Consider the following 70,300-nt stretch of genomic DNA (forward strand, 5'->3'; position numbering starts at 1 on the left):
AAGTGTTTGAGGACAGATTTGAACTCAGGAAGATGAGATTTCCTGACTTTAGACCAATTCATGTGCCACCTACAAGGCACAGGTGTGGAATTTTACATGCACTTCTACATGAGGTCACTCTATCAAATAAGATAATATTTGTAAAGTGCTTAGCACAGGCTTAGCACAGTAATGTTATTGTCATTTCAGTTGTGACCCCATTTTAGGGATTTTCTTGGCCAAGATACTGGAGTGCTTGCCATTTCCTTCTCCAGCTCATTTTACAAACGAGGAAACCGAGACAAACAAGGTTAAGTGACTTACTCACGGTCCCACAGATAATATGCGTCTGGAGGTTTGATTCTAACTCATTTCAATGAGTCTTCCTGACTCCTGGCCTAGTCAATGCTCTTTCCTCTGCATTATCTAGCCCATGGCACATAGTAAGTGTCATATAAATTTTAGCCATCATCATTATGACTTTTACTTTGGAGTTTCATTTTTTTTTAAAACTAAATGAGAGCAACCTGTAAATGTATATAATGTAAAAACTATCAATAAAACTTAAAAAAAGAAATAAAAAACAAATCTCACTTCTGATGCTACTTGCCTGTGTGACTTTCAATAGATCACTTAACTCCTTTGTTTTGTTTTGTTTTGTTTTTTACATATTGTCATTGAAAAATGAGATGAATGAACTAGATGGCCACTGAGATCTCTTCCCAGTTTCAGAATTCTGGTTTTATGACCCAAGGTTCAAATCTCTAACTTTTTAGCTTTCCTACAGATCCTGTCTATAGCTTATTCGATTTCTATTTGTTTTCCATACAGTCTTTACAGGCCATCTGTAGTAATCCTGTTCTATATCTGGCCACTGGACTCGGATGGTTCTGAAGGAGAAAATAATGCAGGTGACCTTGCACAGCCCTCCCTCAGTTAAACCCAATTTGCTTTCATGTCGTAACATCACCTTCCTGATGTCTTAGTCCGCTTTAATAAGGAAGGACAAACAACAAGAATAACTGCAGAGGGCCACAGATAGGGGGGAACTCTGGGTGAGGTATAAGACCCTTCAGTCCTGAGGGAACCTGCTGACAATGTCTGATTCCACTCCCCATCTCCCCTAAGGGCTCTCACCCTTCCTGAGAAGTCCGGAGTAGGTGACAACCGGTGTTCTACTTGAAGCAAGGATTACTTATTGTAAAGAGGAATTTACATATCAATAGTAGGGTGTTTACAGTTAACCCTTCAGCAGTGTGCTTTGGTGATGTAATGCTACTATAATTGAGGAATTGAAATAAATGGACCCCATCTTTGACCATCCTGCCTCCTACACTCCTTCACTAAGAGCAAGGACTTGGGCTGATCCCGAGATTCTCCAGAGAGCTAGTCCGGATGGTATATTTTGGCACCCCAGTGTAGGGGCTGTAGAAAGCACACTACAAATAACAATGCTGATTGGAGGCTCTTTGAAGGAAGGGACTAACTTTTGCTTCTTTTTGTCTCCCCAGCACTTAGCACAGTGCCTGGCACATTACTTAAGGATAAATGTTTATTGATTGATTCCTTGATTGACTTTAGCTAAGTCTCAATTTTCTCATCTTTGAAAGGAGGAGATTGGAGTAGATTATTTCTAGATTCCTTCCTGGGCAAGTCATTTTATCTTGTTTGCCTTAATTTCCCCATCTATAAAATAAGCTGGAAAAGTATCTTTGCCAAGAAAACCCCCAAATGGGGCCACAAAGTTAATATACAATGGAACAATAAGGTCCCTTTCAGTTATAAGCTATTTTCTTAGGTCCTCTAATAATGAATGCTTTCCCATAACTATAGTATAAGGGGATTTCAAAGGAGAGATTAAAGGAGAAAAGCATTGGGGAGAAAAGAATCATTAAGGGATATATTAACCATATCACTTATGAGTGTTCATTTTATTTTTTATTTTTTTAAGTATTTTTTGTCCAGAGTCCTTGGAACTACTCAGTTAAAAAAAATAAAATAAAAAAAAGGCAACCTCCTCTGCTATCTGCCCCTCAGCCCACAGAACTTTGCTTTGAATAAAGAGAAAAATGTGGAAAAGAGAAGCCTTTTTTTTTTTTGCCTTTGCCCCCCAAAACTGACCGCTTCATCGTGCCTATTAAATGAATGCTGCTAACTAGGTTTCTGAATAAAGGTCTTGGGCCATAGGAGCTTTTATGATAAGGAACATAGGGAGGCACTTAGTAATTTCCCAGGTGATGCTTGGCCAATTTCATAATCCTACGGACTTAGGTAACACCCTTCCCTGCCCAACTAAACAAGTCTCAACAGCTCCTGTGTGGAAGCAATCCATTCAGCAAGGCTTTCTGTCCTGGCTCAGTTTTAGGTCCTGGCTAGTACCCAAGAAGGTTTGCTGTTGTTTTAAAAGGGAGGTGTTAAAATGGTGTTGATTGATATGGCACAAAATGCAGAATTTGATCTCTATGTGGGCCAATTATCTTTTTTTCCCTCATCTTCATATTTCTGTGTGTGTGTGTGTGTGTGTGTGTGTGTGTGTGTGTGTGTGTGTGTGTATTTGGCATCATAAGGGCCTGGATTCAAATCCTATCTTCATCATCTATTACTGGTTCAGTCTTAGGCAAGTTAATCTATCCATATTCCTGTAAAGTAGTAAGATCATATTTTATTTCTGCAAGACCACTTAGAGCCCAGTTTTCTCAAGGAGACTGAAGTCCAGGAAGATTAATTGGCTTGTCCAAAATCACACAATGAAAGGGACAGGGTTTCTTCCAGTCAATGCAAGGGATTTCAACCCTTGTGTTCTTCCCACTTTTATATACTGATTCTAATGGAGAGAGATCAATGCAAATCTATTCTCATTCTTGGAGGGAAAACACCTAAGATGCTTAATTGATAGTAAGTAAGTGTTTAATAAACAATGATCCATACAACCATGGCCAAACCCCAGCCCATCATTTACCCTAAGAGACACTGGAGTCCTACTGGAGAATTATCCTGAGCTCAGAGAAATGACTTTTTACCTTATCTTGCTCAGGATGAAGTCTCTAGTACTCTTAACAGCCCCCAGATCCAAACCTCACCATGGTATTTATACCCCTCTTTCCACTGAAAAATTTGAAAACAAACTTTAATTCCCCTTTAGACCAATGTTCTATGCACTATACAGTATTACCTTTCAAATCAATTTAAATAACATTTTATTTCTGAGTAGAATGTAGTAAAGGTCAAAAGTATAAATTATCATAATTTATATTATATTTAAATTATAATGTATATAACTAACCACATTATGCTGTATATATACACATGCTTGTGGATATTGCTATATGTGTATATATAAACATATATATGTATAAATAGAAAGATATGCATGTATATGTGCATACACATTTACATGTGTTTATGTTTGCATATATAATCTATGTATGAACAATATTAGGTGCATATGCACATCCAAATATGTATATATTATCTATATGCATCTATATATGTGTGTATGTATGTCTACATAAATGTATCTACATATACATCTGTGTATGTCTATTGTAACCCCAGCCTGCCAGGGAACACCTTTGTTTCCATCACATCCTAAGCTTGCAGCTGCTTTTTCCCATTAGCCGCTGCTTCAGAAGCCTGGAAGATCACACCATTAGGTCACAGAAAAGGAAGTGCACTGAATATCTGAGCCGTGAGCATCATTGAATTAATGAAACAGCCCGGCCACATCACTGATTGACGACTCTCACCCTGGGGTCCCTCTGACAGCTTCATCACTGACCTGTTCCTGCAGGGATACCTAGCAACTCTTGCCAGGGAGCGGGGATCAGCAGCGGCATTTTGCTGCCATCTGCCAGCAAGATTCTGCAACAGCAGCCCCCAATTCCAACACACCCAGAATTCTTGTGAGCTCAAGCAGGATGAGAAAATTGGTGCAGAGTTTATCCTAGGACCCTCCTGCCTCCCTCTTCAGAGTCTCTTCATGATCTTCCCTCACCTTCTGAGAGGGGGGTCTCTTGTGTCTTAGGACCTCAACTTTTGGAGGAAAAAAAAAACCCTTTGAGACTCCAAAAAAAGGGAATTGATGGAGAGGTCAAGGAGGGTCCTGACTTCTCTGGGTACTTTCAATTTATCGGTGTCTTTGAACTGTGGTTCCCAGAACTGAACCTAATACTCAGATGTAATCTGAACAGGGTGAAGGATCTATAACTTTAATATATTCTTGAAGGTTTTGGAGGGTTTAATTATTATTATTATTATTTTGGTTCTTGTATTTTTTTTCCTAACCCCCAACCAGGAACAATGGTTTGCACATATTAAACACTTTAAAATCTTGCTGAATTGAACTGAATTTGGGTGACAGACCTTCCTGTATGTCAATTGAAAAGGCTGACCAGAGTTCTGGAGTTTTTGTTTGTTTGCCTTTAAATCTGAGTTACTGTTATCATTTTTATTTAGAGTCAGAAGACCACAGTGGATCTTTTCTGCCATTTTTGACCTTGGGAAAAATTTCTTCTGTTCTCTAAACCTTTGTTTATCTGTAAAATGTAAATAATAATTCTTTTATCACTTTCTTCATAGGGCTGTTTTAAGTATCAAGTGAATAATAAAAATATTTTTAAAATGTATAGCACTATAAAAATGCAAGGGGTTTTTAATAATTTATTATCATTACTTAGCTTCCTAAAGTTAGGAACTGTGTCTTATTCATGCTTTTACTTGACCATTCCTCCCCCAAACATATATAGTACCTATAGAAATTGCATATATAGTAAGTGGTCACTAAATCTTTAACTATTGATTCCTAGAGAGCCTGCCAATTCTTTTTTTTTTTTTGAAAACAAAGTCACTTTATTATAAAATTTTTGACAGTATATATGCATGAGTAATTTTTTTAATAACATTATCCCTTGTAATCATTTTTCCAAATTATCCCCTCCCTCCCTCTACTCCCTCCCTAGACGACAGGCAATCCCATACATTTTACATGTGTTACAATATAACCTAGATATAATACATGTGTGTAAATCCAATTTTCTTGTTGCACATTAAGTATTAGATTCGGAAGGTATAAGTAACCTGGGTAGATAGACAGTAAGTGCTAACAATTTACATTCACTTCCCAGTGTTCCTTCTCTGGTTGTAGTTGTTTCTGTCCATCAATGATCAACTGGAAGTGAGTTGGATCTTCTTTATGTTGAAGATTTCCACTTCCATCAGAATACATCCTCATACAGTATTGTTGTTGAAGTGTATAGTGATCTTCTGGTTCTATTCATTTCACTCAGCATCAGTTGATGTAAGTCTCTCCAAGCCTCTCTGTATTCCTCCTGCTGGTCATTTCTTACAGAGCAATAATATTCCATAACCTTCATATACCATAATTTACCCAACCATTCTCCAATTGATGGGCATCCATTCAACTTCCAGTTTCTAGCCACTATGAAAAGGGCTGCCACAAACATTTTGGCACATGCAGGTCCCTTTCCCCTCCTCAGTATATCTTTGGGGTATAAGCCCAATAGCAGCAATGCTGGATCAAAGGGTATGTACAGTTTGATAACTTTTTGGGCATAGTTCCAAATTGGAGAGCCTGCCAATTCTTAAGGCTGACTATTAACTCTTGACTTCCCATAACCTTAAAGAAGGAAGGAGGGTAAGAGAAAAACTTAGGACACAGTAAAAAAAAGAAAGGAGAAAAGCAGCATGAAAGAGGTAACACAACTCTAAAAATAAACTCCATCTGATTTACAATTTGAGCATGAGTAGCCCTTTTTGGAGGAGACAAAGACCAATTTCAATAGGTGCATCCTTTAACAGAACAGCAGCAGCAAGAGTTGTGATTTCTGCAGGACTGGTAACTCCCAGTGTGAGAACTGCCTCCATCTACACAGATTGCAGCCTGACTATTACTTAAGTAGATCAATCAGTCACTAAGTATTTTTTTGTTATTGTTCAGTCATGTCCTAGTCTTTTTAACTCCATTTGGGGTTTTCTTGGCAAAAATATTGGAGTGGTAATCCACACTGATAGCAAAATTACAGGTTACAAAATGAATCCACTTAAGTCATCAGCATTTTTATATATCACTAACAAATTCCATCAGTTAGAGTTATAAAGAGAAATTCCATTTAAAGTAACTACTGATAGTATAAAATATTTGGGAATCTGTCTGCCAAGGGAAAGTCAGGAACTATGTGAGCAAAACAACAAAAAACTTTCCACACAAATAAAGGCAGAGCTAACCAATTGGAAAAATAGTAAGTGCTCTTGGATAGGTCAAGCAAATATAACAAAAGTGACAATACTACCTAAACTAATCTATTTATTTGGTGCTATATCAATCAGACTCCTCAAAAAAAACTATTTTAATGACCTAGAAAAAATAGCAACAAAATTCATCTGGAAGAACAAAAGATCAAGACTTTCAAGGGGACTAATGAAAAAAAAAAATCAAATGAAGATGGCCTAGCTATACTAGATCTAAAACTATATTATAAAACAACAGTCACTAAAACCATTTGGTACTGGCTAAGAAATAGACTACTTGATCAGTGGAATAGATTAGGTTAAAAGGACAAAAAAGTCAATCACTTTAATAATCTAGTGTTTGACAAACCCAAAGACCTCAGCTTTTGGGATAAGAACTCACTGTTTGACAAAAATTGCTGGGAAAATTGGAAATTAGTATGGCAGAAACTAGGCATGGACCCACATTTAACATCATACACCAAGATAAGGTCAAAATGGATCATGATCTAGGCATAAAGAATGAGATTATAAGCAAATTTACTTATGATAAGAACATATAGAAGAACATAGAATAGTTTACCTCTCAGACCTGTGGAGGAGGAAGGTATTTGTGACCAAAGGAGAACTAGAGATCATTATTGACCACAAAATAGAAAATTTTGATTACATCAAATTGAAAAACTTCTGTACAAACAAAACTAATGCAAACAAGACTAGAAGGGAAACAATAAACTAGGAAAACATTTTTACAGTCAAAGGTTCTAATAAAGGCTTCATTTCCAAAATATATGGAAAGTTGACTCTATAAGAAATTGGTCAGAGGATATGAATAGACAATTTCCAGATGAAGAAATTGAAACTATTTCTAGCCATAAGAAAAGATGCTCCAAGACTTCAACAACAATACTGTATGATGATCAATTCTGATGGATGTGGCTCTCTTCAAAAATGAGATGAACCAAATTAGTTCCAATAGAGCAATAATGAACTGAACCAGCTACACCCAGGGAAAGAACTCTGGGAGATGACTATGAACCACTACACAGAATTCCCAATCCCTATATTTTTGTCTACCTGCATTTTTGCTTTCCTTCACAGGCTAATTGCATATTATTTCAAAGTCCGATTCTTTTTGTACAGCAAAATAACTGTTTGGATATATATACATATATTGTATTTAATTTATACTTGTATTAGTCAACCTGCCATCTGGGGGAAGGGAAGGAGGGGAAAAATTAGAACAAAAGGTTTAGCAATTGTCAATGCTTTAAAATTACCCATGTATATATCTGGTAAATAAAAACTATAAAATAAAAAAAAATAGATGCTCCAAGTCATTATTAATCAGAGAAATGCAAATTAAAACAACTCTGAGATACCACTACACACTTTTCAGATTGGCTAGGATGACAGGAAAAGATAATGCTGAATGTTGGAGGGGATGTGGGAAAACTGGGACACTAATACATTGCTGGTGGAGTTGTGAAAGAATCCAGCCATTCTGGAGAGTGATTTGGAACTATGCCCAAAAAGTTATCAAACTGTGTATACCCTTCGACCCAGAAGTGCTACTACTGGGCTTATATCCCAAAGAAATAGTAAAGAGGGGAAAGGGACCTGTATGTGCCAAAATGTTTGTGGCAGCTCTTTTTGTTGTAGCTAGAAACTGGAAAACGAATGGACGTCCATTAATTGGAGAATGGTTGGGTAAATTATGGTATATGAAGGTTATGGAATATTATTGCTCTGTAAGAAACAACCAGCAGGATGAATACAGAGAGGCTTGGAGAGAATTACATGAACTGATGCTGAGTGAAATGAGCAGAACCAGAACATCGCTGTACACTTCAACAACAATACTATATGATGATCAATTCTGATGGATGTAGCCATTTTCAACAAGGAGATGAACCAAATTAGTTCCATTTCTTCAATAATGAATTGAATAGGTTAGGTTAAGAACTCAGGGAAAGAACTCTGGGAAATGAGAGTGAACCACTACATAGAATTCCCAATCCCTCTATTTTTGTCTGCCTGCATTTTTTATATCCTTCACAGGTTAATTGTACACTATTTCAAAGTCTGATTCTTCTTGTGCAGCAAAATAACTGTATGGACATGTATACATATATTGTATTTAACATATACTTTAACATATTTAGCATGTATTGGTCTACCTGCCATCTAGGGGAGAGGGTGGAGGGAAGGAGGGAAAAAATTGGAACAAAAGGTTTTTCAATTGTCAATGCTGAAAAATTACCCATGCATATATCTTGTAACTAAAAAGCTATAATAAGAAAAATATTGGAGTGGTTTGCCCTTTCCTTCTCCAGCTCATTTTACAGATAAGGAAACTGAGGCAAACAGGGTGAAGTAACTTGCCCAGGATCACAAAGCTATGTGTCTGCAGCCAAATCTGAACTCAGGAAAATGAGTCTTGCTGATTCCAAGCTCTGTACTCTAGCCATTGGGTCACCAAATGGCATCCAAAGAAAGGCAAAAGGCAGTGTCTGTTCACATAGAGGTCAATTTAATGGGGGAGGCAACATTCAAACAGTTGTGTAGAAACAAGATAAATACAGGATACATTGAAGCTGATGCTCAAGGGGAAGCACTAGAATCACGATAGACTTAGGACCAGAAGGAATTAAGTTTTAGGGAGTATCTGAGGCACAGGAGATTAGGGTCCATTAACTATATAGTATATGTCAAAGGGAAGACTGAAAAGAGATCTTTTTAAAATTTTTTGATAAAAGCTTTTTTTATTTTCAAAACACATGCAAAAAAAAAAATAAACAGTTTTCAACATTCATCCTTGCAAAATCTTGTATTCCAAAATTTTCTCCCTTCTTTCTCCCTTTCCTAGTAATCCAATATAGGTTAAACATGTGCAATCCTTCTAAACATATTTCCACATTTATCATGTTGCACAAGAAAAATCAGATCAAGAAAGAAAAAATAAGAGAAAAAAGCAAGCAAACAGCAATAGAAAAGGTGAAAAATACTACGTTGTGATCCTCATTCAGTTCCCACAGTCCTGTCTCTAGATGCTGATGGGTCTTTCCATCACAAGTCTATTGCAACTGGCCTGAATCATCTTCTTATTGAAAAGAGCCTCCTCTATCACAACTGATCACCTCATAATCTTGCTGTGGACGTGTACGATGTTCTGCTGGTTCTAGTCACTTTACTCAGCATCAATTCATGTAAGTCTCTCCAGGCCTTTCAGAAATCATCCCCCTGATCATTTCTTATAGAACAATAACATTTGATAACATTCATGTACCGCAATTTATTCAGCCATTCTCCAACTGATGGGCATCTATTCAGTTCCAATTCCTTGCCACTACAAAGAGGGCTGCCACAAATATTTTTGCACATGTGGATTGAAAGGAAACCTTCTGACTCTAAGGCCAGAACTTAATCCACATGATAGCTATCTCTTATTTTTTATTGACATCAAAATAGATACATGTTTAACAACAACAACAACAACAACAACAAATTCCTGTCCCTTCTAAGTCATGGGCTGTGAAGCCATTTGATCAAAATTCATGTTATAATTTCCCTAGGCTGATAATTTCATATCCAAAGAAATGATAGGTACCAGGAAAAAAAAAGTAGAGCAACAAAGTGGTGCAATGGATTGAGAGCTGGGGCTGGAGTCAGGAATACTCATCTTCCTGAGTTCAAATTTTGGCCTAAAACATTTCCTAGTTGTGTAATCCTGGGCAAATCATTTAACCCTGCTTGACTCAGTTTCCTCATCTGTATAAAAAATCAGGAGAAGAAAATGACAAACTACTCCAGTATTTCTGCTAAGAAAATCCCAGATGGAGTCAATACAGATCTGAAGACAACTGATCAACATCAGGAAGAAGAGAAAGGAAATGTCCTTAGTGTGAGAATATCCTGGGAAGGGAAATTGGAAGAATGAAGGATCTTAAGAGATCGGTTAGTCTAGTCCTCTGCCTCAATATGAAGTTACACATGATCACATTTGTAGCCTGATACATCCAGATTATGTGCTTTTGTTCAGTTGTTTTTTAGTTGTATGTGTAATGCTGGAGAAACTGAGGCAAGATAGAGATTAGAGAGTTTTTAATATTTTATTTGGAAGGGAGTGATTTACTGGGACCAAATGGATCCATGGTTTGGTCCCAGGGCTGAATGAGACTATTGTCTCCAAGAATCCAGCATCCAGCCAGCATCCAGCAGCCAATGCCAGTTCTCAATGACTATTTATACACAGTACCTAAACAAAATCGGGGGGTGGAGTCCAAACTCTGGTGAGCAGGAATCTCCAGGCAGACCATCAACTCAGCTCTGACAGGTGGGGTATAGGACCATAAATTTTTACTAACTGGGAGGTAAGAAAGTGTCTGGCTAGAGACAGAATGTCTGGGATACCCCCTTTCTGACTTTTCACATTGACAATTTATAACCTCTGAGTTATACCAATCTTAATGAACCAGAGGGTAGGGTTTGCAACTAAGGGGATTGAAGCAGAACAATTAAGGAAACTGAGGCAGGATCAATTAGGGAAACTGAGTCAAGACAATAAGGGAAACTGAGTCAGGACAATAAATGAGAACTGGGGCACACATATCCTAATCTTCATGACCCCATTTGGGGTTTTTTTGGCAGAGATGCTGCAGTGGTTTGCCATTTCTTTTTCCAACTCCTTTTAACAGATGAGGAAACTAAGGAAAAAGACACTGCCAGGAAATATCTGAGATTGGATTTGAACTCATGAAAAAGAGTCTTCCTAATTCCAGGCATGGTGCTCTATCTATTATGATTTGTCCAGGGATAAACAGGCAGTAAATGTCTCATACGAGATTTGACTCCACATCAGCATTCAATCAATTGTTCTGCTCCAAACTGCCATTTTGCAGATGAAGGACCTGATTTACTTAGGGTCACAATTAGTAAATAGCAAGAGTGGGATTTGAATTCATGTCTTCTAATCCCAAACCCTGAACTCTTTTAGCAATACCAGTTCTGTGTTTTGAAAAAATCCCCTGGAGAAGAATAGACTGCCCTTCACAAAAATGAACTTTCAAAGGCTCACAGTACATTGTAAAACTTCAAATCCAGACAAGCCAGGGTCTGCATCCATTGCCAGATTTCTTTAACATCTGCTGAGTTCATTGTATAAGTCCAGTAAATACTTGTGGCATTTGTTTAATGGAATTGAACTGAATTTTCATATATTAATTTTTCAGTCCCTGAGGGTGAGTTTTCTGGAGGAAGGAAATGTAAAGGTCTTACAGAAGGACAGATGGTTGGAGTGGAGTAGAGTGGAGGGAGTCTTTGATGATATGCTTAATGTAGCAAATTAAAAGAAAGAGAAATTCCATCAAAAGAAAGTCATATGCTCTTGACTTCTCTTCCTGGACCTCCCATTGACAATGGAGGACCCCAGGCAAACCAATAAATACTTTACCTCAGAGCTGGAAGGAACCTCAGGAATATAACTGACCTAATCCCTTCCACTACATAGATTAACTATTAATTGTCACTTTGCAGATGAAGTTCCCGAAGCCCAGAGACATGAAGGTTTGTCCAAACCCATTTAGATGATATGGTGGGTAATTGGAATCCCAGCTGAAGACTTTTGCCTTCTAATGTAGTGTATAAATAACATCATGCTGTCTCTTACTTAAATCACTCTGTGTTTCAATTTCTCCATGGTGCATTAAAATAAAAATATATACCACTAATTGATACTATTTATAAATATATTTAAGTAGAATTGAGCTACCTTTAACTTGTGAATGAAAAAGATTTGCCTTTTACAACTTGGGAGACCTCTTAGCATGGGATCATAAAGAATATCTGTTATTATGAACTAAAGATTCACTTCAAATCTTTTTTTTTCCTCTCCTGTAAGGACTATGCCAGATAGTATGATATTAAATCTAAAATGCTAAGTGGAGAGCAGGAAAATATAGGTTTGAACCCCATCTGTGATAACTTATTAGGTGTAGCAACTATAAACAAGGTTCAGAAATTTTCTTTTTTGTTTTGTGTCTCAGAATTGCAAGAATTTGTATGTTTCTCTCTCCCTGCTTCTTTGAAGAAATTGGAAGGGTCTCAGAGGAGAACAAAGATTTCTGTGAGTCCCACAAGTTACTTTAGTTCTGGAACTCTCTAGGGCAAAGTTAGCCAATTTACTGGTCAATGGAATCAATCCAGTGTGGAATTCCTTTCAGAGATCAACTACTCAATTGAGACAATCTGTGGTTAGTAGGCAGAATAACTCTCTCACTACAAGGTCAAGGCATCATTGCCCTTGGATTGTAGACTCAGCATCTTTTTGGCTGCTTTGACTTTTTAATCATTTCAAACATATTTTCCCCTGCAGGTTTTACTGTGATTCCTCAGTATTTTTTGTGGGAACTTGAAAAAATGTCATCTTAAGACTTTCATAACACAGATTCTTGACATTTAAAATGAAATGCTCTTTTCCCCCATCAGAGCAACATGGTACAAGCAAAGAGTACTGAATTTGGAGTCCATGAATCTGGATTTAAATCTTGGCCCTACCATTTATTACCTTAGGTCACTTTACTTCTCTGAGCTGCAGATTCTTTATCTCTAAAATGAAAAGGTTGACCTCTGTGACTTTGGGGGCCCCTTGCAGATCTAAATTTATGTTGCTATTAATGAAAATTATGCATCACAAAATGAAGGAAAAAAAGCAAAAACCTGGATCTATGCAGTGTAGAAAAAAGAGGCTTGCAGAATACTTCATGACAAATGTCAAAGACTATATAGCAAGGGATTGGTGATGGTAAATAGTCTTCTATCTCCATTGAGAGGTTAATTGAGAAGTAAGTTAGTAGGAAGAATTTTTTCCTAATCATAGGGAATGTGAGATACTTTACCCTAGGATGTGATTCTGGGTCTTCATTTCTTAGAAACTTCAAAGGGAAGGAAAAGAAAATTTTCATTCTGTACCTGGTTTAAATTTAGGTCTATTTGGAAGCAAAGGGATATGATTAGGAGGATAGTAGAGTTGATTTTCATTTAGCAGTGTCCAAAAAGCATTGGTTTCAAAGCCCAGAACCTAATTTCAGAAAAGATGCCAAAAAAAAAAGTGTTACACTGTGAAAAGGTGTCACATGTTTCATTTCTTTATGAACATCCAATAATGCCTTGAATGAATTAGAAAAGGAGAGACTGGCATGAAAAAAACTAGTCACACCAGAGTGACCCAGTTGTCAGTCAATGTAGGAGGGAAACTTGAAGAGAATGCAGAGAAGAAAAATGGAATTAAAAAAAATGGAGGTAGCAAGAAACATAAAGCTGAGGGAGATGAGTTGCAGGCAAAAGGGAGCCAAAATTATGAATGTGTGGGCTGGGCTGATTCAATGTGGGGATTTTTGATGAGTAGTGCTGACTGGCCCCACCTACCCATTCATTCATAGCCTAAGACAGTAATTCTGAATCTCTTTTCTTCTTTTTAGCTTCCTCAAGGGTGTTTAAAACTTGGACATGGGGAAAAGTTTGCTTACTTTAAACATTCACTTTCTCTTTATAACAGAATAATTAATACATACTAATAGAGTTAAATGTAAGCATTTGAGAGCACTTATTGGAAATTTTATAGGAAGGAAGTAATGGAGAGGCAGCATTACCAAAGAAGTAGGAAGGGTAGATCTAGTACTGAAGCATTTTGCCAGAATCTTGTCTCTGGCTGGGGATTTGGAGCTTCAAAAGATAGAGAGAAATTACAGATTTTTTGATGGAACTTCACAGGGCAGAGATTGTTAATACCAGGAAATATACCTTGGCTGATGAGGGGGTGGGAAGGATAGAAATAACTAAGCAACCATGCTCACTATGCCTAAACCACTAAACTACCAAAATGAAAAAGTGTTGTTATGTAAAGAACACTGGAATTAGAATCAGAAGAGCTAGAACTCAAGTTTTAGGGTTGCCATTTGGCCCTCTGATGTTGGGCAAATCATTTCACTTTTCTCAAGTTTCCTCTGAGCTCAATTCCTCATTTGTAAATTAGGAATCATAACACTACCTGCCTCACAGATAGTGTAAAATAAAATAACTGGAGATACTTCCATTCAACTATATTAAGTTCCTAACCTAGGTTAGGTGCTCTGCAAAATTTGGGGATGCAAAGGGTTAATATCCTCAGGGATTTCAAAATCCTCTCCAGTATGTTTTTTTTTGTTTGTTTTGTTTTTTAATATGGAGTTTCCCCAAGGAATCCATAGATAGACTTCAGAGGGCCTTAAACATATATATTTATTTAGCATTTCCTTCAGTCAGAACATTCTGAGAAGAGGTCCCTAGTCTTCACCATACTGTCAAAGTGGTCCATAACATGAAAAAGAACCTTTAAAAACCTCTGTCTTAAGGGAGTGAAATATATGAGAAAGGGGGGCATATTTAAGAGATATTGTATTCACATGTGCAAAAATGTTTGTGGCAGCCCTTTTTGTAGTGGCAAGAAACTGGAAACCAAATGGATGCCCATTAGCTGGAGAACTGCTGAATAAGTTATGGTATATGAATGTTATGGAATATTATTGTTCTATAAGAAATGACCATCAGGAGGAATACAGAGAGGCTTGGAAAGATGAGAACTGATGCTGAGTGAAATGAGAACTAAGAGAACATTGTATACAATAATCAACTCTGATGGACGTGGATCTTCTCAACAATGAGGTGATTCAGGCTTATTCCAATGGTCTTGTGATGGAGAGAGCCATCTGCACCCAGAGAGGGCATTGTGGGGTCTGAGTGTGAATCACAACATAGTATCTTCACTCTTTTTGTCGTAGTTTGCTTGCTTTTTGTTTTTTTTCTCATTTTTTCCTTTTTGATCTGATTTTTCTTGTGCAGAATTATAATTATGGAAATATGTATAGAAGAATTTCTCATGTTTAACATAAATTGGATTACTTGCTTTTTAGGGGAGGGAAGGGGGAAGGGAAAGAAAAATTTTGGAACACAGGTTTTGCAAAGGTAAATATTGAAAATTATTTATGCATATGTTTTGAAAATATGAAGCTTAAATAATAAAGAAAGAATATCTTTAAATCAAAAGCAGAATGGGGTGGGGAAAGAGAGAGAGAAAGAAAGAAAGAGAGAGAGACAGAGAGAGAGATGTCAAGGATAAAATCAAAGGACCTTGGCAACAGATTGGGCATGGTTGGTAAGATAATGAGGAATCCAGGATGACTCCTAGGTTGTGAACCTGAAGAATTGGGAGGATGGTGTTGCCCACTACCATCAGGTCTAGTTAGATATTTTCGGGGTGGGGGGTAAAGTATAAATGAAGGTTATGAGAAGAATATTGATAATCTGGAAAACTAAGCTATTTAATGGAAAGGGGAAAGATTTGCAATGAAGAGGAAAACTATGACTCAAGTTCTAAATGCTTTTGGAATGGAAAAAGTGACCTGGATGCTAGTAAATGAGAGCAAGAAGGATCTGGAACAGAATGTTAGCAAAAGTAAATACAGCTAAATCCTGATTAGTGTGAATAAGAATTCCTGGGAAGTACTCATGAGTATTTGAATTAGCCCTGTGTGATGTTAAATGTATATAAAATAAGGTTATTGGTTTATACACAAGGAATATATATACATATATACAGTATACATAAGGAATATAAGTATTCCTGGCTGGGGAAACAGTGAAGGAGCACAAGACAATGGAGTGACACTTGTGAGAATAGAAATGGTCAGTTTGACTGAATGGAAGAACATGAAAGGAAGAGTGATGCAGTGAGAAAGATAGCTATAAGGCTAGGTTAGAAAGGACTTTAAAAATTACATTGTAGTGTTTATATTTTATCTTAGAAAGTCACTGGAAATAAGGAAGTAAGCCTGGACCTAAACTTAGAAGCTATGTAAATGATAGGCTAAATGGAGGAAGACTAGAAAAGAGACTAATTAAGAGACATGTTGCAATAATTTAGATAAGAGATGATGAGGAACTGGATTGAATAGTGGCTAATAAAGAGAGATAAGGGAACAGAAGCTAATGATATTGTGAAAATAGAAAATGTTTAGCAACTGATTGAATGTAAAGTGAGAGAGAGGAAGGAGTCCAGGATGCAGATTCACTGATATTTAAGTAAGTTTCAAGTTACTTTGCATGGTTTGGAGAGGGGTGATGATAGGAGTCAAAAGACAAGTGAAAAGTTGTACAGGTATTTATTATTCCCAACCACAGAATCAGCAGAAGTTACAGATTGTGCTTAGGGACATATAATCTGTATTAAATTAAATTAATATTTAATTAAATAATAAATAACAAAATAAAAATAAATAATATTATAAACAAAAATAAAATGAATAAAAAGAAATAATATAATAAATAACAATAAATAAATGAAATAGATTTAATAAAATAATTAAATTAAAATGAAATGGAAAAAAATGAAAGAAATTTGTTTACTCTGAATCAGCTGATGACCTTGCTCAATATTTAAAGGGTAGATGTTTTGGTAAGAGATTAGCACAAGTAAGCAAGTTCTTGACAGCTAACTGAGATCCTTTTGGGTGATTGTCTTTCTAAGTAAAAAACTGAGCACGTATGTTGATTGCCCCCAGACATGATGACCCAATTCAGTCTCACCTCTTACACCATCTTCTTCTTCCTCCCCTGCAGGAGCAGATGATACTTCCAGCAGATGGCAGCATCAGCACAACAGAGAACTAGTATGGATGCTTCAAAGGGAGAGGGCAACAATAATAATGGAGCATCAGTAGAGTTTCTGGATAACAGTGAGCCACTGGATTAAGTGATGGAAAGTGGCACTTGCTCCCTCCTCAGCAGCCTTAGTCCTTATCTTCCTAGGATATATGGTGAAGCTTGATGGCACAGTAGATAAAATACTAAATCTAAAATTTGGAAAATTTGAATTCAAATATGGTCTGGGCCACTTTCTGGCTATGTGATCCTGGGTAAGTCATTTAACCACTATCTGCCTCAGTTTCCCCACCTGTAAAATGGGGATAATAATAGCATTTACTTTCCAGGGTTGTTGTGAGGATCAAATGAGATAATATTTGTAAAGTGCTTCACACAGTGGCCCCACACATAGTAAGCACTATGTAAATTTTAGATGTTATTATTATCACTTCAAGATGTGATTGGTGGATCATAGGTGACATTGCTAATGATAGATTGCAGATTCATGTACATACAGATTTCGGTACAGTAAGAGAGGAGTTGAGGAGAACCACTCTTTTGGGTTGCCAAATGCATTTTCCTCTCTAATATCCACTGGAAAGTTTTAGGGTACTTCAGTTAATTGATGAGAGGTTTTATTAAGAGAGAGAATAAAGTGGTAGTAATACCTCAAAAAAATCTCTATTGGTCTTTCATCGAGGAAACAGTCTCCCACTTCAACATAGCTTGCATTTCACATGAACCCAAATGAACTTTACACTGATTTATTTTATGTCCTAAGAATTCTTTCTCTTCCTTATCAAATTTGCATCTCTTTAACCTGGCAAATAGCTAATGCTGCCATTGGCTCTGGAAGATAATTAGTACTAATTTAATGTGCTAGATGGAATCCCAGGAGTGGATAAGGAAGATTATAACTGAGATTAAAAATTTCTCCATGAACAAACAGGTCTTGGGACTTTGAATACATAAATCTCTAAAACATTGACAAAAATTTTAAGTAAAATATTACACATTTTCATATATGCTTTACCAGGTCTTCTAGTTCTTGCCCTTTCATATCTAGATTAGATAAAATGCCTCTAGAGGTTCATTTAGGTGACTATTGCTATCTTTGTCAATAGGCCCAGAAGGCTGGGTTGGGACACCAGTCCTGGTGAAACACAAGCTCTTGCTCTATCATATTTTTTTAAATAAATAGAACTAGACACAATAAGTGAAAAATAAATAGGGGACTTTATTAGAAATTATTTAGTCTACTTAGATGTGAATAAAATTAAAAACCAAACATAGCTTGTTTTATTGAACTTTGCCTTATGTACTTCACAGGTATTGCTTTTTTTTTTCCTAATTGCAGATTTGTGATAATATTGCATTAAGTATTAAGTGTTCATATTAAATATTAATGTATTAGTTAATGCATTAATGTATAAGTTTTAAGTAATCGGGAATAAAAGAAGGCATGAAGTGAATAGAGTGCTGCATTTGGAATCAGAGAGAAATGGATTCTAATTCTGACTTTGATACCATGTGATCATTGGATAAATCAGTTTTGTCAGCTAGAAACTGGAATGGCAATATCTACAATACCTAACTCACTATGATGCTTGGAAAATCAAATAAAAGTATGTGTATAAAATATTTTACAAATTTGTATTTTTTTTAATCCAGATCTTCGATTTCATTAATATAGGTAATTCTTCCACAAAGAAACTTCATCTGCCAAAACAGATTTGAAGCTGATCTTTTTTATAAAGACTCGAACCCAAACTCCTTCTAAGCTCTGGCTTTCCACTATATCATTCTCCAAGCTTCAAAAAGCTAAGTAAATGTCAATTATTATTAACATTTCAGCTACAACTAAAGCAATGGAGGATTTATAATCTATTTTCTCTAGGAATATAGATTTAGAAAGAAAAGGGTCTTTAGAGATATAAAAGCAGACAAAGCTCCCTATGTGCCTCATACTTAATAAATACTTTATAATAATGACTTCATCTTAGAATATTAAGAAAGCATTTAAAAATAATCCTACTCTGAAGCCTATAAGATCACTTGAAAAAAGAAATATGCTCAGCCTTTCTTTAATTATCAATTCTGAAAAACAATACTTTGCTTGGACCCTTCTCTCCAAATAGCTCTGGAAGAAGGAAGTAGTCTCCTTCATTGGAATGGAGACAGTGATTGGAAAAGAGCACATTGCTCTTAATTGATCCACTCAATAGTAATAGCTTCTTTTCCCAAGCCCAGAAGAGATTAGGGAAGAGATCCAGATATAGAAAGAAGAGTAATATTTGATTACTTCATTTAATGGAAATCAGGATTGCATTGACCAGTTGAAATAGAGAATCCTTAAAAGCAGTAAATCAAAGATGATTTGAATGGCTTTTGAAAAATGCAGAAAGTGACTATTGTTGTTTCATGTAATAAACTGTTAAACTTTTACCCTATATTACAAACTATTCTTTGTATATTGCGAAATTTTGTGTATTCTGTAGGGATGTCATTATTGTAAAAAAAAAAAAAAAAAAGTGGATTGGATAAAGTCAAATTAACAAACATTTATAAAATACCTAGTAACTTAGTAAGTTTCAGCAAAGTACTTTCAGCAAGTGGAGGTGGAAGCAGATAAGTGCTGGGCCTGGAATCAAAAAGATCTGAATTCAAATCTGTCTTGAGACACTCAGTAGCTGTGTGATCTGGGCAAATATGTTTATCTCAATCCATTGGAGAAAAAATGGCAAATTACTCTAGTATCATTGTCAAGAAAATCCCAAATTGAGTCAAAAGGAGTTGGGCATGATTGAACAACTGAGCAACATCTTCCAGGTACTATATTAAGCACTGAGGATAAAAAGAAAGGTAAAATATAGTCCCTATTCTGAGAGCTCTCAATCTAATGGAAATCTATTCAGTTGTGTCTCTTGGTGACATCTTTTGGGGTTTCTTGTCAAAGATAATAGAGTGGTTTGTCATTTCCTTTTTCAGTTCATTTTACAGATGAAGAATAAACAGGGTTAATTATTGCCCATGATTATTCAACTAATAAATTGAACTCAGGAAAATGATTCTTCTTCACTCCAGAATCTGTACTCTATCTACTGCTTTCCTCAATCCCCCTAATGGAAGTGATCACCTGCAAACTATGTACAAGCAAGCTATAAATCTCAAAGGGAAGGCACTAGAATTAAAGGGATCTGAAGAGGTTTCTTGTAGAAAGTGGGACATTAACTGGGACTTGAAGGGAGCCAGGAGAACCAGGAGAAGGGAAGGAATTCCAGGCAGAGGAAAAGTCAATGAAAATACAGAGTTATGAGATGGAGTCTCTTGAGTGAAGAATAGAAAGGTCAGTGTCCTTGGTTAACCACTGAAGGATGTAAGGTGCAAGAAGACTGGACAGGAAAGAAGGGATCAGTTCATGAGAGTCTTTAAAAGCTAAACAGAAGATTTTATATTTGATTCTGGAGTAATAGGAAGTCACTGGAATTTATAGGATAGAAGGATGACAGTGTCAGATCTGCCTTTTAGGAAATCCAATTCGATAGCAGATATTTGAGGTTGGGATATTTATTGCAGGTTATTGTAATAGTCCAGAAATGACTTTGGAGTCAGCACAATGACCAACTGTACTACGAGAGAACTCAAGATCAAATATATTTACCTGCCTTCTGATAGAAAGGTGATGAGCTTAGAGCACAGATTGCACATGGCCAATGTGAGAATTTGTTTTGCTTAATTATATGTTTGTAAGAATGGATTTTTTTTTTCTTGTTTTCTTAATGAGAGTGAGAAGAGAAAGAGGTGGGAAGGAAACTATACAAAACTGAAAATTGGGGAATGGGGAGGGCTTCCTCCAGGTAAGTATGAGCCAAGTCCATTGACTCCAAGTGTTGCCTTCAGCATTGCAGTCCTTGAGCACCTAGCCAAAACCAATAATTATATTGTTGTTCTGTAGTATATGGAGACCTCTGCTGGAGTGTTAGAGTAGACCAAAGAATTCAGTTATTATCAGCCACAGCCCAATTATTTAGGAGAAAGTTTCATAAGGTGGAATAACTGAATGTTGGGGTTGCAAAAAATTTGGCAATAGCAAAAGATTTCTGAATACTCTATATCCTGCAGTATCAAAGATTACACCACGATTTAATTCTTTATGCAAAAATAAGCAAATATCCTCATTAGTATACAAATTTGCTTTTGTCTTTCATAAATGGTAAAATCATAGGTTTACCAAAGAATTGTTTTAAAATAAATTTATTTATGATTTATTATCCGTAAATGTTTGATTTGTGGCTGCATTAAAAAAAAAAAAAAGAAAGAAAGAAAAAAACTTCTCCAGCAAAAGGGGTAGCATGTGGAAAAAATTTAAGAAACCCTGATTTAGGATAGTTCATGGATTCCCAACAGGTCTGTGACCTCACATAATGAGAAAAATTAAATCTTTATTTTTCACTAATCTCTAACGAAACTTTAGAAACATTTCTTTTAGTTTTTTATCAACATTGCTCAAAGAAGGAGTCCGTAAATTTCATTGGTCTACAGAAAGAAAAATAAAAAGGAAAAAAGTTAAGAAACTTCTTTCTTAAGAGTAAGACTTTGGGTCTTATGTGTGTTGTCAGATCAGGTTAAGATCAGGGAATCTATAGAACACCTAAATCCAAGGGGATGAAATGAATGGAGCAATTGACTTACTGATCGTTCAAGTAATCAGTTTGGGAAATCTAAGTTAGATCTGTCTCCACAGTCTTGCTTATGGTGGCAGCCAACATTTCCCATCCTTCATCCCCTCATCCAGAATTAACAATCATGACTTAACAACATATATTATTATATGGTAACTATCACCGTTAGGTGACACAATGGATAGAATGCCAGACCTGGAGAAAGGAAGACTCATTTTGGGGAATTCAAAATCTGGTCCCTGATATCTACTGACTTTGTGTCCCTGGGTAAGTCACTTAATCCATTTTCTCATATGTAAAATGAGCTGGAGAAGGAAATGACAAACCTCTATAGTATCCTTGCCAAGAAAACCCCAAAAGGGATTCAGATACCAACTGAAAAATGACTGAAAATAAAAATCACACCAAATTTTGTTTGCTGCTTTAGGGGCTTCTACAAAATCTCATCTGTATTAAATTTTCTTTTCCCTTTTTGAGGGGGAAGGAGAAAGGAAGAATGAAACTGTTTGACTACTTGTTCGGCTCATTTTGATGTTTAATTAACAGATTTCTGCTAAAGACAGAAATTGGGGCTTAGCTGAGAGGTCCTAAAGTCTTTTGTGGAAGTCTCTCTCCAACCACCTCTTACTTCTTCTTCCCTTTCTTCTCTTTCTCTATCCTAGTTTTTCACCATCTCAACAGCTCAGATGACTTGGGTCAAAACCCTGGTATGAATACTTTATAGCTGTAAGATCTTAACTGAGTCATTTATTCTCTTTAAGCCTTGTGTTTCCTCATTTATTAAATGGAAAAACCCAATTTCTACTGTCCACTTCCCAAAACGGTGTGAAGAAAGGGCTTTGTGATGAGCTGGGGCTGCTACTTTTATTCTGGACAGTAAGATGGAATGGATTGACTCAAAAGGAGGGTTTGTGTGGGGGAGGGTATTGTAGGAATACAGTTGGTATTTTTAGAATTTTAGAAGTTTAGAAGAATTTTATAAACTTTAGAAGGCTCTGGAAACTTAGCTAAGGAATTCAATCACGGACTAAAAACTTGAAGGAGAATTTCTGATCATCATTACTGTTGTTCTCCATTAAGAAGCTCCTAGACAGACTAACATAGAAGGCTAAAGGTATTTTCAGAGACAGAGGGCTTCTGAGGGGAAATTGTATTGTTTTTAAGGTTCTAGATGTACAACACAGATGTATGATCACTACAGAAAGCAAAAGAATAAGGATATTGGTGCTCCCTGTTTCAGAGAGGGAGAGATAAAGAAAGAGAGAGATATACAAAAGAGACAAAGAGAGCTACTGAAACAGGGAGAGAAACGGAGGCAGGGATAGAGACACAGAGGAACAGATGGAGGGAAAGAGAGAAAAAAAAAGAAGAAGGCTGGAGAAAGGGGTAGAAGGTGAAGGAGTGAGAGATATGAGAGAAAGAAGAAAGAGAATAATATGAAAACTAGACTGTTCTGATCACTCTGCTAAGTATATCTATTAAATTTCAGAAACATTTATCAATCTGGCCAGATAAGACTCCTTCATACCTTTACTTTCATTGGAACATGCTCTCAATCAGAATCAGGCAATTATTGGGTGACATAGTACAATATTCCTCATATTGCTGACATTCCAGAAAAGACTTGGCGGTTCATACATTAGCTCACCATTTTTCCTTACCTATGCTTGCCTCAGAGCATCTGGATTTTGATTGGCTAGGTGCCAGATCTCATTAGCATACTGTACCCTGACCTGGAATAGAGTACAGCCACTACTTAGAAAGTAGCCAAAGCTTGCTGTGACCTGAACTAGAAATGAATTTTTTGGACTGATAACACACTATTGTCTACATTCACCAAAGGAGTCGAAAAGGTAAGGTAGTCCAGACCAGTCAGAAATTCAGAGGAAAACAATATAAGGAACTCAGTTAGCCACTATGTGTGATATTTTATTTTAGATTATTCTGCAGAAGTGATTTTTTAAAAAATTGAGTATACTTTTACAATCCAGATAATACAAAATAAAATTTTTGAGAATACAGGAATTGTAATTCCTGGAATTGCTGTGCATTACGAGGTAGCTCACGTTTTATTTTCTCTCCTATGCTATAATTTAATATGTTTTTCTTTATTGTACTTTTCCTTAATTTCAGAGAGACGCTTATTGGGAAGTTTTAGAATTAAAGCTGTTTCCTCTATGATAAAAAGAGCATATGACTTTTCAGAATAAGATGTTGTATTCCTTCTTCTTCCTCCTTAAAACATCCATGTTTGTGCTGTTCTGGTACCAAATTTCTAAATTAACATAAATGGTTTTTATTCTTCAAGCAAAAGTTTTAGTCAGCTCAATACTGTTTACCAACTGTTGCTCTTCACAGTTTAGGCTGGTCTCATCAGTTGCAGATGTATTGGTGTTGGAAGGGTGAGTTTATCAAAGGGGCTACTACATTGGCGATATGCCTTCTGTAATTGCTATTTATGTCACTTTCTCTATATTCAAATTGTTTCTTAGTACGCATCTTTTCCCACAACGACCGGTTTCTTTTCAAAAGGTAATGATGGTTTTCTAAAGCAATAGCAGGGAGGTGGCTACCATTTGGGGCGGTAATGTGAAAGACAGAATACAATCCATCTATTTTTCCAGGACATTATTTCTGCCCTAACTAGAGTAATTTGTTTGTTTTAAATAGGTTTTCCATGTTGTCTAACTGCCCATGAGTCTTCATTTGTTTGTTAAAATAAGCAGTCTTTTTTTTACGTATATCAAATAGGTATTCAAACTTGGATTCCAAGTCATAGATGTATCTTTAATTAGTAAATGGCAGTGCTTTACATGTTTAATTTTTACACACATTAAGTGCTTAATAATTGCTTTTCCTTCTTTCCAAATCCAGTGGTTTTTGAACTGCTTTGCTGAATTCATGATTATTTAACTTAAATTCCTCTACCTGAACCCTCTCATTTCAGAGCTGAAGGAATTAGAAGTCAGTCTGGTAGAATAATAATTCTGGATAGTTTCAGGGGACATAAGATCTGCTGCTGGCTCTACCTTTTGTGTACCTGTATGCCTTAATACTGTCAAATGCGGATCTAGCTGGCTTCTAAGGCCCCTTCTGCCTCTTGATGAATCTTGATGATCCTGTGCATAATCAGACTTTATGCCTTACCAGCCAGTATATTTAATTTTCTTTTTTCTCCTTTGTAAAAATAGCATTTTATTTTTCCAGATCCATGCAAAGATAGTTTTCAATATTCATCTTTGCAAAACCTTGTGTTCCAAATTTTTCTTCCTCTCCTCTTCCCTTTCCCCCTTTGTTAGGGAGATAAATATTGTGTTTGTGCCTTCTCTCTTTTAATTATTTCTTATTTACACTATATGCAGCTTGTTTGTATATATTTGTGTCTTTGTTGTCCTCTCGGGTAGATTATAAGCTCCTTGAAGGCATTATTATTCCCTTCTTTTTTCTATTTCCAGTTCTTGGAAGAGTACTTGGAATGTTTTTTGTTCTTAAGTCATTTTTCAGTCAAGCAAGCAGTCCTATGTAGGTTAAACATTTGCCATGCTGCACTATAATAATCAATATACTTTATTTTCAAAAATCTTTGATTACTTTCAGTGTAAAACTTTCAAATGTCTTTTTAAAAATTCATCCGAAATCAGATTAGAAGTCAGCTACAGGGACCGTCTGTATATCTTTTAGTAACTTCTTTGATTTTTGAGAAAATGATAAGGAAAGAGAGAGAGAAAAATATGTATTTCTTGATGACTTAGTTTGGTTATTTCACCCTACACACGGGCCTGAGAGGAAGCGAGGGAATAAGCATTTATATAACACCTTCTAAATGCCAAGCACTGTGCGAGAGTAATTGTACAACTATCCAAGATTTGTTGTTTAATCATTTCAGCCACATCTGACTCTTATGGCTCTATTTGGGGCAGCTACTGGAATTAGGTGATCTTATTACCCCCATTTTATACCTGAGGAAATTGAGGTCGAAGTTAAGTGGCTTATCCTGGATAATACAATTAGTAAATATCCAAGGTTAAATTTGAACTCGGGTTCTTCCCGATACTAAGTCAGTATTCTATCCACACCACTACCCAGCTACTTAGCACATTCAACTAGTATTTATTAAGCACCTTCTGTGTGGAAGGTAGAGTGTTAAGTATTGAGAATACAAAAACAACAATTAAAAACCAAACCAGAGCTTGCTTTCAAAGAGCTTATATTCTTCTTTATAAAACAGTATAACCTAGCAAACATCCTACAGAGTAAAAGATCTTTCTTATAGCAAGCAGTAGCAAGCATCCGTGGTTCCCTCTGAGTTCCTCTCTCTCTCTAGGACTCTCCCTGTGAGATTACTTTTGGTCATTAAGTATTTTCCATTGCTTTGGCCATGACTATGTTAGAGCTTTCAAAACTTTTGATGGAACAAGTTTTTCTGGCAGATAAACACTGATTTTAATCTTTAATGGTTAGACTCACTATCTTTTTTTTTTTTCTTTTTCTCTTCAGTGTCAGGAAACAGCCTCCTGGTCCAAATTGCTTGAAAGTAGAGAGAACTATCCCTCATCTGAAATCTCCGGCAGAGAAATCATTACAATATTTCAGAAAAGATCTGAGCAGCCTGAAAGTTGTGGGGGACATGACTACGGAGCCTGAGGACTTAGTTTCTCGGAATAGAGAAACAGTAAATTGGGACATCAACGATATGAAACTGCCACAGGTACGTACTAAGTCCATATTCTAGGAAGCTGGTGTCTAAGAATCCACTTGAAACTGAGTTCCTCTCAGTCCTTTGAATGGACGGGTCTTTAGAGCTTGATTTTCTTATCTGGCCCACTAGCTGGGTAAGAATTGACAGAAAACTGGAAAGGTCTCAGCTTAGCCTTTTATCTTGGATACTTTAACTGACCTTAGATAGTGGAGGAGGAGAAAATACCCGACTCACCCTATGGTTGTGGTCAGTCGGATTCCCAAATTAATCTTTGGCTGAAGGCAAAGAACACCATTTCCTTTCCATAACACGGTCAATTAGGATTGTGCCTGCTGATAATTTGTTAGGGAGATAAATATTGTGTTTGTGCCTTCCCTCTTTTAATCATTTCTTATTTATACTGTATGGAGCTTGTTTGTATGTATTTATATACTTATTGTCTGCTCCAGTAGATTATAAGCTCCTTGAAGGCAGGGACTATTATTTGCTTCTTTTTCTACTTCCAGCTCTTGGCAGAGTATCTGAATTGTTTTTTGTTGTTAATTCATTTTTCAGTCATGTCTGATTCTCTTTGACCCCATTTGGGGTTTTCTTAGCAGCAATACTGTTTTTGCCACTTCCTTCTCCAGCTCATTTTCCAGATATGGAAACTGAGGCAAATGGATAAGTGACTTGCCCAAGCTCACACAGCTCTAAGTGTCTGAGGCCAGATTTGAATTCAGGAAGGTGAGGACTTCCTGACTCTAGACCCAGAATTCTATCCATTGAGCCACTTAGGTACTCTCCTGGCATATAGACTGACTAGTGAATGTCACAGTTGTATAGCATAGTAAAAAGACCATTATACTTATTATCCATTAGAGACCTGGGGTTTAAATCTCATCCTGAACACTACCTGTGTGATCCTGGGGAAGTTACTTTGTGACTTCAATCACTCTGAGCCTCCATTTTCCTCATCTGCAAAATGGACACAGTAACGCTATTCCCCAGTAGTGTATTCCTAAAAGGATTATTTTCTGTTCTTACTCATCTGCCTTTTTCCTGGTACAGGCATTTCCCAGTGAGTTAAGGGCACTTCTGTGAGTTATAGCCTTAGACAGAAATTAAGTGATTTACCTAAGGATATACTTAAGAGCTAAGGTGCAACCAAAGCAGCATTTGAAATCCCGTGCTCCTGACTCTTAAGTTAGTTCTTTATCCACATTACTTTTCTAATAAGTGGTTGTGTCAATGAAGTGTTTGTAAACTAGCAGCTTCATGCAAATATCAGTTATTATTGATGCTTTCTTCATGTGGAGGTAAGATGACGCAGGGTGAGGGAGAAAGCACTATACAATGGTACATTTATGGAAGGAACAATATGCATATAGTATATATAAAACACATTTAGTGTATATATATTATGTATGGTTATGCATACACATAACATGTGTATGTGTCTATTTGTTTTCCAGTCATTTCACTTGTGTCCAACTTTTTCATGACCCCATTTGGAATTTTTTTTGGCAAAGATACTGGAGTAGTTTGTTCTCTCCTTCTCCAGAACATGAATTATAGATATATTATTTTTGCTATAAAGCCACTCTTACCATCACATCCAACTTCAATCTCTTCCACTGTCATTGAAGACCATGTCTTCTTATTGATGCTTTAGGGAAAAAAAAGGAGAACAAGAGATTGTTTTCATGTGACAATCTCATAGAGTTGAAATTTAATCAATAAATCCTCAGCTCAGTTTTCTCCAAACAAGTACAATAAAATCTCTATATTTATGGGATTTGCATTTATCTTTTTTATATAGTTAGTGGAGTAATTATCATTTACACAAATCAATTCAGTTCCATTCATTAAATGATTATTAATTAACTACTAAGTGCAGACTGTAAATAAGTGTTTTTTGTTGTTGTTCAGTTGTTTCAGTAATGTCCAACTAACTACAGATAAATATCTATAGAGTGCCTACCATGTATAAGTCATTGTGCTAAGCTCCCTGAAGAAATTCGCTGTTGTTTTGTTGATTAGCCACATTTGACTCTTTGTGATCCCATTTGGGATTTTCTTGGCAGAGATACTGGATTGATTTGCTATTTCCTTCTCATTTGATAAATAAGGAAACTGAGGTAAACAGGGTTAAGGGACTTACCCAGGGTCACATAGCCACTAATGTCTGAGAATTCATGAACATGAGTCTTCCTGATTTATACATACACATATATTATATATAGACACATGCATATACATAAATCTATATATATATTTATACATACAAATATATATATATTATATATAGACACATGCATATACGCATATCTATATACGTAGATAGATAAGTTTAGTCTTCTACTATCCATAATATGTGTGTATATATACATTAAGTTAGTGTCCAAAGGAGACCTCATGTCTCTGGAATTTTTACACATAATATACAGCACGTTATGTATTCTTAAAATTATGGAGTGATTTTGACCTTCTTACTTTAGAAGAATCATCTTTTTAACTCTTGATTTAGCCTCAAATAAGGATCAAGTCATTTTTGGGGGGATTGTGAGAGAGAGGTTTCCTCCTGTGAGTTTTCAGTTTAGCCACATTCCTAGAGGATTTCACAATTTGTAAGGAGCTTTCTTTCCTCACAACAGCCCTGTACAGCAGTTAGAAAAGGGTTACTTACTAGAGACCAAGAAACTGAGGCTCAGAGTGGTTATGATAATCTGACCGTCTCGAGTTCACATTTAAAAGGAAGAAGATTCTAATCCGAATCTTTGACATTGGTATTTAGAATCATTTATATTACTTCACAGTAGAAACATATATTATTTTACTAATTGACTTGGAAGCTTTTTCTTTTCTTTTTTTGGTTATGAACTTAATGGACAACATGAAAAGGTACATAAAGTGGAACAGGACATGAGAATTATAGATGAAACGTTCATCTGTTACATTTATCTTGCTGCCTTGTTTTGGACTCAATATCGTTTTAATGGGAACAAGTCCGTCCAGGAGGACCAAGAATGAGATTCTAATGACATAGAATGTCATGGAAGAAAACATCAGAAGTCATATAGTTGATCTAGTGGCTGATAAGGCTTAATCTAGAAAGAGGGTTCTTAACCTGAGGGCCATTAACCTTTCAAAAAAATTTTGATAGCTATATTTCAACATAGGGCAGCCAGGAGCATAGAATCTGGGTGTAGAGTCAGGAAAACATGAGTTCAGATATGGCTTTAGATACTAGCTGTATGACTCTAGGCAAGTCATTTTACCTTGTTTGCCTCAGTTTCCTCATCTGTAAAATGAGTTGGTGAAGGAAATGGCAAACCACTCTAGTATCTTTGCCAAGAAAATCCCAAATGGGATCACAAAGAGCAGAACATGACTAAAACAACTGAACAGCAACAATAATATTTCAACATAATTATTTTCTTTTGTAATTGTATGCATTTTATTTTATGAATTTAAAACTACTGAGTTTTGCATTTATTTTTATTTTTTTTATTATAACTTTATTGACAGAACATATGCCTGGGTAATTTTTTACATTATCCCTTGCACTTACTTCTGTTTCGATTTTTTCCTTCCCTCCCTCCACCCCCTCCCCTAGATGGCAAGCAGTCTTATGCATGTTAATTATGTTATAGTATATCCTAGATAAAATATATGTGTGCAGAACTGAACAGTTCTCTTTTTGCACAGGGAGAATTGGATTTAGAAGGTAAAAATAACCTGGGAAGAAAAACAAAAATGTAAATAGTTTACTGAGTTTTGAATTTTAAATTCTTAAGAATTTACCAGATGTTATAGTGGTTAGACTACTAGCCTGAGGAGAAGAGAAGATTATTAGCCTTTATTGAAGGAAGAAGATTTTGTGTTCTAGAATACAAAGTACACTAGCTCTGGAGTTCAAGGATCTGAGTTTAAATTCTCCTTTGGCACTCAATACCTGTATGACCTTAGGCAAGTCATCTACTAAGGACTTCAGTTTCTTCATCTGTAAAATGCAGTGGTTAAACTGGATGGTCTTTGAAGTTCCATCCAGCTTTAAGAACTATGATCCTCCATAATGCATTTTAGTTTATCTTCCTCTTCATTTCTTTAACAATAAAGTAGAGATAGTGATTATCAGACTATACAATAGAAATTTAAATTATTACTGGACCGTAAGATCATAGATTTAAATGCAGAAGAAACTTTTTTGTTGATGTTCATTTGTTTTTCAGTCATACTTTGTGATCCCATTTGGGGTTTTCTTGGCAAAGACACCAGAAAAGCTTGCCATTTTCTTCTCCAGCTCATTTTACAGATGAAGAAACTGAGACAAACAGGGTTAAATGACTTGCTCAGGGACACACAGCTACTAAGTATCTGAGATCAGATTTGGAATTCAGGAAGATAAATTTTCCTGACTCTAGGCCACTGTGATACTTAAGTGGCCCAGAAGGAACTTTAGAGGTCAATAATAATGCTATCATAGTCACAATAAAGTTATCTGCTTCCCTTTACATACTAAACTTGTGATTTCAATAGATTAGGGAGTGGTATCAAATTCAAATAGAAACATAGCCTTCTGGGCTTAGAAAAACACAAATTAACATTATCTATGTTGCATTATATTTTTATTTTGTTAAATGCTACCAATTACTTTTTTTTTGGCTAGGCAGTTGGGGTTAAGCGACTTACCCACGGTGCCACATAGCTAATGTGTTAAGTGTCTGAGATCTGATTTGAACTCAGGTCCTAACTCCGAAAATGTAATCCAATTACATTTTAATGGGATTAAGATTGTGAAAGAATTCATAGGAACTTTCCCAGCTAGCATTTATCAGAGATGGAACTTGAACCAGCTCTCTAACCACTCTTCTATACTAGGCTGCCCTTCTTTAACCTTCATATATAATCTAAATCTTTTCTGCTTTCATTTTTTTTTTTTTTTTGGTGAGGAAATTGGGGTTCAGTGACTTGTTCAAGATCACACAGCTAATAAATGTCTGAGGCCAGATTTTAACTCAGGTTTTCCTGACTGCAGGGCCAGTGTTCTACTCACCACACCATCTAGCTGCTCATTTTCTGCTGTCATTTTTAAGACAATGTAATGTCTTCTTATTGATGCATTAGAAGCAACGGAAAATAAGAGATCACCTCTTTTTATGTGACAATATCATATAGTTGAAGTCTATTCCATAAAGCCTCAGCTCAGTTTTCTCCTAGCAAATACCTATATTTGTGAGATTTGCACCTTGCCTTTTTATATATAGTTAGCTGGGTGATTATGATAGCAGTTGTGATGTTTCATTTATTCGCAACTCAACACAATTCAGTTCAACAAATTCGTATTAAGCAACTGTTGTATGCAGATTGTAGGGCTGAATGCTGGGAGAAATTAGATAGTCCCTGCCTTCATATATCTGGCTCAAGAACCCAGGGCCTAACCTGTAACCAGGGCCAATTTATTGTCCCAAATTGCAGAGAGAAGAAAATAGAGACAAAGAGATTTAAAAAATGAAACACATACAATATAAGAGGGATCAAATGTAAGATTTACCTTCAAAATAAAAAACGCCCAAACATTTGAATTCACATTCCAACACGAATATATAAAACTTGAAAATTTTCTCAAATACACAGATTTGCAAGATTTTAAAATTTCCTTCCAAAATAAAATTTGAGTTTTCGAAACAATTTGCCATTTATAAAGAAGGTGCTGAAATTCTAAACAAGAGTTAAATGCTCTTTAGTTTATCAGGGCAGTGAGTCCAAGTAAGAAATGTGACCTCTAAAGCAGAGAGATGATAACATCCCTCAAACATGTTTAGGTTGGCTGTTGCATTAGACCTATCAACAAGACCAGGCACCAATTAGCAAGATGTGACAAGTATCACAGCCCTGAGGGATTTTTATGTTTTATAAGTATATGTATTCTTTGTTCTTCAATTGTTTTAGTTAAGTCTCCATCTTTGGGATGCCATTTGAGATTTTCTTGACAAAGATACTTTTCCAGATCATTTTATAAATGAAGAACTAAGGCAAACAGAGTTAAGTGACTTGTCTAGGGTCACACAACTCTTAAATGTCTGAAGCCAGATTTGAACTCAGGAAGATGTTCACCTAGATGCCATATGTATTTACTTCCCAAAATCTTTTTCCCCTTGAGCTTTGAGATTATCATGTTCCACTATTTTCTTGGAAAAAATTCCAAACATGGGGGAATTACTTCCATCTCAACTGTTAACTTGTCCATATGAATTTTATTTTCTAATCTTTTCACAAGCTAGATATTTCTCTTGAAATTCAAACTAGATCCAATAAATTAGTGTGTTTTACCAGGGCAGGGTTTAAAGGAAGAATTACTGCCAACAGGATCTTAGATGGTACCCATCTATTTAGATATCAGGGTTACTTTCTTGCAAATAGTACATCTTTATCTTTTGTATTTGGCTTGTTTCATTCGTGTGATCCCATTTGGGGTTTTCCCGGCAGATACTGGAATAACTTGCCATTTCCTTCTTCAGCTCATTTACAGAGGAGGGAACTGAGGCAAAAAGGGGTAAATGACTTGTCAGCCCAGGGTCACACAACTAGTAAGTGTCTAAGGGCAGATTTGAACTCATGAAATGAGTCTTCCTTTCTCCGTATCTGGCATTCTATTCACGGGATCATCTAGCTGCCTTTAACATTTTTAGGCACTGAGGTTAAATTTGTAGCCTTGAATTCACAAGCATATCTATCAATATATAAGAATCTGTTAAGTACCTCCTATGTTCCTAGCACCATGCTAGGTTTTGGAGGTACCAATACAGTGAATGATGTAAACCCAGGCCTCAATGTGCATATGTCCTGAAAAAGGAGGTTGGAGTTTTGGGTTTTTTTTTTTTTTTTAATAATTTATTTTTCTCCCCCAGGTAACTATGCCGAATGTATTTCCATTAAATCCAATAATGTTCAGTGAAAAAGAGTGCTGGGTTTGGAGTGAAGGACTTAATTCCTAGGTTTGGCTCTGTTAATTACTACCTGTGTGATCTTATAAAGCAAGTCATTTACACTCTCGTAGCCTCAGGTTTCTCATCTGCAAAATATGGGGACTGGATAAGATGACCTCTGAACTCCCAGCTCTGAAGGAGCCTAGTTGCTTCTGACCTAGTGTCCAACTTCCCAAGGTCTTTTGGAATTCTAGCTCCCCACTGCTGAGCTCCAGGGAGCTCCCACAAAGCCTCAGTTCCCTTACTTCCAAGCCTATTTTGTACAAAATGCTTCATATTCCCTAGGCCAATTTAATGTGTCTATTTTGCTTTCCAGTTCTAGTCTCTTTAAAATACTTTTGAATGTACAAAGTTCAAATGCAATTGCTTCATGTTGCAACCTTAAGCAGCAAATCTCTGATGTTTGGTTTTTCTCTTAACCAAATTACAAACAGGCCTTCAATTAGGCAGATTATTGTATACTTTCAGAGGGGTGGTACTTGGTGGAGTAACTTTGAAACCCTGATCAAATTTCATTCTCCAAGGTGGAAAAACTGGGGAAAAAACAAACAAACAACCACCACCACCTTTCTACTCCTCCCTTTCTCTCTCCTTCTCCCTCTCCCCCCTCTCCTTTATTCTTTTTCTCTCTTTTTTCCCTCCTTCCCTCTCTCCCTCTTTCTATCTTTCTGCCTGTCTCTGTCTCTGTATCTCTCTTTTTGTTTGCTTCTCTTTATGTCTTCCTGCCTGTCTCTTACTGCTTCTGTGTATCTCTTGTTCTCGCTCCCTCTCCCTGTCTCTTTCTCCTTCTCTCTTGTCTTTCTGTTTGCCTTTTTCTCTCTCCTCTCTGCCTCTCTCACTCCTTTTACCTCACCCCTTCTTTTTCCCTTTCCCTCCCTCTCAACTCTTCTTTTCTTGTCTTTTTTCTCTCTCTTTTTCTTTTTTCTCCTCCTACTTTTCTGCATCTTTCCCAATCTTTTTCTTCCTCTCCCTCTCTTTCTCCATCCTCTGTTTCTCTCTGTGTTTCTATTTTCGTTTCTGCCTGTGTCTTTCCCCTTCTTTCTCAGCTCTTAACCCCCTTTCCTTTTCCTTGTCTTTTTCAGCAGAGGTTAAAAAAAAATCCCCAGATTCCCCAAAACTCCATCTATACCCTTGGCCACCTGCTTTAAGCAGAAAGGTTGTCATAGCCAGTGACAAAGCAGGGAGGACACATTCATAAACCAACAGCCTGAAACATTTTGTTCCTAACCACTAGCCAGTTTTCAAATTAAACCCCAACCACAGAGAAACGGAGAACCATTAACTCACAGCATTCCAAGGTCCGAGAAGGTTTTTTGTAACATGATTGGCTAAGTTTGAACTCAGTGTCTCCAGAGAATCCAAACTGAAACCTGAAAAATCTGCAAAACAGGGGCAAGAAGGCTTATACTACCTATATGTAGATATCAGAGAACCAGGCTTGGATTGGGATCTTATTATAATTATTATTATCTATTATAAAAAAAATTACTCATGCATATATACTGTGGAAAAAAAATTCAAAAAAAATTATTATTATCATCCTACTTGAACTATGTAACCTCATTAGGTTTGGGTCTACTCCAAAGGGCTTATCTATTAATTTATTGACTACATTGGTGGAGAGATTTCCATCACTTAGAATCTGCCCCATCTGTCTCACCCCCAGAAAACTGATTCAGAAATAGGAGGGACCCCAGAAGCCATCTACAACACTGGATCTGTCCTAGTCATAATTTTGGCACTCATATTCCACATCTGAAGGGAATGTTGCCAAAATGGTAAGAGAAAGTTTTAAAATAGATTTGCCTAAAATTAGCCCTTCTTGAGTAAGAAACGCCAGTAAGAAAAATGAGACCTAATTAACTCCCTACGTGAAAACCATACTCCAGAATATTCAATAAATGGTTTGTGACTTAGAGGCAAAGGCAAAGACAACTTTACATCCTGATGACGAAACCGGTGATAGCTCCACATTCTTTGCCCATCACTCCCCTGGGAGTGGGAAGAGAGAGAATAGCTGCCCAATGTCAACATTAGCATTTCTATTTAAAGCAGGTGGCTGGGGATGAAGGTTTTTATTTTTCTCTCTCTTTTTTTAATACTGAAGGAGATGGAAAATTCCAAGGAGGCCCCCTTGAGTCAAATAATAAGAAAAAATAATGACTGAAGAGACAATGTGGTGAAATGGAGAGCTAGCCAGCCTCAAAGTTAGGACAGATCTGAATTTGTCTTATTTCCAAGTGTCCATACGGCAAAGCACTTAGCTTATTAGTAATCCAGACAACTTACTAAGATCATAAATTGTAGAGAAAATACTGATCCATCTGGAGAGGGAATTTTCTTACTGGGAGTACCTTATGATGAAATTAGGTTTAAAATTCCCAAAAAATCATATGTGAAAAACAAATTCCCAGACTAATAGCTAGTCTTATCTATAAAGCCCTTTGCAAAGCTTTTCTCACAGAAATTCTCTGAGGTAGTTAGTAAAATATTGTCCCCATTCCATAGATGAAAAAAATAGTCTCACCACCATATACCTAGCAAATGGGGATTCTAATGTGTATTTTTTAATTCCAAGTCCAGATCTTTTTGAATCACAGAGCCAATACTTAGAACAGTTATAAGGTACTGGCCAAAGTACTTGGCTTTGTTTGCCTCGATGTGCCCATTTGTAAAGGGACAATGAGGATGCACTGCCTATCTCACAGAGTGGCTGTGAGGAAAGCATAGGATAAACCACGAAGAGCTTTAGTAGTTAGAAGCATTGTTATGATTTTGTGATTCCATTCACCTCTCTGAATTCTTTCATGATTATATCTGCAGTCAAAGGCTTTTTAACTTGCACAATGTGCATGTTGGGTTAGGGAAGATGTATTGGTAGAGAAGCTCTTGGAAGCTCTCTATCTGCCCCAAATTCCCTTTAGGGTCCCTTGTTTTTGAGGGTAGGACAAAGTAGTTAAGAAGGTAAATAACAGGGAGAAAATAGAAGGTGGGCTGTTTTTGTCTGAACAGGTTCTACCTAAACAAAATCGGAGACTTTTTCAGTCCCTTTTTCTTTCCATATTTCTCCTCACCTCTTTCTCTATGTGAATACTATCCACCAGAATGCTAGGCCCTACATAGGTGGAGCAATACCAGGATTTATCTATCACCAGGATTTATCTCCCCTAAATTGATGTTGGAAAATCATATATTTGGAGCCACAGTCCAACTAGAAATGGTTTGAGAATAAAATTAAAAAACCAACCCCCCCCCCAATCCTAACAACAGTAAAAAAAAAATACCCAACAACTAAATGATTTCACTCTGTTCTTGGCTTCAGCAAAAAGCATGAAAATCAATTGTGAGCTAAAGAAAATTCCATACTTTATTTAAGAAAAAAATTTTTTTTGTAAGTCCTGCAAAGCAGTAGAATTTCCAGGGCAAACTGCCATATTTTTCTGGATCTCAGTTTCCTCATCTCTAAATGAAAGAAATCAGACTAGATGACTTAATAATGTAGGGTTCAGGGGCAGCAAAGTGATGCAGGGAATAGAGTGCTGGCCCTGAAGTCAGGAGCACCTGAGTTCAAATCCAGCCTTAGACACTTAATACTTCGTGGCTGTGTGATCCTGGACAAGTTACTTAACCCCAAAAGCTTCAGCAAAAAAAAAAAAAAATAATAATAATATAGGGTTCTATGCATTAGTACAGTAACAATAAACTTTGCTTTACAGAATAGATATGTTTCTGAGATTTTTCTGGGTATTTTAGCTAATTGAATATTTGAAGTGCATTGAGAGAACTTTCAAATGATCCTTCTATGAGTCCCTTGTCTTATTACTATTTATTGTTTTATATTATTAAAACCTGAATTTTTATATATCAGATTTGTTTAAAATAAGACTTGTGTAGTTTATGTTGAAATATTATCTTCCTTCTTCAATACCATAAGCAGCAAAGTAAGTGAGTTCCTTCAGCTATAACTCTCTACTCTCTTTAATTAGTATAATTATCAGACTGTGAACTTTTCATTAGACTGAGCTCCTTGAGATCAAGAATGGGTTTTGGGTTGAGTTTGGTTTTGTTTTGTTTTGTTTTTTTTTTTGATCTTTCTTTGTATCCCCAGAATTTAGCTCAATTCCTGGCATCTAAGAGGAGCATAATAAATGCTTATTGGCTCCACCTTATAAAATCACTGATCTTTTTAAAAATAAATTGTAAAACAATTAAGAAAAAAAAAAAGAGAATACTCATTCTCTTGCTTTGTTTTATCATTCTCCACAAAATAAGGTAATTAAAAAAAAAAAAAAAAGATTCTTTGTTTCTTTTAATTCCTAACCGAAGTTATGGGTAACTTTTTGTTTTTCTTCTCAGTTAAAAAGTTTATTGTTTAAAAAGGAAAATCTCAGGTTTTCCAAACTTCAAATCTGACTCATTTTCAAGAATATATAATCAGATGGGTAAAGTCATCCACGGATTAATTATAACTCTGTGACTTCAATGTAATCTGATTCTTTAAAAGATTTAAATCTTTGGTTTAACCCAATTGGCATTTTTTGAGGTAACTCTAACTTATCTAGTCTAGAAATGAAAATATAATTTCTTCTTTGAATACTTCCTTTTGATTAACTTGTGTGACTTGAAGCAATATCATCTTTTATGTAGGTAACTCATAGAAATTTTCATTAAAGAACTGAAGAGGAAACAAAGTTGGGCTTAATAGAGGGGTTGATCTCCTAGTCAGATGGGCTCAAGTCCCTCTTTTGACATTAGTCATGACCTTACCCACAGTACTCAGTCATTGTTTGGGCCCTGAGTGAGTGTAAACGGCAATTGTTTCTGTTTTGACCAGAAACCTTAAAGGTTCTAGTTTATTTATTTATTTACTAGTTGATTGTAGCCTATGGATGAAGCAGAGCAAATCTACTATGTCTTTTCAGTCATAACTTTACAAATATTTGGTAGCAAGTGTTATTTTCTACTTGAGTTTTCTCTTATCTGGGATATATTCTTTCATTTTTTCCTCATATAGCTTGGTCTTCTGGCTTCTCACTACCCTGATTCTCCTCTTCTAGATATAACCGAGCTTTTCAAAGGCCTCTCCAAAATCTAGGATCTAAAACCTGCATATACTATTCTAAAAGTGTTCCAACCAAGGTTAAAGTATAGCAGGACTATTGTCGTGCTGGACTTTATTTTGGACATTAACATTCTATGAATACAAAAGAGGCAGCATAGTAATGGCTAGGTACGCATAAGTAGGAAAGTAGACAGAGCTCCTGGTCTGGAGTCAGGAAGACGAGTTCAAATTGTGGCCTTAGATACTTACTAAGTGATCCTAGGCAAGTCACTTAATTCTGTTTGCCTCAGTTTCCTCATCTGTAAAATGGGCAGGAGAAGGAAATGGCAAACCACTGGAGTATTTTTGCCAAGAAAGCCCCAAATGGGATCACAAAGAATCAGATACAACTGAAAAATGACTCAATAACAAGAAGAATTGGCTAGAGACATCTCAGAAACCTGGAAGACTTGAGTTCAGAGTCCATCCCTGACCCTCTGCAAATCACTTAACCTCTTAATGATCCCAGGAGATGAACTAAGAAAGGATTCTTTAAAAAAAATTTTTTTTTAATTTAAATATACATTTTTAAAAATTTTTAAAATTTATTTTGTCTCCTCTAGTCTAAAAGAACAGGCTCGAACCTACTATTTTTAAGATGGGAACTTTGACTTGCTACATTTCTGCTCTGGGCTGGGTTTGCCTCTCCTTAAGCAATTATAATGATAATAAAAATACTTAGGAGTTATGTAGTGCTTGAAGGTTTGAAAAATGTTATACAAATATTAATTCATTTTGTTCTCCCCAAAAGAGGCAAGTGTTATTATCTCTGTTTCAAAGATGAAGAAACAGGTAGATAGAAGTGGAATAACTTTCCTGGGATCACATAGTTTAATAAGTCTCTGAGTCTGTAATGGAACTCAGATATTTCTGACTCCATAACCAACTGTACCCTACAGCTGTACCTTCCTCTAGGTAACCCCTTCCAGGGGTTCCCCATATCAATGCTGGATATACTGTAGCCACATGACTGATTTAGCTCACTGATATTCAGAACTCCTGAGCTCTTCCAGCCTTAACCTTTCTGGTAGAAAGGATTACAAGAATGTGCCATAAGACAGGGGTTCTTAACTTCTTAATTCCCTTGTCAGGGGATCTTTGGAAAGATTTCAGAGTATCAATGGACATGAATGGGAGGGAAATTACTAGATTTTTCATTGGCGTCTAATTGAAATTTAGCATTTTCTTCAATTTAAAAAAAACCCACTGTGTGAGAAAGGATTTGCAGGCTTCATCACATTGCCAAAGGAATCCTCAACACACAACACAAGTTAAGAATCCCTGCTTTAAGGATTGAACAGCTAAAATTCATAACGTACTTAGTACAGTGCCTAGAGTGTAGTAGGCTATTACCTACTTTTTCCCTCTATCTTCCTCCTCCCCTAAGACAAGAAATTGCATGTCTGTATGGAGGAAGTTTCATATAATTTGAATTGAAGGGCTGAAAGGAACTTTCTTGGTTATCTGGTTCTACTAAGTTTTCTCCCCACTTCATGTCGATCCAAGTCTAGACAAAAAGAGAGACAGAGACAGACTGTTAGAGATAGAGACAGGCACCGAGAGATAGAAACAGAAAAACAGAGACAAAGATAGAAACAGAAACACAGAGATGAGAGAGAGACAGACAGATGGACAAAAATAGAAACAGAGGCACATAAAGAAAGAGACAAAAGCACTGAGAGACTAATAATGTATTTATGTATCATTTTTACTGCTTCATCACATTGTTGACATTTATTTAATTTGCAGTCTCAAATCCAAGTCTTTTTTTCCCCCCACATTAAAATGCTCTCTAGTCATTTTTCTTCCTACTTTTCCTTGTGCAATTAATTTCTTAAATTTAGACACAGGGCTTAACTTTTACTTCAAATTAAATTTCAGCTTATTAGATTCAGCATGTTGTCCTAACTTGTTATGATTTCTTTTTTACCCCCAACAAACATTTATTAAGCACCCACCAAGACAGCATCCTAAATCCTGAGGATACTAAGATGAAAAATGAAAACCTTTGTCCTTGTAATCTTTAAGGTCTTTGGGGATCCTTGATTCTGTCACCCACTGTATTCCCTTTCTCTCTGAACTTTATAGAATCTACAGATTTTTAACATATATTTTGCTCTAACTCTCTGAAAGCAATGTTAGACAAATTAAAAACAAGGACAGGTTTCTGGGACACTCTGCTAGAGACCTTCTCCATATAGGTGTCAATCTTTGATCTGGTCTCTTTTTTCTCTAACCTTTTCTATAACCTTCTTTTTTCTGACTCAGCTGCATTTAATTATCTATCCTAATATCTGTATGGCAACTATCTTTCCCTGGGTGATTTTGATGTAATTAGTGACTTTTAGCATCTTGTTCTGATGATTAGAGGAAATCTGTCTTCTTTTATATTTTTAATCTGCATTGTTATTTCTAAAAATAGAATAAATGAAAGTTTCTTATCTGCTTGTTGAAGGCTTAGAACTTCTGTCACAGATAAAATTGAGGTCTAATTTGAATTTTAAAAAAGGGGAAAAGATTGAAAGGAAGGGGAGTAAAAGAATATGAAAAGGAAGAGTAGGGGATGTACTCCCCAGTGCAATAAATCTTTCCTACTAACCTTCTTAAGTCGTCTTGGACTGAAAAATTATTTCACTCTGTCCATGTGTGGGTTCTGCCACTCCAGAATTTGTTTTGAGTATTATATAAAAATTGTTTGGAGGGGCTTGGGGGAGAGTTCAAGCAAGCTACTGCTTTTTTTTTCCCCACTATCTTGGCTCTACCTCATAAGATGTATTCCCAAACAATCAGCTCCTCTTACTAGGAAGAAAGTGGGATTAACAATTTCTTCCTTGATTCATTGTAGTGCCATAGCATAGATTCAGAACTCAAACGAACTTCAATAGTCACAGATTCCAAATGCTTCATTTTCTGTTGAGCACACTAAGGTGCCCCAAGATCACACAAGTAATATCACAATAGAACTCAAACCTACATCTTCTGACTCAAAACCTAGTAGACTGAGAACTGAAAGAGACCTCAGGGGCCATCTAGTCAAAAACCTTTATTTTATAGATGAAGAAATTCAACCTGAAAGAAATTAAGGGATTTACCTAGGAGCATCAGAGGCAGATTTTTAACTCAAGATACTTTGACTTTAGAGATAATCAATTCTCCTTGTATCGTGGCGCTTACATGATGTACTTATCCCATATACTGGATTTATTATCCAGTTGCTTGGGGGCATGGGCACTAGACTTGTGCTTTCATTGCTATTTAGTGTTTTCAGGTCAGGAAACTCCCAGATAAGGAAGGTCAGCACTTTCTTTGCAATTTATAGTTTTTAGAGAGTTGCTTAGAGCACTCAGAAATGAATTCATTTACCCAGGGTCCACACAGTCAGGAAATATAGATTATTAAATAACAAGTTGGATGAAAGTCTATAAATGGATTTGTTTAGTCATTTTTCAGTTGTTTCTCTTCATAGTTGTATTTCTGCTGGCAAAGGTACTGGAGTGGTTTGCCATTTCTTTCTCCCACTCATTTTACAGATGAGGAAAATGAGGCAAATAGGGTGAAGTAACTTGCCTAGGGTCACAGTAAAAGCTAGTAAAAGTCTGAGGCCAGATTTGAACTCAACAAGATGAGTCTTCATGACTTGAGGGCTGGCACTTTATCCACTTTGCAAGTCCAATCCCTGAATTACCGACTTGGAAAGCACCAAATTGTACATCTAGTCCAACCCCCAAGATGCACTGAAAGCTCTAATTCCTCTCCACAATACTCCAACAAGAAACTAGGCAACTTCTGTTGGATGACTTCAGGGATGGGGAATTTACTCCCTCCAAGGCATCCCTGTCCACTTTTGGATAACTCTGTTAGGAAGCTTAGAAGACTCCCTCAGCTCAGTTTCCAGCACCACTCTTGAGTAACTTTCCATTGCTATCACCCAGAGGAATAGAGGGAATTTTTCTTCTAAACATTTGGAGTTTTAAATTTATGGTCTTTTTATCTCTTTCTCCATACCAATCCTCTTCCACTGTGTCTGCTACTCTAAGGCAAAGGCAGCTCTTCTAAGGCAGCTGTTTGTTTGTTTTTTTTGTTCTTGTTTTGTTTTGTTTTGTTTTTTTCTTTTTAAATTTTTTATTGTAGTGCTAAATAATCTCAGGGTATGGGATATTTATATGTAGTTTGGTTAAATTACAGAGATGTAATCTGACATCACACAATCAACTTTTAATGGTTTCTTCTCGTCTCTTCCTTCTGGTTAGCTGCCTCTTTTCCAGTGGTAACTTGATACGATGATATATTAAACCTGGAAAGGATTTTTAGAACCCAACTCAGACTAGCCCAAACTCAGACATCAAATAAATGTCAGAGCTGGGATTCAAACCAATGTCCTCCAAATTCAAGCCACTGTGCTATCCTTTCTCTCTGCCAGTGAATTTGAGCCCATAGAGACTTTAGAAGTCATCTCATTTTATAGATGGGGAAACCGAATGTCAAAATGTTAAATGATTTGTCCAATGTAACATAGGTATAAAATAACAAGGATTCAGGTCCTTCTAACTACTATTTTACATTCTGCCTTCTTGTTCGTTGTCATTTCTTTGTCCAGTTGTTTTTTGGTCATGTGTGACTCTTTGTGTCCAGATTTGGGATTTTCTTGGTAAAGATTCTGGAGTGGCTTTCCATTTTCTTCTACAGCTCATTTTTACCAATGAGGCAAACAGAGTGAAGTGATTTACCCAGGGTCACACAGTGTTTGAGGACAGATTTGAATTCATGAAGATGAATCTTCCTGACTCTATCCACTACTCTACTTCACTGTCCTACTGCTCTTTCTACTCCCAAGCATAAACCTCTCTCTCTCTCTTCTCTCTCTGTCTCTCTCTCTTCTCTGTCTCTCTCTCTCTCTCTCTCTCTCTCTCTCTCTCTCTCTCTCTCTCTCTCTCTCTCTGTCTCTCTCTCTGTCTCTCTCTCTCTCTCTCTCTCTCTCTGTGTGTGTCTCTCTTCTCTCTCTCTCTCCTCTGTCTCTGTGTGTGTGTGTCTCTCTCTCTCTTCTCTCTCTCTTCTTTCTCTCTCTCTCTTCTTTCTTTCTCTCTCTCTCTTCTTTCTCTCTCTCTCTCTTCTCTCTCTCTTCTCTCTCTCTCTCTCTCTCTCTCTCTCTCTCTCTTCTCTCTCTCTCTCCTTTCTCTCTCTCTCTGTCTCTGTGTGTGTGTGTGTCTCTGTCTGTCTCTGTCTGTCTCTCTGTCTCTCTCTCTCTTCTTTCTCTCTCTCTCTCTCTCCTTTCTCTCTCTCTCTCTCTCTCTCTCTCTCTCTCTCTCTGTCTCTCTGTGTGTGTGTCTCTCTCTCTCTTCTCTCTCTCTTCTTTCTCTCTCTCTCTTCTTTCTTTCTCTCTCTCTCTCTTCTTTCTCTCTCTCTCTCTGTCTCTCTCTCTCTTCTTTCTCTCTCTCTCTCTCCTTTCTCTCTCTCTCTCTCTCCTCTCTCTCTCTCTCTCTCTCTCTCTTCTCTCTCTCTCTCCTTTCTCTCTCTCTCTGTCTCTGTGTGTGTGTGTGTCTCTGTCTGTCTCTGTCTGTCTCTCTGTCTCTCTCTCTCTTCTTTCTCTCTCTCTCTCTCTCCTTTCTCTCTCTCTCTCTCTCTCTCTCTCTCTCTCTCTCTCTCTCTCTCTCTCTCTCTCTCTCTCTCTCTCTCTCTCTCTCTCTCTCATATTTTGCTAGGTTCAGCATCCTTTTCTGCCTAACCTTTAGGCCCATTTATTCAACTGCAAGTTGAAACTGCCTTCCTTGCCTTCTGCCTGAACTCCATCTCAGATGTAACCTCCTAGACTGCTTACAGAAATTTCCTTACTAGCCTCTTCTTCACTGTCCTGGCTTAGGAAGTGGAAATTTTCATTCTTGGTGTGAATCAAAAAAAAAAAGGACAAAACAAAACATCAGATGTTAATGGACATTCCTCAGACAAGGACCACTTCCTCTGATCCCAAGAATCTCATTTTTGTCAGCTTCACCTAGGTTTTCCTTTCTTTCTGATGATGCAGGCTCTCCAGAAGTTTTAATCTGTGTTTTGTTTTTACTTTTTGCAACTTCCTACCAATGCATTTCCCATCCTCCCCCTGCCTGCTTGTCCTGGCTGTACCTCAGACATTTAGGAACTTCCTCCAAATCTTACTTTCAGCTCGGCATTTTACCCTCAAAGCTTTACAATTCTGCAAAATCTCACTTCTATAACTGGCCCCCTTAACCCTGGCATCCCATCATTTGTAAGTCTTTTGAAGTTGTTGCTGTTGAAGTATGAATCTATAAAGATGGTTGATAAGGTCCAGTTTAACTCTGAGGTCCAGCAGTTCCTCATCTGTGCTAGTGCTATGACTTTAATCATTTCCTGTCTAACAATGAATGGTGGCAATAGATATATAAGAGTTTTTAATGCAAAAGGTGCTCTGAAGCCTCCAAAGCCTCCACTCAAAACAGGGGATTGAATTCTAATCAGAGCTAGAGTTAAGAATAAACTGTAGAAGCTATTTTGTCTTCCTTTAACCCTGTCCTCTGATATACTTTGACCATCTTTTCTTTCCATCATTAAGCTCTATTATTCACTTTAGTATTAGACTATATTGATTTCTGGTTACTATATTTTCTCTCATTTGGATCCCCTCAACTCCTAGCTTTCACAATCAAAGAGGACTTTGGTCTTTCCCTCCTCCACTGCATGTCAGGGATTTTAGAGGGAAGATATTTTTTCCCTTTAATGTTATGTTTCTCATCTCAGACCCAGGGGGAATGATCAAATGGAAGCCTGGCTTGTCTTGTGGAAGAGCAAATTTCTTGAGTAAGATTTTTTTTAATGGAAAAAAAAAGAGGGGAGGAATGGCTTACCATCTGTGTATTTTGTGTATACATTGTCAAATATTCAGATATTTGCTATAGTGTAGACACAACCTAGGATTGCCAGCTGGGGACATCTAACAGCTTCTCACCATGCAGAATGAGTCGAATTGTCTCAGTACCTGTGAAATTCAGCAAACATGTATTAAGGCCCTACTATGTGTGGAGCACTGCACAAGGTAATACAGAGATAAATATGCACCAATCGTGAATGAATATTGCTGCCCAGCAGGATGCTGGGAAAAGGCTTAAGCAGTAGGGGTAGGAGTCAGAATGAAAGTGCACTAGGAAGGGCTAAGTGATCCATTCCCATTTGACTTCTAAAGGCAACACCACCAGAAAAATAGCTGTTTATTGGCAAAAAATTGGTGCCAACTTTATGTAAATAGCTACTTTGAGTCAAAATCAGTTTAGCACTTTACACAGAATGGCTAAAACATTAGAACCAGAAGGTATCTTTTAAATTTTTTTTTAAATATACATTGCTTTATGAATCATGTTGGAAGAGAAAAATCAGAACTAGAAGGAAGAACCATGGGAGAGAAGAAAAAAATAAGAAAAAAAGAAGTGAACATAGCATGTATTGATTTATATTCTATCTCCATAGTTCTTTTTCTGGATGCAGTTCTTTTTTTTTTTTTTTTGTTAAGAGGGTATTTTTGGAGATCATCAAGTCTACCCTTTCATTTTACATCTAAGGAAGATGAGGTCATACAGTTAGTAAGGTTGGCAGATTCAGGACCCCAAAATTAGGTCTTTCAAATCCAAGTCCTAACCCTTTTACATTATGCCTTGATTTTTCCTAAATTGGGCTTTAGTTTCTCCTTTTTATCTGTCATTTTTGACTGCTATGATAGGGGCAAGGCAGGAGGAAAAATGGGATGGAGATCAGGCTCCTAAAGGACCCCTCTCCTAGTAATCTCACTAAATTTTTGCCTCCAAATGGGACAGTGGTCATTAGAGAAAAAGAGAATGACTAAAATGGTGAGAGGAAGAGAGGACACTCGGAGAATCATTTGAACAAACTAAGACTATTTACTTGAGAAAAATAGAATAAAGACAGTGCATGACATGAGAGTTGTCTTCAGATAATTGAAGAGCTGTCATGTGGAAGAACGATTAAATTTGTTCTGCTTGGCTTCAGAGGGCAGAACCAGGAACAATGGGTGGAACGTGCATGGAGGCAAATTTTATCTCCATGGAAAGAAAAACTTCCTAACCATCAGTGCAACCTAAAAGGGGAATGGGCATCCACAGGAGTCCACGAACTTCCCCACCTTTTGTCAGGGATGTGGTGGTGAGATGGGGACAGGAGTCCCATTCAATGGAAGTTAGACAAGGTGAACTCTAAGGTATTCCCCAACTCTGAGTTTTTGTGAATTGTAATCCCAAACTCGTAGCTATTCAGACTCACATCCTCAAAATAGAAGTATCACAAGGAGTCCCTATTCTCCTGATTGCTTTGGAGGCGCACATCCATTCTAATAAGCACTTATTAAGGACCTACTCTGTGCTAGACATTATGCAAAGGGTTTAGAACCACAAAAAAAGGCAAAAGATGGTGCTTATTCTCAAAGAGCTCTGGGTAATAGGAGAAATAACATTTAAGTACCTATGTACAAACAATTTATCCCTGATAAATTGGAGATGCTCTCTGAGAAAAGACACTAAGATTAAGGAGAAAATTTAATCTCCTCTTCTCAGCTTTAAGAATAAACTTCCCTTGGATTGCTCTTAGTTCTTCAAAAACTAATATTAGGGGCAGCTAGGTATCCTTAGCATCAGTAGGACCTGAATTCAAATCAAGTTTCACTTACTAGCTGTGAGACAGCTCTCTTAGAGAAAGAGAGGAAAAAAAGAAAAAGAAAGAAAGAAAGAAAAAGGAAGGAAGGAGACAAGAGAAAAAAAAGAAAGAGGGAAGGAAAGGAAAGAAGGAAGAAAATCATCCTTGACTTCTCATTCCCTCATCTTCCATATCCAATTATTTGGACAATTATAATGTTCTTCTGTAAGTTTCTCTCCTCTCCATTCCATCCTCCACATAGCTACCAAAGTGTTCTTAGAAAAGCACAAATCTGGCTACATCATTCCCATATTCAATAAATTTCGGTGGCTTTTCATTGCCTTAAAATAAACCATAAACTCCTCCATTTGATTTTTAAAAGCTTTCACTAACTGGCCTAGTTAGGTGGTGTAGTGAAGAGAGCATTAGGCCTGTAATCAGGAAAACTCATTTTCCTGAGTTCAAATCTGGCTTCAGACACTTTTTAGCTATGTTCCTTTGCATAATCACTAAACCTCAGTTTCCTCATTTGTAAAATGCCTACTGAAGGAAAGGGCAACCACTCTGGTATCTTTGCCCTAAAGAAGGGTCATGGGAAATTGGACATAAGTGAATAGCAATAACAATCCAACCAAGTTACTCTTCACACACAGTTATTGAATCTTCTGTCTCTATCATTTTACACAAGCTCTCTCTATCCCTGGAATATACTCCCTCTTTTGCCTCATTGATCAATCAAATCAACAAACACTGATTTTTCTGTGATGTGCTAGGTACTGTGTTAAACAGTAGGGACACTGAGGATATAAGACAAAAAGCAAAACAAAAAAGTAAAAAAATAATAATAATAATTAGTCCATTCCTCAAGGAACTGGTAAAGTTCTTTTTTTAAGACTCTTCTTCAGTTCTGCCTTCTATATGAAGTTTTGTCACATTCTCCCAACTGCTAGCCTTCCCCTCCCTCAAAATATCTTGTATTTATTCTATATATACTTATAGGTCTAGGTGTGTGTCATGCACACACGAGGTTTCTGGAAGAGAGAGAGTAAGCTCAAGGGTAGGGACTATTTCCATTTTTTGTTGTTGTTAGCTCTAGTGCTTAGCACACTGCCTGTCACATTATCATAGTTGCTCAATAGATGCTTATGATCATTGATTGATTGAAAGAAAGGATTCATGGAAGGTTGTTGATCTTCATAGTTCGTGGAAGGAGGGCATACAGGAAGGGAAGGGAAGGGAAGGGAAAAAGGAGAAAGGAAAGATGGAAAGAGATAAAAAGGAAAAGAAGAATGGAAAGAAAGAGAGAAGGAAGAAGGGAAAGAAGGAAGGGAGGAAGTATGGAAGGAAAGAGGGAGAGAAAGTAGTAAAAAGGAAGGAAAGAGGGAAAGAAAGAGAGAGAAGGATGGAGGGAGAGGGGGAAGGAAGAGAAGGAAAGAAAGATTCCTTTATATTTTAAAACAGTACATTGTCTTTAATTCATAGAATCTCTGTAGTTAAAGTAAGACTTGGGTCCAAAGGTCTCCCCCACTCTCCCCCTTCACCCCTCCATTCTTGAATAAAATTACTTAAGCTTCAGACTCCTTGTCCTTTCTGCTATGGATGATTCTATTTTCCTGTGTGTGTATCTGTATGCATGTGTTTTCTTTTACTTTAATTAACATTCTTGGAGTTCTTATCAGGATGTGAAAACAACCGACTGGTTTCAGGAATGGCCAGATTCCTACGTGAAGCACATCTACAGTTCAGAGGACAGGAACGCACAGAGGCACCTGAGCAGCTGGGCCATGCGCAATACCAACAATCACAACTCCCGCATCCTGAAGAAGTCCTGCCTGGGAGTGGTGGTCTGCAGCCAGGACTGCTCTGCCGAGGAAGGAAGGAAGATCTACCTGAGACCCGCCATCTGCGACAAAGCCCGGCAGAAACAGCAGAGTGAGTCCGGGGCTGCCCTGCTCACTCCTGACTGCTGCTAGCCTTGTCCTAATTTGGACAGCTGCAGTAAGGCTATCTTGGGGGCTTTCATCACTAAGTGTTTTTCAATACCCCAACAAGTCCTTTCCTCTCTAAGATAATTACACAGTGAGACTGATAGGTTATCAAAAGGCTCTTTTCTGCCCAAAGACGCAGGAATATAGGTTCTGAGCTGATCAATCATCTAGTCTAAATTCCTTATTTAACAGATGAAGAAGAGGCAAGTGACTTGTCCCATGTCATAAAACAAACAATGGCAAAACTAGGATCTTCCCCCACCCAGTTAGCTCCATTAGTGTCTCTTCTTTGGAATGAGAAATTATCTGCAAAAGGAACCTATTAAAACTCAAGTATGATATCATTCATTAATATATTAGCACAAGAGTTTATTAGGTTTTGTGCTTGAAATCTTGGAAATGATGTTCCTGAGGGAATGTGAGTGGTAAATTCTTTTTTTTTTTTAATTTTTTTTAATCAATAAAATTTTTCTCTCATCTCTCCCTAATTGGAAAGGAAAAATCCCTTGTAATAAATATGAATAGTCAAGCAAAATTAATTATAGGATTAACCATGTTCAAAAATGTATATCTCCTATGTCATGAGTTGATGACCTGTTTGTCAGAAGATCTATATCATATATTTATATCATACATTATTCCTCTGGAATCTTGATTGATCATTGCTTTGATCTGAATTCTTTTGTTTGTTTTTACACTGTCGTTATTGTTTAAGGTACAAATTATTCTCCTGCTTCTGCTCCCTTCATTCTGCATCAATTCAGTCATCCCAGATTTCTCTGAAAGTTTCCTTTTCTAATGTTTTATGACACATCATCAGTATTTCATTACATTGAAATACCATTTTGCCATTTCTCAAATTAGTTTCCAAATCTTTGCCTGGAAGAAAAATCGCTCTTTGGCAGGTAAATGCTAATTGGAACAGGGGCAAAATTTCCTATCAATCAAGTCTTTGGTTGAAATCTCCAATTTTGAGAATCATGAATATGCCAGTAAACAGTGTACTTGATTTTAGAGTTATTTACTAAACTAGGCAGCACCAAAAAATGTCCAGTTAAAATGCTTAATATCATATGGATAGATAGCTGGCCTCAAAGTTAAGACTTAGACTCAAGGTCAGCTTCTGACATGCACTAATGTGACACTAGTAAAGTCATGTAACCTCCTACATCCCAGGCTCTTTTCTGAGACAATAAACTGCAGAACTGTGGCCGATCTGCATTACTAGAAAGGATTTCCTTGCAAGGTGTTCCTTACATCAATAAAATCAAAGGTCCTGTCTAAAATATAGAATGCAAAGACTCATGGTTTGGCAGGACCAAACTACAGTAAAGTAAAAGATGAAGAGATGAAACCCCTCTGCAAGAAATGCTCAATCCCTCATCACTCCCAAACTGCAAATTGGTGCCATTCAGTGGTAGATTTTTTTTTTAAAGGACCTTTCTATGGTTGCTCACTAAATAACATACCTACTCCTATAAGATCCTAGAATGCCCACTTTAGAGTTAGAAGGACCTTTAAGGGTCATTTGAATTAAAATCACTAATTTTATAGGTGAGGAATTAAGGCTGCTTTAGGTTAAATGATCTGCCCAAAGTCAGATAATAAGTAACAGCTAAGATTTGAATTCAGGTCTAAATCTATTTATTACTCTTTCTGCTGGGCCATATATCTTGACAATGATATAGTGGGATCAACATTGAACTGAAAGCCAGACAACTTGGGTTTTTGTCTCACCTTTCCCTCATCCTAGATGGGTCACTTTGAAAATGTGTCTGGTTCTTAAGTAAGGGGTACTTTAACCTGAGGTTTACTAGCTTCTTGATGGATTTGATGGGGTCCATAAATTTGGAAAGAAAAAAAAAAGCATATCTTTATTTTTACTAGCCTCTAATTGAAATTTAGCATTTCAGAATAAATTTCTGAAATATGTTTAGAAAAATTCCACATATTTAATCTATATTGGATTGCTTATTATCTTGGGGAAGGGCTTAGACGGGAGAAAAATGTGGAATACAAGGTTTTGCAAAGGTCAATATTGAAATTATCTTTGCATGCATTTGGAAAAAAAATTAAATACTATTTAAACAAAAGAAAGGAGATGAGGATGGGATGAATAGGCTTCACTAGACATCAAAGGTCCCTGACATAAATAAAATTGAGAACTCTTAGACTAAAATCAACATCTACAATTGCTTCTTTTAGTTCTTGCATTCTGTGATTCTGGCCATGGGTTAGAAGAAGTTTTTGTACTTATATTTATATTTTCTAAGGGCAGTCATATTGCATTAAACTTTTCCTGATAATTTCACTGGCTGGCCATGACAATAGGAAAAATATGAAGAAAAGAGAATTGAAGCCCTAAAATTCCCTTTTCCTAGCTTCATCACATGCCTAATGTGCATTGTCCTAGGTTCATGCCTCATCTCTACTAAAAGGCTCTCAAGACAGGGCCTGAGGACACTCAATTTTAGTGTGACTTTTACCCTGTGTATGACTTCTCCAGAGGTATTTGCATTCTAAGACATATCTTTAATTGTGGATGAAAAGATCTATTTTCCAATAAGAGAATTTCAAGGATGAGGGAGCAATGAGGAAAATATCTGGGAAAGCTTAAGTGTCCTCTGAAATTATTCTAGGTAGGGAGCCATGCTCTCTGCTTATGTATAACTCAAGTCTCATTTAGAAGAGGCAATGAAAAGTTCAATGAGTGAGGGAGAAACTAGCTGACCTTTGTGTCCACTTCTTCTAGTTCTTAAATCTGAGCTCCTATGTGGCTATGACATAACCAAAGTCTAAGCAAGGGATTTCCAACCCTGAGGGGTAGAGATTTCCAGATACCCGAAAATATTTTGAAATATTTCCACCCTTTTGGAGTGGAAACATGAAATATAGGGAGGGCCTACACCTGACTCGGATGTAGGTAAGGTGGATTTTATCCTACTTAATCCCCTCTCTCTTTTTTTTTTTGGAGAGGCAATTGGGGTTAAATGACTTATTCAGAGTCCCACAGCTAAGCTAGTGGGTGCTAAGTGTTTGAAGCCATATTTGAACACAGGTCCTCCTGATTGCAGGATCGGTGCCCTATCCACTGCCCATCTAGCTGCCTCTCTTTCTTTTCCTTTTTTGCAGGAAAACGGTGTCCTAATTGTAATGGCCCTTTGAAACTCATTCCTTGCCGTGGCCACGGAGGCTTCCCGGTCACCAATTTCTGGAGGCACGATGGACGCTTCATCTTTTTTCAGGTTGGTTTAAAAATATCCACAACCACCACCACCAGGCCAGAGAATTTAATACTAACATAACCAAAAAAAAAAAAAAAAAAAAAAAAAAAAAAGGGATGTGTTTTAATGAGATTGTTAAATAAGCACAATTAGGGTCTTGTCAGGAATGACAATAAAGCAAAGGATGTTATATAGTTACTCAACAGGCAGTATGGGATTATAGAACACAAATCAGGCTTAGCATTATAAATCCTAATTTTCAAGTGTCCAAGTTTTGTCATTTCCTAATGCCTTGGGGAAGCCTTTTAATTCTCTGCATCTCCTCAGTTTTCTCATCTGTCAAGTGAACATAATAATCACCAACTTTTTAACCTGACAGGATTGTCCTCAAATAAGATAAAGTAAAAAAAAATTGTAAAAATATTTATAAAAATATAAAGAGCTCTATCAATATAAAATAGTACTCTTGTGATTAGAGGGAGAGCCTAGGGGCCAATGAATCAGCCTAGGATAGATTATATAGAAATATGCATCTGATGTTTAATCTACATAGTAATACCTATTTGGATCTATATATAACCATAAGAGTTTTCAAAACTTGTTCTTAACAAACAACAGGTAGTTAGGAAAAACATAACATAAACATAAAACAAAACACAATCATAAACAAAAAAATAAGCATATTCCTCAATTTTTTTTGCCAGGTAACCTGGTAAAGAAATCCAAAGGAGTTTATACAGCTAGCCTCCCACCTCCTCCAGTTCTGCAAGAGATCTTAGAGCAAGACTTTTATGTGATATAGATTGACTGGGTGCCTCTTTAAGTCTCTAAGACTTAAAACTGTAGAAGAGTCGCCATTCAGCAAAGAATATGGGTTGTTTCTATACCAGGAAATGAAATTTTAGGTTAGGATCAAGGAATAAAAATTCTTGGGTTGGCAGCATACTCCTAGGACTATCTGCTAGTGCACTGTGCAGTCATCTTTGAAATGACTAAGCAATAATTAAGTGTAGAAGCAAGTTTATTGAAATGATTCAGGAAAACCAACACAAAATTATTGGATGCCTGGGAGAAAAGGCTGCTTGGTTCTTCTCAAGGGGTAAAAAAAGAAGAAGGATCAATTTCTATCTTGGGACTGGTAGATAAGAATATCTAATATTAATAGGGCAGCTAGGTAGTATCATAGTGCATACAGTACCTGTGCTAGAGTTAGGAAACCCTGAGTTCAAAACCAGCCTTAGAGACTTATTGACTGTGTGAGCCTGGGCAAGTGACTTCATCCAGATTGCCTCAGTTTCCTCATCTGTAAAATTAACAGGAGAAGGAAATGGCAAACTACTTCAATATCTTTGCCAAGAAAACCCCAAAATGGATCACAAAAAAACCAGATATGATGGACAGCAACTTGTATGTAGCATTCTGCAAAAGGTTTTTAGATTTATTATCTCATTACTCATCACTTTGCAAATGAGAAAACTGACTCTCAGAGAAGGTAAGAGATTTACTAATAAATATTGATGGTAGGATTTTAACTCTGAACTTCCTGATGCCAAGTCCAGGGTTTTAACCATTAGGCAATACTGCCTCTAAACAATTGAATTGATTAATTTTTTTTTATTACATAAAGAATTATATTTGAATTCTGATTTATGAGAATAATAAAAAAGACTATCTAAAATTCTGCTGTCATATAGCCCTTTCTCTTGGTGTGCTAACCAGTCATAAAGGCCAATTAAATTAATTAAAAACTTTGAGTAGCTGAAAGCTTCTTGCATTTTTGGTAGATAAAACTGCTCACATGGCTGACTGAGCCCCTCACTCCTGCTCCATAATGCACATTTACCCATCTCTGGCACTTATTCTATCTATTCCCAATCCCAAGGCCAACTAACGACCAAACAGGAGTCTCTGAAAAAGAGACTGTGAATGTAAGATTTAAAATCCCCATTCATTCATATCATTGTCACACAATCATTTGAAAAGTGCATTTGAAAGTGGAAATGAATCTTGGGAGCCAACCTGGCCAATTTGCACACAAAAGAAATCTCCGCCATCACGTACCAGCCGACTGGACATCCAGCTTTTACTTGGAGACATACAAAAACCTACCAGGCTATCCCTTATTTAAACAACTTTAATTTTTAGGAAATGTTTCCTGACATCAAGACTAAATTTGTGGGCTTATAGTTTCTACTTATTAGTCTCAGTTCTATTCCATGAGAACAAACAGAAAAAGTCTAATCCCTTCTTCATCCACACAACAGCCCTTCAGTACTTCAAGACAGCCATCATATTCCCCTAGAGTCTTCTATTTTCCAGGACAAATATTCCTCATTCCTTCTTTCAACTGATTTTCACATAACATGGACACTCAACCTTCTTCCCTCTGACTTTACCATTTTTTTAGTCAAAAGGGGCACATGACCATCCAAGGCCAGAAACAAAATTAGAGGCTGAAGCAAGACGGTCGATGCAGAAATCTCATACGGCATCCTCCTCCACCTCCTCTCCTGCCTCTCCCAAGCTGAAGAAGAGCCTAGGGACAAAGGTAACTTTTCCTCTCAATTCCTTATGTTAAAAACTGCTAACAACTTGTCCCCCTGCCATAACCTTTTACCCCAAACCTCCATCTTTCCAAATGCAGAAATATTCCTCTGATGTTTTATTTGAGTAATAGTAATACAAACTTGTCGCTTTATAGTCCTGTAAGTTTTTTGAAATTTATTCCTGACAACTGCACTGTGAGGTAATCAGGAAAACCATAAGCATATTCTTTAGACCCCTTTATATGTCACCTGCATAGGTGAGGGGCTCTATACCATGCTCCCCTTTCTCTGTGGCCCTGAGCTCTCTGGCTATGGTGACATTAGGACTGGATTCAAATATTAACTCTAGCTGTCCTATTTTGCCTTTGGGCAAAAGTCTGGAAGGGACCATGGAGAAATCTACTACAATCCCTTCATTTTACAGTTATGAAAATAGCCCTAGAGAATGAAAGGGACTGTCCAGAGGTCCCATAGTTAGTGAGTGGAAGAGGCACTGGGACTTTTAACTCAGTTCTCTCTTCTGTCTAATATTCCTTCCACTACAATAGCTGCTTGTGAGTAAATGGCACTCTTACAGAGTTTTGTTTCTGCTTCAGAATGTGTGTGTAGCTGTGTATCTGCCTCTATTTTGGATTTTCTATTTCTCTCTGTCTCTGTATATCTATGTTTCCATCTCTTTATCCCTATCTCTCTCTCTATTTCTGCCTCATCTCTCTGTATCTTTCTAAATCTTTTATATGTATTACACACACATACACACCATAGCCGCTGAAGGAATGATTCTTTCTTTCAATGGGCCCCTAACAGTAAAACCTTGGAACTCCCACAGGACGGAGAAGCAACAAAGAAATAGAAAATAGAAATTGAAACATTGATAGTTGTGCTGAACTTCATGAAATTTTCTGGAGCTTCTTTTTTTTTTTCTTTTTTTTTTTTTGTCTGATGATTGATTCATCCAGAAGTCAAAATTAGGGGAGAACAATGTCTTGGAATAATAGCTAGCTTTTATATACTGTTCTAATGTTTGGAAAATGTTTTATAAGTTTTACCTCATTGTTGTTTATTGTTTCTCCTTCATTGTCAAGAGGACCATGACATGCAAGTGAAGTGGATTTAAGGGAGGGAGGGCTGGGCAAGGTCCCCTGCCTCACTTTTCCTTCCAGAGACATCTGGGTCTAGAGGCCAGATATAGATCAGAAAGACTGAAGATGGCCCTGGATGCAATGGGAGACCTTGGCCTTTTAAGCTAACATCTTCAAACTAAAGTCTTAGTTTATCTGAGATCATACCTATTCAGTGATTAAGACTAGATAGCAATTGAGGCAAAGAATCTGATCCTCACTGCAATCCCAAGAGGTAGGTGCTATTGTTATCCTCATTTTACAGTTGAGGAAACTGAGGCAGATAGCCGTTAAATGGTCACATAATTAGTAAATTTAGTATCACGTTTGAATTCAGCTCTTCTTGATTCTAGGTCTAGAGTAAGTCCATTCATTGAATCCACCTAATTGTCTCTAGAAGAACATGGTCATAAAAGTTTCATAGATCTAGAGTTTGAAGGCCTTCTAGTCCAGTCCTCTTGTTTTACAATAAACGCCATCAAAGGAAAAAACAAATTCAGAAAGACTGACTTGAGGTTTGAAGACTTGCATTCAAACCTGTCTCAGCTCTCTCTAATCTTGGATAAATTAATTACTTAACTGGACTTTGGGGGCTTGGATCAGATGGTCCCTAAAGCTCCTTCTAGTTTTACTCTATTATGATTTGGAAAGAGTGTTGGATGGATCAGGTTCTAGTTTACTAGCTATAAGACTTTGAGTAAATTGTTTTCTTTTACTATGGGAAGCATCAAATTATCTCTTTTTTGCCTTTCTGTTCTCAACGACTTAGCACATTTAGCACATTTAATAAATATTAGTTGCAACAATCTAATGTATTAAATTGTGAGCTTCTCAAGGGCAGGGACTATCTTTTACCTTTCTTTGTATCCCTTACACTTATCACAGTGCCTGGAATATAGGAGGTGCTCAGTTAAGGTTCATTGACTGAGTAGTTGAATCTATAAAACGGAGGAGATTTAAGATCATTTTCTAAAGTCATAGCATCATAGATTTAATGTTGCAAGTAATTATAGACATCATCCAGGCCAACTCTCTCATTTTATAGATGAATAAACTGAGGATTTATCCAGTACCATACAGGGAGAAAGTAAGGTATCTGGGAGCTGATCAAATAAAAAAGCATAAATAAAGCTCTTCATAAACCTCTTGATACCTTGTACCCATCATGATTATTGTGAGGCTCCAATAAAATAATATTTGTAAAGTGCTTAGCACAGAGTCTGGCACATAGTAAGTATTATATATATATATATACATCATTATGATGATAAAACTTTAAATTACTATATATTATTATAATATATAATGTTTTATTTTAATATATTATAATTATTATATATAATATTTGATATATTTCAAGTACTATTATTATTATTATTCAACTCAGGATCTTCAAAGCCAGATCCTGATACCACTCAACATTTCTTTCTAATTAAGAATTTATGAATCTGTCTAGTTCTGAACCAAGACAATTTCATACTGAAATAGAAATATCCTAAACCTCTGCATCTACACCTTGACCTGGAAATCTTTTTTGTGTGTGTGTGTGTGTTTTTGCACGGCTCACAACCTAAGCATGCAAGGAATGAGAACAATCAGAAATAATCCCAAGCCAATTTGCTTATTGGTACAGAGTAACTCCTCATTGTTTGGGGTAGGTTATGCAAATCTGCTTAATTTATTAACATGACTATTTCTTTTCCATTTTAGTCCGTACCAGGTGAAACCCAAAGTCAAGAAAGTTTACCTTTAACTTGGTCTTACCAAGAAAGCTTCCAGTTGTCCAGTAGTTGCAATGGGCATTTAATCGATAACATGCCTCAGAAGAAGCCTCTGGATAATTGCCTTTCACTTACCAAGAATTATTATTTTGGAAGAACCTCACAGCTGGTAGAGCCCTTGGTGAACTCAGAGTCCACTAAATTGTATGAGAAATGCAAATTGACTTCTAGTCGGATTTGCACCAGTGGAGAATTACTTCAGCCATCTCACCCAGGGGTCTACTCAGATTATGGAGATCTTCAGAACTGGAATAGGAGTACAGGCTTGGGGGGACCTCCTGATCATGATAATTACTGTCCTGGCTATTCTTTCCCTTTGACCAGTTGGTCTTGTGACCTCCCCTCTCCACTGAGCTGTATGGAAGCAGGCAACCAACAGCTGTCCAGCGAGAAGTCAGTGGTCAAAGCTAGCTACCACCCATTCAGACCCAACTCTGCCATGTCTGGGGGTGACCTGTATGAAGAGAAGCTGCATGTGGATTTTAATGGCTATTTCCCCACTGCTAGGTACCACTTCCCTCAGGAAGACCCTTTTCTCCTTAGCTACACACCTCACCACCAGTACTCACTTCCAACCAAGGGGAGCAAATGGGACTTGGATGAAGAAGTAAAATGTATGTCTTTGGATCATGATAACAGTGAAATGCTTCTAAACATCTATCCTTTAAGATGATACCAGACTGATCCTGCTTGTCACGCCCCCCCCAACCTCAAATTTCTCTATCAAAATATAACCAAACAAAAACTTGTACTATGAAAGGGAATGATGGGCAGTTCTTACTTCTCTCCACTAATCTTTTAGGCACATCCTTCATCCCCGCTGTGTTGGCCCAAGCCCAGGTTTTGGTTTTTTTGTTGTTTGTTTGCTTGTGCTTTTTTTTTTTGTTTGTTTGTTTGTTTTTGTACATCAAGACTTGTAATATCTATCTGGTTACTTCCCCTTATCCTTGACATATCCAATATTTCAGATCTAATACCATTTCTCAGCATATCTCTCAATGGCTATTTGAAAGAAGCATGGGGGGAGAGGATGGAGAAACACATGGGGAAGGGAGTAGAGATTATATTATCCAAAGCCTTTAAAACTGTATCTTATCCAACATTTGATAATAAAATATTCTTATTTGTCCTAGCTTGTCCTAGAGATTTGTTAGACAAAATTTCATTTTATGCTGAGATAAAAAAAATAATAAACAGCCTCAAAAATACAATATTAAATAAAGAAACTGAATTCCAATTCATTGGTCAGGGATCAAAGAACACGTAACATGATAAAGCTGAATCTTTAGGGCATCACTGTGTTCATCCTCATCTTGCCTACATATTGCTATATACCTATTTATGGTATAGAAAAGAGAATATTATACTTAGAATCAGGAAAACTTGAGTCAACTCACATTTACTAATTATGTGGACCTGGACAAACTCCATCTTTCCCAGCCTTAGTTTCCCCTGTACTGTGGAATAGAGCTAATAGTAACTGTATGAATTAAATTCTATTCAATTGAATAAGATTCAAATAACTTCCTGCCAAGGTCTTGAGTGGTTTTTGTTTTATAAATTTGAAAGTTTGATTGTTGTCAACAGGTCTTTTTTTTATTATAGTTTTTAACAAAACTGTAATTATAAACCATTTTGTAATATTATAATCACATAATATTATGTATTGATTTAATTAATATAATATATTATCATAGTTATATAATAATAATTTTGTTAAAATATCATTGTTAGGACTTTTTTAAAAGATTTGTTGTGTGTTGGGTTCTAAGTAGTGAGGATAAAAAGACCTCCTTCATTCAAAAAAATCCAGTTCCTGCTCTCAAGGAATTACAACATACCTATGCTGTCTTATAACAATATCATGAAAACCAGATGAAATAATATATATAAAGCACTTTTTGTAAATCATTATAGAAGTACCAGTTTTATTCTCATTCGCTTAATATCCTCAAATCTTGACTTTTCTTTCATATCATCACTTTTCATAGTGAATAGAAGTGATATGGGTTCACTTCTTATACTAGATACAAAGGCATTTCTATCATTACCTACCTGACTCTATCAAGATAGTCAACAAGTATTTATTGGGCATTTACTATTTGCCAGACATTTAGGTAACTACTGGCTATCAAAGAAAAGCAAAAGCAATCCTGGCATCAGAGAAACACTCTAAAAAGGAAAATAGATACAAATACATATCTATATATACACACATACATATATGTATATACATATACACATACGAGTGAGTTAATCAACAAATTGAACAAAAGTCAACAAAAAACAAATATTTGTTAATAGCTTATTATATACCCTGCACTGTTCTCAACACAATACAAATTATAAATACAAATACAAGCCAAAAGAAAGACAATTATGCTCTCAAGAAATTTGTTTTGGAGAAGACAGCACATATAAGGAAGCTGAAAAACAGGAGAAGGGTGAAGAATGAAAAGGGAAGGAAGCAGGAAATATGAAGGTACCCAGAGTAGGGGCATGATGGAGACCAAATTGAAAACTGGAGATATACAAGATATTTATAGAAATATAAGCTATATACAGAATAGATAATTGGTTGTCTCAGAGGGATAGAACTCCTGCAGAAGAAGGAATTTGACCTGAGTGTAAAAAGAAGCTAGGTTAGAGAAGGAGTGATATTATAAGCAGATCAGAAGAACACAGGATAGTTTACATCTCTGATCTGTGGAGAAGGAAGGAATTTGTGTCCATAATTGAACACCAAATAGATAATTCTGAGTATATTAAGTTAAAAAGTTTTTGTACAAACAAGATTAGAAGAGAAGCAATAAATTGGGAAGACATTTTTAAATTTAAGGTTCTGATAAAGGCCTCATTTCTAAAATGTATAGAGAATTGATTCAAATTTATAAGAATTCAAGCTATTCTCCAATTGATAAATGGTCAAAGGATATGAACAATTTTCAAATGAAGAAATTGAAACTATTTCTAATCATAAATTCAAATTAAGAATTCTGAGATACCACTACAACCTCTCAGATTGGCTAAGATGACAGGAAAAGCTAATGATGAATGTTGGAGGGGATGTGGGAAAACTGGGACACTGATACATTGCTGGTGGAGTTGTGAGTGGATCCAATCATTCTGGAGAGCAATTTGGAACTATGCCCAAAAAGTTATCAAACTGTGCATACCCTTTGACCTAGCAGTGTTATTACTGGGATTATATACTACTGGGGATGTGGTATAAAGGAGGCAAAGGGATCCACATGTGCAAAAATGTTTGTAGCAATTCTTTTCGTAGTGGCAAGAACCTGGAAACTGAGTGGAAGCCCTTCAGTTGGAGAATGGCTAGATAAATTATGGTATATGAAGATTATGGAATATTATTGTTCTGTAAGAAGTGACCAACAAATAATACAGAGAGGCCTGGAGAGACTTACATGAACTTATGCTAAGAGAAATGAGCAGAACCAGGGATTGTTATACATTAAAACAGCAAGATTATACAATGATCAATTCTGATGGACTTGGCTCTTTGCAAAAGTGAGATGATTGAGGTCAGTTCCAATGATCATATGATTAAGAGAGCCATCTACACCCAGAGAGAGAGAATTGTAGGAACTGAATGTGGACCACAGCATAGCATTCTCACTCTTATTGCTGTTATTCCTTTGCTTTTGTTTTCTCACTCATTTTCTTTCCTTTTTAATCTGATTTTTCTTTTTTTTTCTTTTCTTTTTTTTTTTTTTTTTTTCCTGAGGCTGGGGTTAAGTGACTTTCCCAGGGTCACACAGCTAGGAAGTGTTAAGTGTCTGAGACCACATTTGAACTCGGGTCCTCCTGAATTCAAGGCTGGTGTTCTATCCACTGCGCCACCTAGCTGCCCCCCTTAATCTGATTTTTCTTTTTTTTTTTTTTTTTTTTTGAGGCTGGGGTTAAGTGACTTACCCAGGGTCACACAGAGAGGAAGTGTTAAGTGTCTGAGACCACATTTGAACTCGGGTCCTCCTGAATTCAAGGCTGGTGCTCTATCCACTGCGCCACCTAGATGCCCCCCTTAATCTGATTTTTCTTGTGCAGCAAGAGAATTGTATAAATTATGTTTACACATATTGAATTTAACATATATTTTAACATGGATAACATATATTGGATTGCTTGCCTTCTAAGAGAGAGAGTAGGGGGAAGAAGGAGAAAATCTGAAACACAAGGCTGTGCAAGGGTCAGTGTTGAAAAAGTACCTGTACATATATTTTGAAAAAAAAAAACCTTTAAAAATAAAATAAAATGTAAAAAAATAAAAGGAAGCCAGGGAAAACTAAAAAATGTAAGTGAAGGATATGGTAGGTAATAAGGCTAGGGAGGGGTAGATGGAATGTGATGTCGTAAGAACAGCAGAAAGGCAATTTTTTTTTTTTTTTTTTTTTTTTTTTTGCTGTGTTATGGTGTACTATGTGAAGAGTAATAAAAATATAAAAAGATTACAAAGGAAGAGAGAGGACAGATTGTGTGGGGAGCTTTAAATGACAACTATTGGACCGACCTTTTCTTTGGGTTTTGAAGTTGATAGGAAGTTACCAGATCTCACTAAAGCAGGAGTGATGACATGGCCAGACCTATGCTTTATGAAAATCATTTGGCAACTAACTGGAGAATGAGATGAAATGGGAGAGAGACATGAAGTATAAAGACTAATTAGAAGGCATTTTAAACATTTTTCAATAGTATTTTATTTTTCCAATTATATGTTTTTGTAAGATTTTGAGTTCCAATTTTTTCTCCTTCCTTTCCTTACCTCTCCATCTTCCCAAGACAGCAAAAATCTGATATAGATTATATGTATATAATCATTTTAAACATATTTTCATATTAATCATATTGTGAAAGAAAAATCAGAACAAAAGTGAAACACCATGAGAAAGAAAAAACAAACAAAAAAAGGTGAAAATAATATGATTTGATTCACATTCAGTATTCCTTGTTCTTTCTCTGGGTGTGGATGGCATTTTCTATCGCAAGTCTGTTGGGATTTTCTTGAATCACTGTATTGCTAAGAAAAGCTAAGTCTATCGTGATTGATTATTACATAATCTTGAGGTTTCTATGTATAATATTCTCCTAGTTCTGCTCACTTCACTCAGCATAAGATCATGTAAGTCTTTTGGGAGGCAATTATTGCAATAGAAGAGGTGGGGGTAATGAGATTCTGAAGCAGAAGGATGGTGGTGTGAGTAAGAGAAGGGGATATACAGAAGAAGTATTGTGAAGATAGGTAAGAAAATTTTATTTGTGTAGTGAAAATGGGAAGTTGAAGATTGTAAAGGGCAGGATAAGTCTAAGTCTCAGTATGATTGATTTCAACAAGGTGTTACCTAAGTGGAATTGATGAGACAATGGTTATCTAGTTTAGCATGGTGATTAATAGTTCTCTAAGTTCAGTATGATTGAATTAATCTTACAACAAATAATGGTTCCCTAGTGATATAATGATTAGTTTATACTCATTTATATGGCATATAAACTGGGACAAACTCAGCCAGAGACAGATTCGGAGGGGCTCGGAGACAGACTTGGAAGGGGACTGGAACAGACTGGGAGAAGACAGTGACTGGAGACTCTCAGACTGAGACAGACTTCAAAACAGAAACCATTGTGGTGGTCCTCCTGCCTCCCCCATAGAAACCGAGACACATTCCAAAGGACCTCAAGAAAGCTAGCCCAGGGCTCCAGGTAAGGAAACTAGACTGTGAAGGAGACAATAAAGAATTTGGACTTTATCCCTGGCTATTCTCATGGTGATTACTCAGCTGAAACGAAGGCTGGTCCAGAGACCTCCAAAAAATTAACCAGAACAGATGATACTGAATTTAAGATTCTGGATGATTAAAAGAATGGATGGTGATACTATGAACAATAACTGGAAAGTGAAGAAGAGAGAGAGAGAGAGAGAGAGAGAGAGAGAGAGAGAGAGAGACAGACAGACAGACAGAGAGAGAGAGAGAAAGAGAGAGAGAGAGAGAGAGAGAGAGATGGAGGAGAGACAGGGAGGAGGAGGGAGGGAGAAATGATATGATAATGGAGACAGCCCATTGGAGATGAGAAAGGATGTATAGTAGAAGGGTTGACTTTGATAAGGAAAAAGACCACCTCTTTATTTGATATCAGAATTAAGGAAAAGATAATGGAGGAAGCTGTATGAATAATATGAGATTAGCTTCTTTCTGTGGCATTTTTTTTTCCATTGACTTATGAGGCTAGGTCCTGACCTAAGAAAGTTGGGACAAGAGAAAACTTGACAAATGAAGAGAAGGTTTGGACAGGTCTTGGATCCAAGCTTCTCTGAGACTCTTCAGTTCAATGGAAGTTATTCATTTTAGAAATAAATATATATTTTGATTTAATAAGATACAAATTAGAGGCAAAGGCCCCAAATAGCAAGGAAAATTGTGCCATAAGAATAATGAAAAGCTGGAGCTATTTGGATGTAATAAATCCTTTTTTTTCCTTTGGTCATCATTTCCAAGCTGATTTGAATGAGTGGTAAACACAAGTGGTTAAGAATAGTATCTAGATATGAGAGTTCATTATAGCTATTCTTTTAAGAAAGAATTTAAAAAGAAAATATAAATATAAAATATATTTAAAATAATACATAAAATATAAGTATGTTATCTAAGTATAATATAAATTCAGTTGAATAAAGATTTATTAAGCATATGCCAAACTGGGCAGTTAGATGGCTTAGTAGATAGTGTGCTGAGCCCACTGTAAGGAGGACTTAAATTTAAATCTAGCCTTTGACACTTATTAGCGATGTGATCTTGGGCACATTTTTGCCTTAATCCACTGGAGAAGGAAATGGCAAACTATTTATTTCCTATACTTTGATCCACATTCAACCTCCATAGTTCTCTGAATGTGAATAGCATTTTCCATCTCAAGTCTATTGAAATTGCCTTGAATCATTTCATTGTTGGAAATCCAAATCCATCACAGTTGATCATCATATAGTCTGGTTCTTCTCACTTCTCTTAGCATCAGTTCATGTAAGTCTTTCCAGGCTTTTCTGAAATCAGTTTATTCATTATTTCTTATAAAACAATAATATTCCATTACATCCATATACCATAACTTATTTGCCATTTCCCGACTGAGGGGCATCCACTTAATTTCCAATTCTTTTCCATTACAAAAAGGGCAAGCTTATCATTTCTTAAAGCACAATAATATTCCAGCATAATTATATATCATAATTTATTCAGCCATTCTCATATTGATAGGCATCCCCTTAATTTCCAATTCTTTGCTCCCAGAAAAGAGATGCTATAAATATTTTTGTATATATAGGTCTTTTTCCTTTAAAAAAAAAAAAAAAACCTCTCTCAGGATTTAGACCTAGTAATGGTACTGGTTTTATGGTTTTATACCTTTTGGGACATAGTTCCAAATCGTTCTATAAGACGGTTGAACCACTTCACAACTCTACCCTGGTGCACTAATGTCTCATTTTTTTCCCCACATCTCCTCTAACATTTGTCATATTTCTTTTTTTGTTATATTAGCCAATCTAATAGCCATGGGATAGTAATTCAGAATTGTTTTAATTTGCATTTTTCCAATCAATAGTGAATTGGAGTATTTTTTCATTTGGTTACAAATAGCTTTGATTACTTCATCTGAAAACTGTTCAAATCTTTTGATCATTTATCATTTGGTGAATGTGTTGTGTTTCCTTAGCTGGATTCTGCTAGAGAAATTAAGGAATATGGAAGGCCCCAGGAAGAATTTCTTTACCATTGGATAATAACTCATATTGATAGAATCCTTTTTGAGTACCCAAAGTGCTTACTTCTCAACAATTTTGCAAGATAAGATGACTAGATATAGAGCTGGAAGGGAATTAGAGGTCAGATACTCCAATTTCCTCATTATATAGGTGAGGACCAGAAAAAGATCAAGAAGAGTTAAGTGAATTGTTAAAGATCACACTGGTAAGAATTAGCAAACCTGAGTTTTGAACCCATTGTCTTAAAAAAAAATTATTATAGCTTTTTATTGACAAAACATATGCATGGGTAATTTTTCAACATTGACCCTTGTAAAAACTTCTGTTCCAACTTTTCCCCTCCTTCCCTCTACCCCCTCCCCTAGATGGCAGATAGTCCCATATATGTTAAATATGTTAAAGTATATATTAAATACAATATATGTATACATATTCTTGTTGCACAAGAAAAATCGGATTTAGAAAGAAGGTAAAAATAACCTGAGAAGAAAAACAAAAATGCAAGCAAATAATAACAGAAAGAATAGAAATGCTATGTTGTGGTCCACACTCATTTCCCAATGTTCTTTCCCTAGGTTTAGCTGGTTCTGTTCATTATTGATCAATTGGAATTGATTTGGATCCTCTCATTGTTGAAGAGAGTCACTTTCATCAGAACTGATCCTCATATAGTATTGTTGTTAAAGTGTCTAATGATCTCCTGGTTCTGCTCATTTCTCTTAGCATCAGTTCATGTAAGTCTCTCCAGGCCTCTCTGTATTCATCCTGCTGGTCATTTCTTACAGAACGATAATATTCCATAACATTCACATACTACAATTTATTCAGCCATTCTCCAATTGATGAGCATCCACTCAGTTTCCAGTTTCTAGTCACTATAAAAAGGGCTGCCACAAATATTTTTGCACATATGAGTCTCTTTGGGATATAAGCCCAGTAGTAACATTGCTGGATCAAAGAGTATGCACAATTTGATAACTTTTTGAGCATAGTTCCAAATCATTCTCCAGAATGGCTGGATGTATTCACAACTCCATCAACAATGTAGCAGTGTCCCTGTTTTCCCACATCCCCTCCAACATTTAGCATTATCTTTTCCTGTCATCTTAGCCAATCTGAGAGGTGTGTAGTGAACCATTTTCTTGAATCCAAATTCTATACTCTTTCTCCTTCATGGAGAAGCTGGGAGGAAGGGAAAGAATAGGAATCACAATCATTTCACTACATCTTGATAGACTGACAATATAGAAATTCTTATCCCCTGCTCCATAGCACTTGGCGACCAAATATATGAAAGTCCTCAACTCTTATCCAAGAACTGTTATGGGCCAGAACTTGAAACAAGGTGCCTTAGCAACTTAGTCACTGATAGAGACAAGGCTTATATACTTATTTCACACCTGTAAAGAGCATATATAACGAGGAGATTCACAGAAATATAAGCAAGAAGCTCTCAGGGCCAGAGACACAAGCCCACTCTCTGGGAGGAGGAGTCAAGATTCATTCCAATTTCCACCTTTGTGCTGGCTGGAGACATTCTGAGAGAGCTCTTGGAACCAAGGAGAGAGATAGGCCTCTAAGAAAGCTAACTGGGCCCAAGGAAAAGAGACAAGACTTGAAGGAGAAAATAAAGGATCTAGACTTTAACTCCTGGCTGCATTTGGGATTATTGAACTGAACTGAAAGGAAGACTGCTTCCAGAAGCTCCCCAAGAAACCTGCTTCCAGAGAACATTACATTTTAGAGAAGAGAACATTACCTTTTGGGGCCTGAATGTGGGACCAAGAACCTTTTCATCTGTGACCCAGAAATTAGGGTGAGTACAAAAACAGACAAGGAAACTTCATTAAAGGGCTAAACTAGTGCTTCAGTTAAAATGGGACAGATGTTTAGAAAACAGCCTTCTGTTTCTCTTCAAAGAAAATGTGTAGAGAGCATTGTCAGGGTTATGAAAAGCCAAGGTTTGATTATAATTTGTGAGTAGATCACTGAACTTTTAGAAACTGTACAATACACAGCTCCTTGGTTCTCTATGGAAATAGAATTGGATCTAGAGGAGTGGAAATTAGTAGGAGAGCAACTATGTCAATTCTACAATAAAAATGGACCTGACAATTTTCAAAGATACACTTAATTCATGCAATTTAATATAGCTGGCTTTAGGAAATTATATAAGTTATAGAATAAGGAAAAAGAAGAAAGAGCAGGAGGGGGATACCAAATAAACTAGGTGAAAAGGATGAAGAATCAGATAAGAATTAGATCATTTCCAATCCCCTGATCTACCTCCCTCAATTAACCCTTCATGGGTGGAGGGAGAAGGAGGAGGGGGAGAGGCAGTAATGCAATCAGAACCACTTATTAAGCAGCCTATGACAAGATTACAAAAAGCATTGGTTAAGGCAAAAAATTAAGGATGGGATAGATCTGATTTAATATATGCATATCTGTGATTAAAGAGCTTGTCTCTTCAGGCCAAAAAAAGAGAATATACACTCCTTTTGATCTGGAAAAAATTAAGGATTTTAAAAAGGGTTGCATTCTTTATGGGGCTACATCATCTTGTTGATAATTTGTATTATGAAATCCTAACCCTGAGTGATTGGAAATCCATAGGAAGGACATGTTTAGAACATGGACAAAACTTGTTATGGCTTTCAGAGTATCATGAATTATGTAGGATTCAAGCCAGTTGCAATAGGCAAACAGGGGTTAATGTACACTTTTGACCAACTAGCAGGTGAAGGTCAGAATGGAGAAAATTCAGTACAGATTAATTATCCCATAACAGTGTATGAGCAAATTTCTAAAGCTGCAATAAAAGCTTGGAGTTCTCTCCCAGAAAAAAAGATGAAGGTAAAGCCTCACAAAAATAGAGCAAGGTCCCAATGAACCCTTTGCGGATTTTGTGGGACATTTGCAAACTGCTGTCACAAGAATTATTGGAGAGAATGCAGTTACAGAAATAATGACCAGACATCTGGCTATGGAGAATGCCAATGAGGTTTGCAAAAAAATTATATGGGGACTACACAAAGATGCTCCTTTAGAGGAGATCATAAGACGCTGTGCCACAATGGGCACAAATGCTTATTATACCCAGACTATGATGAACATGGAGAGACAGGGTCCCTCCTGGCAAGGGACTTCTAGAGAAACCCATTGATGTTTTCAGTGTGGAAAAATAGGACACATTAGAGCTCAGTGTAGATATAGAGATAGAGTGAAAAGACAGGCTGAGAGAAGACCTAAAACCCTATGTCCAAAATGCCATAAGGACTTCCACTAGGCCTCAGAATGTAAATTGACCCAGGGAAATGAGAGGCGGAGCTCAGCTCCAAGATATTATACAAAAAATAGGTGGGGCATGATGATGGCAGCTGAGTTTACACCCAGAGAATCTTCAGAAGGTCAGGACTCTGATGTAATCTATCAGCCAAAAAGCAATCCAATGGCAGAAAGGGGATTACATGATCAACCAACAGAAAAGTAATCAGATTGAAGAAAGGGATTACACTTGGGGGGAATACAGGCTTTTTAAACCAACAGAAGGGCAATGTCCAGTGGGAGCAGCTCCAATGTAATTGCCAGATAATGAGGAGAGATTTAGAAAGTGGTAAATAGAAGGGACTAGATAGATTAACTGCTTGGGAGAAAGGATTTGCTTGTATTTTTACAGATAGAGAAGGAAACAGATGGGTGGCCATGAGCACCTGGAGAGAGACAGAAACATCTGACACTAAAAGAGCATGGCTGATAATGAGACTGTTGCAGGACTTGAAAACCAGCAGGAATCATTGGATTCCCTAACACAAGATGAGACTATTGCAGGACTTCAAAGTTTGCAGGAATTATTGGACAATAACTAACACATTAACTAATGGACAATAGATTCCTTTTGGACTATTTCTAGGACTTATGGACATATATAATTCCTCATGTTGATACATGTTATTTGTTACATCACTACTAGCCTGTGTTACTATGTGCTTATGTAACTTATGTAATTATGTGTAATACCTCCCATATTGATGGATTTATGTATACCTGTTTTAAGAATGAAACCCTTCAGAAACCCACTAATCTGATTTGATTTCCCTTTTCTTTTGGTGTTTTCATCTCCCTTCCTGAGATGTCAGGGAGGGCATGATCACCTCCTTTTTATGGTGTTTTCACTCCTTTTTTGAACAGTCAGGGAAGGCGTGATCACTTTTGTTTTTGGGGTTCTCACCTCCTTGAGAAGTCAGGGAGGTCATGACCACCTATGTTCTAAAAACAAAAGAAAGCAGGAGATGTTAGGATTCTTAAAAGGTGCTAAGTAAATGGAATTGAGGAGACAATGGTTAAATCTAGTTTAGCATTGATTTAATCCTACACAAATAATGGTTTCCTAGTGATATAATGATTGGTGTATACTCAGTGTGGAATATATAAGGAGGAGCTGTCAGGGCCAGAGAGAATAAGTGCACTAGAACATAGCTTTTTAAATTTTTTTTGATAGTAAATTTATTTATTTTTTAATACACATTGCTTTATGAATCATGTGGGAGAGAAAAATCAAAGCAAAAGAGAAAAACCATAGAAAAGATTTTTTAAAATATAGATTAAAGAAGTGAACACAGACTGTGTTGATTTACATTTAATCTTCTTAGTTCTTTTTTTGAGTGTAGATGGCACTTTCTGTCCAAAGTCAGAATTGTTGGGATTGCTTTGTATCACTGAACCACTGAGAAGAACCAAGTCTTTCATAGTTGATCATCACATATTCTTGCTGTTATTGTGTACAATGTATTCCTGATTCTGCTTGTTTCACTCAGCATCAGTTCATGTAAATCTTTCCAAGCCTTTCGAAAATCATCTTGTTC

General features: G+C 36.6%; 1 protein-coding gene across 1 annotated transcript; it reads left to right on the forward strand.

The window, feature by feature from the left end:
* The first annotated feature begins 23,317 nt into the window (after nucleotides 1-23,317).
* Nucleotides 23,318-58,793, forward strand: GCM1 (glial cells missing transcription factor 1). The gene is made up of 6 exons (XM_074310644.1): nucleotides 23,318-23,437; nucleotides 26,082-26,292; nucleotides 48,684-48,936; nucleotides 52,125-52,237; nucleotides 54,624-54,764; nucleotides 57,594-58,793. Exons 2-6 carry the CDS (start codon nucleotides 26,212-26,214, stop codon nucleotides 58,335-58,337), a joined length of 1,332 nt encoding a protein of 443 aa, XP_074166745.1. The 5' UTR covers nucleotides 23,318-23,437; nucleotides 26,082-26,211; the 3' UTR covers nucleotides 58,338-58,793.
* The last annotated feature ends 11,507 nt before the right edge of the window (nucleotides 58,794-70,300 follow it).

Source organism: Sminthopsis crassicaudata, chromosome 4, assembly GCF_048593235.1.
Source record: "Sminthopsis crassicaudata isolate SCR6 chromosome 4, ASM4859323v1, whole genome shotgun sequence".
In the NCBI taxonomy this organism is placed as follows: Eukaryota; Metazoa; Chordata; class Mammalia; order Dasyuromorphia; family Dasyuridae; genus Sminthopsis; species Sminthopsis crassicaudata.

Excerpts from the sequence above, each read along its gene's own strand:
- GCM1 (XM_074310644.1), top strand. The coding sequence starts at position 26,212 with ATGACTACGGAGCCTGAGGACTTAGTTTCTCGGAATAGAGAAACAGTA. Across the intron at positions 26,293-48,683 it reads ACGATATGAAACTGCCACAG|GATGTGAAAACAACCGACTG; the intron begins GTACGTACTAAG and ends AGTTCTTATCAG. Across the intron at positions 48,937-52,124 it reads AGCCCGGCAGAAACAGCAGA|GAAAACGGTGTCCTAATTGT; the intron begins GTGAGTCCGGGG and ends CCTTTTTTGCAG.